Source organism: Salvia hispanica, chromosome 5 (assembly GCF_029641045.1).
Source record: "Salvia hispanica isolate PSC_SH4W2 chromosome 5, Shi_PSC_v1, whole genome shotgun sequence".
NCBI classification, from domain to species: domain Eukaryota; kingdom Viridiplantae; phylum Streptophyta; class Magnoliopsida; order Lamiales; family Lamiaceae; genus Salvia; species Salvia hispanica.
Window position 1 is genome coordinate 25,378,781 of NC_142696.1, and position 72,089 is coordinate 25,450,869.

At 37.7% G+C, this 72,089-nt stretch overlaps 4 protein-coding genes and 3 pseudogenes across 5 annotated transcripts; 3 read left to right on the forward strand and 4 right to left on the reverse strand.

The window, feature by feature from the left end:
• Nucleotides 1–529: 529 nt before the first annotated feature.
• Nucleotides 530–1,161, reverse strand: LOC148926527 (uncharacterized; annotated as a pseudogene).
• An 8,401-nt stretch (nucleotides 1,162–9,562) lies between these two features.
• On the reverse strand, nucleotides 9,563–10,194 carry LOC148926528 (uncharacterized; annotated as a pseudogene).
• Nucleotides 10,195–28,894: 18,700 nt separating this feature from the next.
• Nucleotides 28,895–31,069, reverse strand: LOC125186752 (cytochrome P450 71A6-like). Its single transcript, XM_048083199.2, has 3 exons — nucleotides 30,482–31,069; nucleotides 29,802–30,132; nucleotides 28,895–29,601 (listed from the first exon to the last, which is right to left on the reverse strand). Exons 1-3 carry the CDS (start codon nucleotides 31,045–31,047, stop codon nucleotides 28,993–28,995), a joined length of 1,506 nt encoding a protein of 501 aa, XP_047939156.1. The 5' UTR covers nucleotides 31,048–31,069; the 3' UTR covers nucleotides 28,895–28,992.
• A 3,925-nt stretch (nucleotides 31,070–34,994) lies between these two features.
• On the forward strand, nucleotides 34,995–37,265 carry LOC125198400 (cytochrome P450 71A6-like). The gene is made up of 2 exons (XM_089059003.1): nucleotides 34,995–35,915; nucleotides 36,583–37,265. Exons 1-2 carry the CDS (start codon nucleotides 35,010–35,012, stop codon nucleotides 37,177–37,179), a joined length of 1,503 nt encoding a protein of 500 aa, XP_088915129.1. The 5' UTR covers nucleotides 34,995–35,009; the 3' UTR covers nucleotides 37,180–37,265.
• On the reverse strand, nucleotides 37,139–39,844 carry LOC148926529 (cytochrome P450 71A8-like; annotated as a pseudogene). The gene is made up of 2 exons (XR_016130741.1): nucleotides 38,884–39,844; nucleotides 37,139–37,957 (listed from the first exon to the last, which is right to left on the reverse strand). The product of XR_016130741.1 is annotated as a cytochrome P450 71A8-like (transcript).
• A 10,348-nt stretch (nucleotides 39,845–50,192) lies between these two features.
• LOC125194822 ((+)-menthofuran synthase-like) lies at nucleotides 50,193–52,066 on the forward strand. Its single transcript, XM_048093040.2, has 2 exons — nucleotides 50,193–51,066; nucleotides 51,377–52,066. The coding sequence occupies exons 1-2, from the start codon at nucleotides 50,395–50,397 to the stop codon at nucleotides 51,989–51,991; spliced, it is 1,287 nt and encodes a 428-aa protein (XP_047948997.2). The 5' UTR covers nucleotides 50,193–50,394; the 3' UTR covers nucleotides 51,992–52,066.
• A 14,287-nt stretch (nucleotides 52,067–66,353) lies between these two features.
• On the forward strand, nucleotides 66,354–69,840 carry LOC148926530 (limonoid 7-O-acetyltransferse-like). Its single transcript, XM_089058661.1, has 2 exons — nucleotides 66,354–66,502; nucleotides 67,394–69,840. The coding sequence occupies exon 2, from the start codon at nucleotides 68,439–68,441 to the stop codon at nucleotides 69,744–69,746; it is 1,308 nt and encodes a 435-aa protein (XP_088914787.1). The 5' UTR covers nucleotides 66,354–66,502; nucleotides 67,394–68,438; the 3' UTR covers nucleotides 69,747–69,840.
• Nucleotides 69,841–72,089: the final 2,249 nt, after the last annotated feature.

Consider the following 72,089-nt stretch of genomic DNA (forward strand, 5'->3'; position numbering starts at 1 on the left):
GATTTATCAATACACGAATTATTTCTATGATTCTAACAATTATCACGTGGTATAGTTGAATAACAAGGTTCATGGGTCAATTGTCTTTGAGTATATGGTCAATCACAAGATATCAAATATTCGTCACGTAGACGGATTCCAAAGAGTAGTGTCAATCATGACTACAAAAATTGGTTGTATCAAGGTCAATCAAAAGTTCAATGTTTCATATCATCAAGGTAATGGCACTTATGAAATAGCGGTACAATTTTAAGTGGCAGATACTGGGCATCATAAGGTATTCAAAAATGGTGGTACTATAGGGGCATGATGATCATAGTGATAGATAATTTGTACCATGTACGAAAGGCGATCCATTGAATCAAAATAAATATCTCCCCATGGCATAAAAAAAAAACGTTGCCTCATAGAGGACTTAGTATCGAAGCAGCAGAAATAAAAGAGTAGCGAAAATTGTATGGTAGCAAAATCAACAGATCAATCCAAAAACATGGGGGAAAGCAAAACAAATATCCCACGACCATCAGTTCTAGTCGATGTCGTTCATGTTCTCCTCGGGATCATCGTCCTCATCCATCTCCAAAGCGGGTCCTTCCTCGTCCGGTTCCTCATTCTCGCCATATTCACCAACATCCGGCGGTGGCGGGGTGATCGCACGCATATCTTCCATGTTTCCATGGATAACCAAAGGGTGAGCCACATTAGCCTTAAGTCTTGGCCTATTAGGGACACGGTCCACGTGCGGCTCCTTATCGCGTCGATACCTCCATCGGCGAGCTTGGCCTGGCGGATACTTGTGCGCCGGGGGACTAAGCGGCGGTCCATCCCTAGCAAGTGCCATGGCAGGGAGTAGCACCCCAATCAACCCGATTATATCGCCTCGCGGCTTGTATTCCGGCGGACTAAACCATGTATATGGCAAGCAGCTTGGGCAGTCCATTCGCTCCAAGGACTCGGCAGAGTGTGGATCAGTCTAGAGATCCCCGCGTGATGAGTAACCCCTCCATACGCGTACGCATCCATCCACCGGTCGTAGAACTCGGTGACGTAGGTTAGGAGAAAGGACTTGCCGTCCCATTCGAACTCTTGGTAGGTTTCAACGGGGAAAACCTTATTCTTAGCATAGCGATCGCGCATCGGTGCGTAGTAATGATTAGGCATCTACAAAAGAAATCTCAGCATCAGAACAAGGATCGAAGAAATATCAATAGTGTATAGGATTTCAAACTGATGCTGAGAGTACGATGGATATATATATATATATATATATATATGTGTGTATGCGTCGAACGACGAAAGTGTGGAGATAATATCATATCAAGAAATAACGGAATCTTCTTTCCGTGACAAAAGGTGTGTATATATATATATATTCTCGCGTTTCAACGCTTCGTAATTCGTTCTCATAAATCGCTCGCCTCGTATCCGGCGTTTGGTATCTCCAAGTTCGATATTATCACAAAATTTTCATTCGCGACACGTCTTACAACTAAGTATAGTAGCGTGCTCAAGTTCATTCTTATAGATGTCGTTCATCACATATCACGCAAAATCACAATCACATAGAATTTTTTTTTTCATAGAGTTTTATTGTTCAACTCATAACAATCTCAACATATAATCACTTGCATAACAACATTTATTTCGCATAATCACATTTTGCAAGTTCACATGTAAGCATAATCATCACATTTTCTTCAAATATATATCAACAATCTCCCATTCGCTTCAACTTCCAATATTTCATATTTCAAATCAATATTCAAGAGATACTTGTTACCTCATTCATCGTGGTTGAGCGGAGACGAGTTGCGGTGTTGAGTCTTCGACGATTATCCATTAATCAATTTATACAACTTTCAAATTTTATTTCAACAAGACTCTTGGGTCCAGAGCGAAAAGAACTGAGGCTCTGATACCAACTGTAACGACCCGCCCATTTAGGGTATAATAAATGCGGCGTTCGTTAACTAGGTAGACATAAATGCAACAACAAACAAAGGCTAGGGTTCCATTTTAAAAAGGGATTTTTGACTGGAGCATTTAAAGAGCAATTAAGTAGAGATAGAATAATGCCTTAGCAAAAGAACTTTTAATAAAAGATTTATCGAAATGAAAGCTTGTAAACATTTCCCAAAAATAACTGTTTCTAACTGTTCATAATCCAAGCCATACCCACGAACGTAATAGTATTAATCCCAAACAAAAGATCATAAGTTTTCATAAAAATACAGCGGAAGCGACCAAGAAAAGAAGTGAGGCTATGTGTGAAGACACAACGACACTTTAAGTACCAACATTTCATCTTTACTATATTTCCCGCTCAACACCGCCGCCGCTCGTCACCACTCAACCTGCACATAAGGAAAACACATGCAGGGCTGAGTACGACAAATCATACTCAATGGGCTCATTGCCGAAAACAGTTTTTATCACAAATATAGTAGTTATCATGCCATTTCCAGATGTCCATCGGGGTTTTAACTTTAGAAAGACCCAAGGCATCAAAATATCTTTCTTTCTCAAATATCACGGTCGCGCAACCATTTTTCTCATAGACGTTTACCATATCCTCATTCTACATGACAAGGACTGCGGCCGCAATCCAGGTCACTAGACCGGCCAACCCGTACGCTGACTCTCGGTCTAACATTGGTGTACACTAACCCAAGTAGAGTTTGCGGCTCTACAAGGATCCGAATTCGATTATAACAATAGTGGCATAGCCACGAGGGATAGGCACGACAAAACAAATCAAGGCATGATAACACATCTTTCATTTTCATCAATATCATTTTAGGACAATGTCCTTATTTTAAAAGAAAGCCCACCTCGTAGGTTTAGCTCGATAGTATTCTTTTCTCCTTGCTTATCACGCTGAGAGCGCGAAGGATCACCTTTAAATTAGGCGCATCACAAATCAGTTTCAATCATGGATTTCAAATCATGCATGTCTCTCATATTTCCCTTTTTCCCATTGATTACTTTCAAAATCATCAATCAAAATCAAAGTATGATTAGCATATCATTTTTTTATTCAAATAACAACTCCAAAATCACCATTAAAATCGTGTCACGCATGAGTGTTCCACACACACAACACATGCACACGAACACAACCATTGTGCACGCCGATCGAGGCGTGCACACACACACACACGATCGCACATACACACACACAATTTCACACACATCCTTGTTTTCCCAAAATTCACCGATTAAAACCCCTTTCACTCGTTCTAGATGCATGTGGATTCAAGAATCACCGATTAATCGGTAGAAGAAGAGAAGATCAATAATTAAAGTACCTTTTTCACAAAAACGAACGGTAGAAACAATGAACTAGTCTTGATTCTTCGAAATCTCTTGAATTTGACTTGAATTCTTCTCAATTGATGAAGAAATCTTGAAGAAACTTGAAGAAAATATGGAGAGAGTGGGGAGAGTAAATTTTCGAAAATTTAGAGGAGTGGGGCGCCGGTATTTGTGAATTAGGGTTAGGGTTTTCTTCTCCTATTTATAGAGTTCCAAATAATAATATCCAAATAATTAAATAAATAATTATTTGGAAGATATGGTAGAGATTTGAGGAGAAGTGGCGTTGAATTAGTTGAGGAGAATGAGGATTTCGAATTTTGTAGGCTATTTTAATAGCCTATGATTAAATTTGAATATTTCACGGAGTAGAATAATATATCACGGAGCAAGAATAAAATAAAATACTCCCCAATTAAAATAGGAAAAGTGGCGTGAATTACTTCTCTCCACAAAGGATTAAATTCAAATCCTAATTTAATTAGGATATGGCAAGATATGCTAGGATATTTTAGCATATTTATATTTATTCATGGAATAGAATAAATAAGGGATCAATAAAATAATAAAAAAAAATCCCTCTCCCTTCTAGATGAGATTTTCGAAAATCTCATAATTATCAAGGTAAATATTTCGAGAATTCCATGTAGGAATTAGAGTATTTGGACTTTGGATTTAATTTGGATAATTATCCCAAACAATAATTAAATCCAAGAATAATATTATTTCTTCTCCAATAATGAAAGGGCCGAAAATTCCACATGCTTTTAAAATAATATTCCTATTATTTTTCTCACTCATCCCTTAGGAAAATAAATAATTATTCTCCCACAATTATATTTCTCCACCTCAAATATCCACATATTCAATTCAATCAATTCTCCACTTCCACATCATTTTCTCATCGTATTGACCTTTCAACGGCCACGTCATTTTTTTCCACATCTTTGACTATTCAATAGCCACGTCAACATTTCAACAAGTTGACTATTCAACTCAATAAATATCCACATATGCAATTAGGTCACATAGACACTATGTAATTAATCAATCATCAAATAATTCACATATCATAGCATTTAAGGCATTTAATGCAAAAATTTTATAACCCGAAAATTAGGGTTTGAAAAAGTGGGGCGTTACATTCCACCACCCTTAAAAGAAATTTCGTCCCGAAATTTTGGTACCTCATGGAAACAGTTCCGGGTACAGTTCCTTCATCTTGTCCTCAAGCTCCCATGTGGCTTCTTCATACTCGTGGTTCCTCCAGAGCACTTTCACGCTAGCAATGGATTTATTTCTCAAATTCTGAACCTTCCGGTCCAAGATCATTTGGGGTTTCTCTTCATAGCTTAAGTCGGAATTCAACGCGACTTCTTCGTAGTGGATCACATGCTTTGGATCAAACACATATTTTCGCAACTGCGATACATGAAAGACGTTGTGCACATTTGCAAGACTTGGCGGTAAAGCCAATCGATAGGCTACGGGTCCTATTCCTTCTAGAATCTCGTAAGGCCCGATAAAACGTGGTTTCAACTTTCCTTTAACACCAAAACGTGTTATCCCTTTCGATGGGGACACTTTAAGAAAAACTTTATCACCGATTTGGAATTGTAAGTCGGTCCGTCTGACGTCAGCGTATGACTTTTGTCTGTCCTGAGCTTCCTTTATCCTCGCACGAATTTGTCGTACGACTTCTATCATTTCCTCGACTGCATCGGGTCCTAGCACCCGTCGCTCGCCAACTTCATCCCAGTAGAGCGGCGATCTACATTTTCTTCCATATAAGGCTTCATAAGGCGCCATGTTGATTGTTGCTTGGAAGCTGTTATTGTATGCAAATTCGATTAGCGGTAGTACGGTCTCCCAACTTCCACCGCGGTCGAGTATTACGGCTCTCAACATGTCCTCGAGAGTTTGAATCGTCCTCTCGGATTGCCCGTCAGATTGCGGGTGAAAAGCCGTACTAAAATTCAATTGCGTTCCCAACTCGCGCTGTAGACTAATCCAAAATTTCGATGTGAACTTCGGGTCACGATCGGATGTAATTGTCTTTGGAATCCCGTGCAATCGCACAATCTCCTTTATGTAGATACGAGCCAACTTGCTCGATCCATGAGTTACCGGAATCGGTATGAAATGCGCACTCTTCGTGAGTCGATCTATAATCACCCAAATTGCGGTATTCCCACTTAGGGTCTTTGGCAAGGCCGTCACAAAATCCATGGCGATATGCTCCCATTTCCACTCGGGTATCTCCAGTGGTTGTAATTTTCCATGCGGTCGTTGATGTAGTGCTTTCACCTGTTGGCAGGCTAAGCAACGTTCCACAAATGCCGCGATATCTCTCTTCATGCCATTCCACCAAAAGGACTTTTTCAAGTCTTGGTACATCTTCGTACTTCCAGGGTGAGCAGTATATGGAGTTTCATGAGCTTCACTCATAATCTCGTTCTTGAGTTCCTCGTTGTTTGGCACGCACAACCTTTCTTCAAAAGTGAGGGCGTTGTCGGACTCCTTACTAAATTTTCCGGATTCGCCGGTTCTCACTTCAACTCGGATTTCCTCGAGTTCCGCATCCATTCGTTGCGCTGCAACGATTCTCGTCTTCAGATCTGGTTTAACCACCAAAGTGGGAACTCTTCCTTCCACTGTTTCAGGTGCTCTTATCACTTCTAATCGCATTTTACTAAACTCTCTTATCAAGCTCTCATCTTCCGTTAGGAAGGTAGCTATTTGCGAATGATCTCTTCGGCTCAAAGCATCTGCCACCACATTTGCTTTGCCGGGGTGGTAGTTGATACCACAATCATAATCCTTCACTAGTTCGAGCCATCTTCGTTGTCGCATATTCAAGTCTCTCTGCTCGAAGAAATACTTTAAGCTCTTGTGGTCCGTAAAGATTTCACATCTCACTCCGTAGAGATGATGTCTCCAAATCTTTAGGGCATGTACCACTGCTGCTAACTCCAAATCGTGCGTTGGGTAGTTCAACTCGTGTGGTCTTAATTGTCGTGACGCGTAGGCGATCACTTTGTTATTTTGCATCAACACGCATCCTAGTCCAACCTTCGAAGCGTCGGTGTAGACTACGTAATTCACTCCAGATTCGGGCACAGCTAACACTGGCGCGGTTGTCAATTTCTCCTTCAAGAGTTGAAAGCTTGCTTCACACTCTGGGGTCCAATTCACTTTGACTCCTTTCTTGAGTTGTTGCGTCATTGGTCTCGCTATCTTGGAGAATCCCTCAATGAATCTTCGGTAGTATCCTGCCAACCCTAGGAAACTCCAAATTTCATTTGGTGTAGAAGGCGACTTCCATCGTTGTACTGCCTCAACCTTGGCGGGGTCCACTCGGATTCCTTCTGCCGACACAATGTGTCCTAGAAAGTTCACTTCTTTAAGCCAAAATTCACATTTGCTAAATTTGGCGTATAGCTTCTCGTTTCTCAAGGTCTCTAAAGCGATCCGTAGATGCTCCTCGTGCTCCTTCTCATTCTTCGAGTAGACTAGAACGTCATCGATGAATACTAAAACGAACTTATCCAAGTACGGATGGAATATCCGATTCATCAAGTCCATGAATACTGCTGGGGCGTTCGTTAAGCCAAATGGCATCACCACGAACTCGTAGTGTCCATATCTCGTACGAAAAGCAGTCTTCGGTATATCCTCTCTTCGAACTCGTAGCTGATGATATCCGGACCTCAAGTCCATCTTTGAAAAGACTCCTGCTCCTCGAAGTTGATCAAATAAGTCATCTATCCTTGGCAACGGATACTTGTTCTTAAGAGTCAACTTGTTTAGCTCCCTATAATCGATGCACATCCTCATCGATCCGTCCTTCTTCTTCACAAAAAGTACTGGTGCGCCCCATGGCGAAACACTAGGTCTAATGAAACCTAAATCCATAAGCTCCTGGAGTTGTATCTTTAACTCCTCCAACTCTTTTGGCGCCATTCTATATGGTGCTTTGGATATGGGTGCAGTTCCCGGTTCAAGGTCAATTGTGAACTCCAATTGCCTATCTGGCGGCGGTCCAGGTAACACTTCCGGAAAAACGTCGGGAAATTCGTTCACAACAGCAACATCTTCCATCCTCTCCTCGTTCTTCTCCTCTCCATGGAGGTAGACAAGATAGGCAGTTCGCCCTTTTCTTATCATTGCAGTCGCCTGTAGCGCGGATATGATAGCGGTTCGCCGGTTCATCGCGATTCCGTGGTATATGGTGGGTTCCCTTCCCGGAGCTTGTAGAGATATCTGTCTCTCTTTACAACGAATCGTCGCAAAGTTCGTTGCCAACCAGTCCATTCCCAAGATTATATCGATATCCTCCAACTTTATGACTCGCAAGTCATGAGCAGCTATCTTAAGTTCTCCCATAGCAATTTCTACGTTTGAGCACGTTCTATATATTTCTATCATTCCTCCTACTGGTGAGGACACCATCATTCTACGTTCAGATTCGCTAGTAGGCAAGCTCAAAGTATGCACACATAGTTCAGATATAAACGAGTGCGACGCACCCGTGTCAAACAACACAACAACAGGGGTGTTGAGAATTTCGCCCATACCTGTCAAATTTCCTTTCTCACGTTCCTCTTGCTCTTTCTTCGGCTTCTTTTGCTCCAACGCGAATACTCTAGCTTGGGGAGGAAGTCTGGGGCGTTGAGGTTGTGGTTGTCGCGATGATGAATCGCGATTCCCTCCAGATTCATTTTGCGGTGCCCTAGCCGGCTGACGGGATCCCTGATCGTTCTGCCTTGAACCCGATCCTCTCCTGTTATTGGGACACTCTCTAGAGAAGTGACCGTTTCCTCCGCAAGTGTAACACTTGATCACATTCTGATATCGGCATTCTCCGAAATGGTACTTAGAGCACACATTGCATTGTGGTGCCTTAGGTCGATAATCTCCTCTCTGGCTAGACGCCTGCTGTCCTCCTCCGTGCTGGGATCGATGCTGACTCGACTGGTGTCGCTTTCCATCATGCGAACTTCGATGTTCATCCCACTTCCGTTTCTCTCTCGAGTAGTGTGGTGGGGGTAACGATGAGGTAGCGGTCTCCTTAGCTTTCTCCTTAGGCATTGCTGCCTCAATATCCAACGCGAGTGCCAGTGCTTTGGCGTAAGTGAGTCTTCCTCGACTAGCCAATGACATCTTTATCTCGGACCTTAGTCCCTCACGGAACTTGTCCGACAGCTTCTCGTCTGTGTCAACTTGTTCAGGGGCGTATCGGGTCATGCTGTTGAGCGCTCGATCATACTCAGTCACCGTCATGCGTCCTTGCGTCAGATTGTTGAACTCGGAGGCCTTCGCTTTCCGATAGCTTTTCGGCACATACTTGTTGTACAGCTCGGTCTTGAAATCGTTCCACGTCATTGCTTCCACTTGGCCTTGTGTCAAGGTCTTTACTCTTGTATCCCACCAAAAGTCGGCTGCCTCGGTTAGTTGATGAGTAACGCAACTCATCCGTTCCCTATCATTGCATCCTAAGATTGCGAAGATACGCTCTATCGCGCGGATCCAAGATTCGGCTTTTGCTGGTTCTCCAAGTCCATCAAACACTGGCGGTTTCTGTTCCAAGAACAGCTTCACTACTTCCCTATTAACCGGGGGTGGGGGAGGCGGTGGTGTCGGAATCGACTGCGTCACACTCTCCTCACTCGAAGGTGGAGGCGTTGGTTGACGGTTTCGGCGTCTTGGCGGCATTCTGATTTATCAATACACGAATTATTTCTATGATTCTAACAATTATCACGTGGTATAGTTGAATAACAAGGTTCATGGGTCAATTGTCTTTGAGTATATGGTCAATCACAAGATATCAAATATTCGTCACGTAGACGGATTCCAAAGAGTAGTGTCAATCATGACTACAAAAATTGGTTGTATCAAGGTCAATCAAAAGTTCAATGTTTCATATCATCAAGGTAATGGCACTTATGAAATAGCGGTACAATTTTAAGTGGCAGATACTGGGCATCATAAGGTATTCAAAAATGGTGGTACTATAGGGGCATGATGATCATAGTGATAGATAATTTGTACCATGTACGAAAGGCGATCCATTGAATCAAAATAAATATCTCCCCATGGCATAAAAAAAAAACGTTGCCTCATAGAGGACTTAGTATCGAAGCAGCAGAAATAAAAGAGTAGCGAAAATTGTATGGTAGCAAAATCAACAGATCAATCCAAAAACATGGGGGAAAGCAAAACAAATATCCCACGACCATCACTTCTAGTCGATGTCGTTCATGTTCTCCTCGGGATCATCGTCCTCATCCATCTCCAAAGCGGGTCCTTCCTCGTCCGGTTCCTCATTCTCGCCATATTCACCAACATCCGGCGGTGGCGGGGTGATCGCACGCATATCTTCCACGTTTCCATGGATAACCAAAGGGTGAGCCACATTAGCCTTAAGTCTTGGCCTATTAGGGACACGGTCCACGTGCGGCTCCTTATCGCGTCGATACCTCCATCGGCGAGCTTGGCCTGGCGGATACTTGTGCGCCGGGGGACTAAGCGGCGGTCCATCCCTAGCAAGTGCCATGGCAGGGAGTAGCACCCCAATCAACCCGATTATATCGCCTCGCGGCTTGTATTCCGGCGGACTAAACCATGTATATGGCAAGCAGCTTGGGCAGTCCATTCGCTCCAAGGACTCGGTAGAGTGTGGATCAGTCTAGAGATCCCCGCGTGATGAGTAACCCCTCCATACGCGTACGCATCCATCCACCGGTCGTAGAACTCGGTGACGTAGGTTAGGAGAAAGGACTTGCCGTCCCATTCGAACTCTTGGTAGGTTTCAACGGGGAAAACCTTATTCTTAGCATAGCGATCGCGCATCGGTGCGTAGTAATGATTAGGCATCTACAAAAGAAATCTCAGCATCAGAACAAGGATCGAAGAAATATCAATAGTGTATAGGATTTCAAACTGATGCTGAGAGTACGATGGATATATATATATATATATATATATATGTGTGTATGCGTCGAACGACGAAAGTGTGGAGATAATATCATATCAAGAAATAACGGAATCTTCTTTCCGTGACAAAAGGTGTGTATATATATATATATTCTCGCGTTTCAACGCTTCGTAATTCGTTCTCATAAATCGCTCGCCTCGTATCCGGCGTTTGGTATCTCCAAGTTCGATATTATCACAAAATTTTCATTCGCGACACGTCTTACAACTAAGTATAGTAGCGTGCTCAAGTTCATTCTTATAGATGTCGTTCATCACATATCACGCAAAATCACAATCACATAGAATTTTTTTTTTCATAGAGTTTTATTGTTCAACTCATAACAATCTCAACATATAATCACTTGCATAACAACATTTATTTCGCATAATCACATTTTGCAAGTTCACATGTAAGCATAATCATCACATTTTCTTCAAATATATATCAACAATCTCCCATTCGCTTCAACTTCCAATATTTCATATTTCAAATCAATATTCAAGAGATACTTGTTACCTCATTCATCGTGGTTGAGCGGAGACGAGTTGCGGTGTTGAGTCTTCGACGATTATCCATTAATCAATTTATACAACTTTCAAATTTTATTTCAACAAGACTCTTGGGTCCAGAGCGAAAAGAACTGAGGCTCTGATACCAACTGTAACGACCCGCCCATTTAGGGTATAATAAATGCGGCGTTCGTTAACTAGGTAGACATAAATGCAACAACAAACAAAGGCTAGGGTTCCATTTTAAAAAGGGATTTTTGACTGGAGCATTTAAAGAGCAATTAAGTAGAGATAGAATAATGCCTTAGCAAAAGAACTTTTAATAAAAGATTTATCGAAATGAAAGCTTGTAAACATTTCCCAAAAATAACTGTTTCTAACTGTTCATAATCCAAGCCATACCCACGAACGTAATAGTATTAATCCCAAACAAAAGATCATAAGTTTTCATAAAAATACAGCGGAAGCGACCAAGAAAAGAAGTGAGGCTATGTGTGAAGACACAACGACACTTTAAGTACCAACATTTCATCTTTACTATATTTCCCGCTCAACACCGCCGCCGCTCGTCACCACTCAACCTGCACATAAGGAAAACACATGCAGGGCTGAGTACGACAAATCATACTCAATGGGCTCATTGCCGAAAACAGTTTTTATCACAAATATAGTAGTTATCATGCCATTTCCAGATGTCCATCGGGGTTTTAACTTTAGAAAGACCCAAGGCATCAAAATATCTTTCTTTCTCAAATATCACGGTCGCGCAACCATTTTTCTCATAGACGTTTACCATATCCTCATTCTACATGACAAGGACTGCGGCCGCAATCCAGGTCACTAGACCGGCCAACCCGTACGCTGACTCTCGGTCTAACATTGGTGTACACTAACCCAAGTAGAGTTTGCGGCTCTACAAGGATCCGAATTCGATTATAACAATAGTGGCATAGCCACGAGGGATAGGCACGACAAAACAAATCAAGGCATGATAACACATCTTTCATTTTCATCAATATCATTTTAGGACAATGTCCTTATTTTAAAAGAAAGCCCACCTCGTAGGTTTAGCTCGATAGTATTCTTTTCTCCTTGCTTATCACGCTGAGAGCGCGAAGGATCACCTTTAAATTAGGCGCATCACAAATCAGTTTCAATCATGGATTTCAAATCATGCATGTCTCTCATATTTCCCTTTTTCCCATTGATTACTTTCAAAATCATCAATCAAAATCAAAGTATGATTAGCATATCATTTTTTTATTCAAATAACAACTCCAAAATCACCATTAAAATCGTGTCACGCATGAGTGTTCCACACACACAACACATGCACACGAACACAACCATTGTGCACGCCGATCGAGGCGTGCACACACACACACACGATCGCACATACACACACACAATTTCACACACATCCTTGTTTTCCCAAAATTCACCGATTAAAACCCCTTTCACTCGTTCTAGATGCATGTGGATTCAAGAATCACCGATTAATCGGTAGAAGAAGAGAAGATCAATAATTAAAGTACCTTTTTCACAAAAACGAACGGTAGAAACAATGAACTAGTCTTGATTCTTCGAAATCTCTTGAATTTGACTTGAATTCTTCTCAATTGATGAAGAAATCTTGAAGAAACTTGAAGAAAATATGGAGAGAGTGGGGAGAGTAAATTTTCGAAAATTTAGAGGAGTGGGGCGCCGGTATTTGTGAATTAGGGTTAGGGTTTTCTTCTCCTATTTATAGAGTTCCAAATAATAATATCCAAATAATTAAATAAATAATTATTTGGAAGATATGGTAGAGATTTGAGGAGAAGTGGCGTTGAATTAGTTGAGGAGAATGAGGATTTCGAATTTTGTAGGCTATTTTAATAGCCTATGATTAAATTTGAATATTTCACGGAGTAGAATAATATATCACGGAGCAAGAATAAAATAAAATACTCCCCAATTAAAATAGGAAAAGTGGCGTGAATTACTTCTCTCCACAAAGGATTAAATTCAAATCCTAATTTAATTAGGATATGGCAAGATATGCTAGGATATTTTAGCATATTTATATTTATTCATGGAATAGAATAAATAAGGGATCAATAAAATAATAAAAAAAAATCCCTCTCCCTTCTAGATGAGATTTTCGAAAATCTCATAATTATCAAGGTAAATATTTCGAGAATTCCATGTAGGAATTAGAGTATTTGGACTTTGGATTTAATTTGGATAATTATCCCAAACAATAATTAAATCCAAGAATAATATTATTTCTTCTCCAATAATGAAAGGGCCGAAAATTCCACATGCTTTTAAAATAATATTCCTATTATTTTTCTCACTCATCCCTTAGGAAAATAAATAATTATTCTCCCACAATTATATTTCTCCACCTCAAATATCCACATATTCAATTCAATCAATTCTCCACTTCCACATCATTTTCTCATCGTATTGACCTTTCAACGGCCACGTCATTTTTTTCCACATCTTTGACTATTCAATAGCCACGTCAACATTTCAACAAGTTGACTATTCAACTCAATAAATATCCACATATGCAATTGATGGAGCTGGCAGCGGAAGCGGGTGCATAAAACAAATCACATAATTATCAGATCTATTTAGCAGATTATTTAGACAAAAGCTATTCGCGCAAATTTCACATGTATCATGCTCATAACTTGAATCAATCATGTTTTAGAATATAAAAACCTAAAACATGCTTTTCTACGGAGCAGGAAAAATACCTTGTTTAATTCTCCAAAGAATTGAAGATGGCTAGCGACTTCTCCACGTGATGCTTTGAGTACTAGACCACAAATCTTCTCTCTGGTTCCCGAACTGTACTCTAATATCAGTGTGGGCTGATCTTACTAGAATACTAGGACTTAAATAAAGAAGACAGAAGAAATCCTTTTTGAAACAGGAGAGGAATTCGAAAATTCCTACAGCTTGTGAGAGCTGAAATTTTCGAAAATTTTAGCAAATAAAATTGTGTTATTTCTGTCTCCTTTATTCTCCTATTTATATTAAGTTCCTTTTGGGCCCAGACAGGGATCTATGGAAGGCTTTGGATATGGGCTCATCCAATTTACTTTTACTAATTAAATTGAACCCACAATTTAATATAAGTTATAATTGGAATATTACGAGCAGCCACTACAGAAGTAATATTGAACTCTCCCCATCCAAATCCGAAATTACAAGTAATCCGGGTTTCCGTTTATCTTTCATTTCCCGCGCTTAAGATTAAAATGTCCATTAATTAATTAATGTCTGCTATTGACTTAATTAATTAACTTCTTATTAATTCCAAGAGTGGACTTAGCATGAAACACTCATTTATTATTCATAGAGTAATCAAACTCCAACTAGCTAGGTTCCGAATAATAAAACCTTGTTTCGCGCTCCTCTTGAGGACATTATCAAACGAGACTCAGCTCGTGCACGATTCAATATAACAGCAATCCTAGCATCGCTAGGTATCGATCACCACTACCCAATATATCAGGATAATTGGGTTACGAAAAACCCGCACCATTTGATAAGTCAAAGTAATGCATAATCAATACCGTATGCTCAATGCTAACCTACATTGATTAAGAAATAAATATTTATCAAGACCTCGCCTTTCAGTAGATAGCCCAAGGCAAGTCTTGCTGTTAGATCCGTTCAGTGCTATACCACACCAATGTCATCTTATTTCAGTAAGGCTTAGAAATATACGGACTGACATTGCAACCTTTCTCGATGGGTAGTCTAATTCCATCTAGGTTGTGAAATTCATATTTTTCTTTGTTTAGAACTGACCGTATTACCTTAAAGTGGACGACGCCCACAACCGGTCTACTAAAACAAAGACTTAGACTTTGTTAAGTTAACTTATACATTTAAACATGCATTAACATCCATTAAATGTAAAACATAACAACATTATGACAAAAATAATCTGTTTTATTCATTGGAAAATAAAATAAGAGTTTTACAGTATTCAATCACTCGAAACGTGATTTCTAGTATACAAACTCTAACAATCTCCCACTTATACTCAAAACACTTTCGAGTATACAAAATGTGCTAACGTCTAAATCTCCCACTTATACTGAAAGCGGATTGAGGTCTTGAATTAGTCGAACTCCCATTCCTTCAACATGGCTTTCATACGGCTTTACCGCTAACGCCTTCGTGAAAGGATCTGCCAGGTTGTTTTCTGACTCAATCTTGACCACTTGTATGTCTCCTCTCTGCACTATATCTCGAATGATATGATACTTCCTCTCTATGTGCTTGCTCGCCTTATGAGCCCGTGGTTCTCTCGAATTTGCCACAGCACCGGAATTGTCACAATAAACGGTGATGCTCTTGGGCATATTCGAAACCACACCTAAGTCCAGAAGGAAATTCTTAAGCCAAACAGCCTCTTTTGCAGCCTCCGAAGCGGCCACATATTCGGCTTCCATGGTAGAGTCTGCAATGCATTTCTGCTTTACACTCTTCCAAATTACGGCTCCACCTCCTAAGGTAAACACATATCCGGAAGTTGATTTTCTCGAATCTAGATCAGCCTGAAAGTCTGAATCTGTATATCCTAAAGGACAGAGCTCGGCTGCATTGTAAACTAGAACATAGTCCTTAGTCCGATTAAGGTACTTGAGTATGTTCTTTACGGCAGTCCAATGTCCTTGGCCGGGATTTGATTGATATCTTGCTACCATGCCAACAGCAAAGCAGATATCGGGTCTAGTACAAAGCATAGCATACATGAGACTACCAACTGCCGAGGCATATGGTATTCTTCTCATCTCTGCTATCTCAGATGCTGTCTTAGGACACATCTCTTGAGACAACTGGATGCCATGTCTAAAAGGTAGGAAACCTTTCTTGGCATCTTGCATGCTAAAGCGTCTAAGTACCGTTTCGATGTAAGATTCTTGGGATAAGCACAACATTTTCTTACCTCGGTTCCTAAGAACCTTGATACCGAGAATGTGTCCCGCATCACCCATATCTTTCATCTCGAACTGGCTGGACAACCAAGTTCGCACTGATGACAACATCTTTTTATTGTTTCCAATTAGAAGAATGTCATCTACATACAAAACTAAGAACACAACATTTCCTTTTTCAACCTTCTTATACACGCAGCTTTCATTAGGGCATTTTTCGAATCCAAACTTTTGAACAGTTTGATCGAAACACTGGTTCCATGATCTAGATGCTTGCTTGAGACCATAAATGGCCTTCTTAAGCTTCCAAACCATGTGTTCCTTGCCCTTCACTACATAGCCTTCGGGTTGTTCCATGTAGATGGTCTCCTCAAGACTCCCGTTTAGAAACGCAGTCTTAACGTCCATCTGCCATACTTCCCAATCCATGTAAGCTGCTATAGACAAAAGTATACGGATCGATTTGAGCATGGCCACTGGGGAGAAGGTCTCATCGTAATCGATACCTTCCTTTTGGGTATACCCCTTAGCCACTAGTCTTGCCTTGAAGACTTTAACTCGTCCATCGGGTCCACGTTTACGTTTGTATATCCACTTGCTCCCAATGGCAGTACAGCCTTCGGGTAGGACAGACAAATCGTAGACGTCTTTGTCTAACATAGATTGTAGTTCCGAATCCATTGCTTTCACCCATTCGCAATGATCGACATCAGCCTGCGCCTCTGCAAAATTCCAGGGATCCAGTACATTGCTGTCCGAGGAGTGATCCATACACTCACCCAAACCAATGTATCTATCGGGCTCATGAGAGACCCTCCCACTGCGGCGCGGCACTACAATATCTGGAGTATTAGTTGAAGTTTCTGGAATTGTTGTTACACTTGGTAATTGTTCTTGGTTAATGGAAGTTGAAACTTGAGTTAGCTCTTCTAGAGCAATCTCACTGCTGGACTTATGATTCATTACATAGTCTTCCTCTAAGAATGTGGTATGAGTGCTCACAATCACTTTCTGATCTCTGAGACTATAGAATTCATAAGCTTTCGTTCCTCTAGGGTATCCTATAAACACGCAAACCTCAGTCCTTGATTCCAGCTTAGTTGGATCCTTTTCCAATACATGAGCCGGACATCCCCATACTCTGAGATGTTCTAGATTGGGCTTACGCCCATTCCACAACTCATATGGGGTAGTAGGAACAGATTTAGAAGGTAAGACGTCTAAGAGATAGTTTGCAGAAAGCAAAGCATGACCCCAAAACGAAACAGGTAACCGTGCATAACTCATCATCGATCTGACCATATTTAATAAGGTCCTATTCCTTCTTTCAGCCACGCCATTCTGCTGGGGTGTGCCCGGCGCAGTCGTTTGGGATTCAATCCCAGCTACCGATAAATAGTCCAAAAACTCGGCACTTAGGTATTCGCCTCCGCGATCAGATCGCAGGCATTTGATACTCTTACCATGTTGCGTCTCTACTTTAGCCTTAAACTCCTTGAACTTGTCAAAAGTTTCAGACTTGTAGCGCATCAAATAGATGTATCCGATTTTCGAGTAGTCATCTGTAAAGGTGACGAAATATCGAAAACCGCCCTTTGCCTCGGTTGACATTGGTCCACACACATCAGTATGAATGAGCTCAAGTACTTCTTTGGCCCTATTCCCCTTTGATCTAAAAGATCTCTTAGTCATCTTGCCTTCGAGACAGGACTCACACTTCGAAAACGGTTCCTTCTCAAGACCTTTAATAAGATCTTGATCAACCATCGCATGAATCCTTCTTTCGTTGGCATGACCAAGTCTAAGGTGCCATAAGTACGTTTCATTCATTGAAGTTGAAGGTTCTTTTCTTTTCTTAGAAATTTTCGATGTAGCATTGAGTTCTGATTTACGTTGATTAAATTGTGTAGAAGTGATCGTGTACAGATTGTTTTCCATGATACCGCGACAGATATAAGAACCGTCTTTCTTAATAACGCAATTGTCATTAAAAGAAATCGAATATCCATCATAAGACAATTTAGAAACTGAAATTAAATTTCTTCTAAAAGAGGGTATCAACAAAACATTCTTCAAAATCAAAAATCTATCACTAGAAAAACGTAAATAAACGTCTCCCACTGCAACGGCCGCCACTTTCGTAGCGTCGCCCAGCTGGACCTCAATCTCACGATCATGTAGCCGTCTTGTCACCTGCATTAAGTCAGGATCAAAACATATATGATCAGTTGCTCCAGTATCAATAACCCAAGTATGAGTAGATGTCAAAGCCAAACATGACTCGACTACTAGAGCATGGTGCATACCTGTAGCCTTGCCCTTTTTAGGACAATCTGGCTTCCAATGACCTTTCTCTCCACACTTGAAGCATTTTCCAGTTTGCTTCTTGTCACCCCGCTGTTTCTTCTTTCCCTTAGCATTCTTAACTGCCACTTGGTTCGGTGCCTTTTTCTTTCCTCTTCTAGCCTTAGAGCCAGAGGAATTAGGCGCCAAACTCAACATAGCTACTTTGGCTTGAACCATAAGGTCCTCCGCCGACTGAAGTTCAGTCAGCAACTCTGCCAAAGTATAATTCCGCTTGTTCATCTCAAAGTTGAGCTTGAATTGCTGGAAGCTAGGGGGAAGACTCTGAAGGATTATAGTAACCTGGGACTCGGGATCGATCGTCCCTCCCAATACCTCAATCTGGTTGAGGTGACTCATCATCTCGAGGACGTGTTGCCTCACAGACGAGCCTTCCTTCATAGACTTCGTCATGATACTCCGAAAGGCTTGAGACTTAGCCGTTCGATTCTGAGTACCAAAAAGATTTGCGAGATTTGTCATGATCTCGGCGGCAGTTTCCATGGCTGAATGCTGATGCTTGAGTACTGATGACATAGAAGCCAACATATAGCACTTAGCCATCTCATTCGCCTTATGCCACCGTCTATGCGCATCTCGCAATGCTTGCGCGGCATTAGCAGCCGGCACAGCTGGGCGTGGAGTAGTGAGTACGAACTTGTACTCTTCTGCTGTGAGAACGATATCCAAGTTTTGTTTCCATTCGATGTAATTTTGGCCTTCGAGTTTGTTTTCTTTGAGAATGGCAGAAAGAGGATTAAAAGACATCTTGACGAATTTTATTGCACTGCAAACAGAAGATTTTACTATTTGTCATAAACTTATGTAAGGAAATTGAGTAGATTAACCATAAAACTTTTCAAAATCTTACAACAGCCAAATTAATAAATTGTACCCTCCTCAGGAGGTAAATACGCATTAAAATTTTGACAATTTTACTGGTCACAGCACCGACGCATCAATATCTTCCTCCTCTGGAGGTCAACACGCCTAATGTTGCCTAAGCATGACCATCAGATTTAGCATTACAGAATTTTATTTCTACAACACACTCCCATAACAATGTTTATGTGCTGATAATAAAACCAAGCTATCTCATAAATTCTGATTGAACCCTGAAACTTGTAATTCCTTAGGATTATTGTCCCTACTCTGTAGGTGGCGATAATATTAGGAATCACTTTCTAGTTCATTCTATTTATTATTTGAGAAGTCCGCCCTTATGAACTTACTGTTTTCGTAGGATTATTGTCCCTACTCTGTAGGTGGCGATAATATTAGAAAATCAGCTTCACAAAATTTGGCAGTCCAACCGATGGAGACCATATATAAACATTTAGTTCATAATTATCGCTTAGATATTTTAGTTATGGTTTTTCATTAATTATCCTTTAGCCTTAAGGCAGATTAAGACTAATTAAATTCTGTTGGCATTTAATTGACTGGATAATTAAATCTTTCATTATCTTTAGTATCTTAGTTTAGGAATTATTATTCTAGAATTTAATTCTTATTCATGTCATACTATAAGATATATCTAAAATAAAGTACATTATTTATAATCTTAATTAGACATGAAAAATTAAATTCATATAATTTCCAAGTTCAAGATTAGGAAGATGATTAATTATATTATTTAATGTAATCTTACATATATCTTATCTTATTATAGATTCAAGATATATTATATATTTAGGAAACTATTAAATTATTCTTATCTATATCATCTAGGATATAAAATATTCATAGATATAGAAAATAATCCAAATATTCCTAAAATCTAGGGAAATCTTCCCAAAATATTTTATTTCATTAAATAATATTATTTTTAATGATATCTATTAATTAATAAATTAAATAATCATTAAAATAATCTTTCGTCGATATCTAGTGATTCGAGGTTCGCACGAATCAACACGACGAAGATTTGAAGACTCCCACCGGAGACGCTCGCCGGAGCGGCAAGTTCGCCGCCCGACCGCCGCCGGCAGGCCGCGCCCGAAGGCGCGCGCTTCCTCCTTCCCTCGCGGCGAGCGTATGCCGCGACTCCCTCCGTCTTGCCGAGCATCCCGCGGCCACTGACCGCCATGCTCCGGCGAGCTCCCACTCAACCGACGGCCTCGCGCAAACCAGCAGCTGCGGCGCTAGGCGCAGCTGCTCTCGGTCGTGCATCGCCGGTGACGGGCGACTAGGGTTAGGGATTCTAGGGTTAGGGTTTATCCGGTAGAGCTTCGGCACCTCGGTGGTTCTCGGACGAGCCACCGTGCCTCATCTCCTCTCCAGCGACGAAGTCGATTCCGGCCTGGGCATGCGGTCGAGACCGGCGGCGCGCACGAGCCCTTGCTCGTCAGCGCGTCGCCGCTTGATCGTATCCCTTCGGCTCCTTTTTCTGTCGCGTCGAGTTCAATCGGGGCCGGCTAGGGTTTGCACGGGTTTCGCCGGCGGCGCGCGCGAGCCCTTGCTCGCCGGCGCGTCGCCCGATGCCCGACTCCCTCGGCTCCCACTCAATTCGACAACCCTACTTCGATTGCACGTAGTGCGATTCGTCCCGGCGCAAGCGCCGACGAATCGCACATCTCGTACGTTCGAATAATTCAAGTTCTATGATTCGAATGTTCTTGAGTTCAACATGCATAAACATAAATAATAAAACAAGAACACGCTTCGTAATCAAATAAGACATGCATACATGAATTTCGCGAAATTTAAATCCAAATAATCAGAGCCAAAGACTGGCTCTGATACCAATTGATGGAGCTGGCAGCGGAAGCGGGTGCATAAAACAAATCACATAATTATCAGATCTATTTAGCAGATTATTTAGACAAAAGCTATTCGCGCAAATTTCACATGTATCATGCTCATAACTTGAATCAATCATGTTTTAGAATATAAAAACCTAAAACATGCTTTTCTACGGAGCAGGAAAAATACCTTGTTTAATTCTCCAAAGAATTGAAGATGGCTAGCGACTTCTCCACGTGATGCTTTGAGTACTAGACCACAAATCTTCTCTCTGGTTCCCGAACTGTACTCTAATATCAGTGTGGGCTGATCTTACTAGAATACTAGGACTTAAATAAAGAAGACAGAAGAAATCCTTTTTGAAACAGGAGAGGAATTCGAAAATTCCTACAGCTTGTGAGAGCTGAAATTTTCGAAAATTTTAGCAAATAAAATTGTGTTATTTCTGTCTCCTTTATTCTCCTATTTATATTAAGTTCCTTTTGGGCCCAGACAGGGATCTATGGAAGGCTTTGGATATGGGCTCATCCAATTTACTTTTACTAATTAAATTGAACCCACAATTTAATATAAGTTATAATTGGAATATTACGAGCAGCCACTACAGAAGTAATATTGAACTCTCCCCATCCAAATCCGAAATTACAAGTAATCCGGGTTTCCGTTTATCTTTCATTTCCCGCGCTTAAGATTAAAATGTCCATTAATTAATTAATGTCTGCTATTGACTTAATTAATTAACTTCTTATTAATTCCAAGAGTGGACTTAGCATGAAACACTCATTTATTATTCATAGAGTAATCAAACTCCAACTAGCTAGGTTCCGAATAATAAAACCTTGTTTCGCGCTCCTCTTGAGGACATTATCAAACGAGACTCAGCTCGTGCACGATTCAATATAACAGCAATCCTAGCATCGCTAGGTATCGATCACCACTACCCAATATATCAGGATAATTGGGTTACGAAAAACCCGCACCATTTGATAAGTCAAAGTAATGCATAATCAATACCGTATGCTCAATGCTAACCTACATTGATTAAGAAATAAATATTTATCAAGACCTCGCCTTTCAGTAGATAGCCCAAGGCAAGTCTTGCTGTTAGATCCGTTCAGTGCTATACCACACCAATGTCATCTTATTTCAGTAAGGCTTAGAAATATACGGACTGACATTGCAACCTTTCTCGATGGGTAGTCTAATTCCATCTAGGTTGTGAAATTCATATTTTTCTTTGTTTAGAACTGACCGTATTACCTTAAAGTGGACGACGCCCACAACCGGTCTACTAAAACAAAGACTTAGACTTTGTTAAGTTAACTTATACATTTAAACATGCATTAACATCCATTAAATGTAAAACATAACAACATTATGACAAAAATAATCTGTTTTATTCATTGGAAAATAAAATAAGAGTTTTACAGTATTCAATCACTCGAAACGTGATTTCTAGTATACAAACTCTAACAGCAATTAGGTCACATAGACACTATGTAATTAATCAATCATCAAATAATTCACATATCATAGCATTTAAGGCATTTAATGCAAAAATTTTATAACCCGAAAATTAGGGTTTGAAAAAGTGGGGCGTTACAGGCACAGTTCTATGTCTTTTGATTCCAAAGCTATCACATAAATCATCCATCTAATTATTACCAAACTTCAGGCCATTATCAGTTCTAATAGCCTTAATCTTCTTACCAGTTTGAGTCTCAATCAAGGTTTTCCAAGTTTTAAGTTTTTCAAAAACATCAGACTTTTATCTCATCAAAAAACACTAAACTTTTCATGAGAAATCATCAATCACAGACAAGAAGTAAACACATCCAGAGTGAGAAGACACAGAAGCTGGACCCCAGGCATCCATATGCAAATATTCCAAGATACATTTACTCACATTAGCAGGAGCAGGGGTACTAGGAAAAGAAACTCTATGTTGTTTACCCAGCACACAAGAATCACAGAAGGGCAACTCACTTTGAACATCATTATCAGAAAGAATGGCATGCTTTTTCAGGATACTCAAGCCTTTTGCACTCATATGACCTAGCCTATTATGCCACAACATGGTTCTGTCAGTTTTAACTACATTGGCATAAGGTTTTTCACATGCAAGAGGCACAGCATTACACACATACAAGCCACATTTTTTCTGAGCTTTGAAAAGACACATAGAACCTCTGCAAATTTTCATACAGCCTTCCCCCCACTTTCCCCCATACCCTCATTTTCAAGAGCAGTACAAGACATCAAATTATAGCATAGATCAGGAACATATCTGACATCCTTTAGGCTGAGCACATAACCATTTTCAAACTTCATACACACAATGCCAATGCCAAGAATTTCACACTTCTTGTCATCAGCCATTGACACAAAAGACTTAGTTACAGGTTTCAGCTCAGAAAACACTTCTTTAAAAGGACTCACATGATAAGTACATCAAGAATCACACAGCCAATCATTTGAAGTAAAGGGACTTGCAGGAGAAGCATTCACAAATTGCAGGTCATGCACCATGAACACAGAATCATTGACATTGTCATAAGTAGCAACATTAACAAGGGTTTCAACCTGGGGATTGTTATTAAGAAACTTATTCTTCTTAGGTTTAGTGCACTCTCTCTTATAGTGCCCAACATCACCACAGTTGAAACACTTCCTATAGGTTTTAGGATCCTTGCTTCTAGACCTAGACCTAAACTTTTTCCTAGAGTTTGAGGAATTACCAGAACCACTACTGGGCTCATTGCCCCCTCTAGATTTAGATCTTCCTCTAACATTCAACACCTTATTGTAAGCATTCTTATCAGCAGCCCTTTCCCTAAGCTCAAGTTCTTTAGATTTCAGGGAGCTAATAATCAGGTCTAGAGGAGCAGAGTCTCTACCATACTTAATGGCAGCCTTAACATCACTATAGGAGTCAGGTATGGCATTCATCAGGGCTATGCTAGTGTATTCATCTATGGTTTTATCACCTGACCTCTTAATGTCCTGAACTAACTTCTGAAACCTATCCACATTGTCATCAATATCTTTAGCAAGATCAAGCTTAAACTTGAACAATTTTTCAAGCAAATACATTTTGGAAGACATAGAGGTTTCAGTATACAGAGTATCAAGTAATTTCCACATTTCAGCAGCAGATTCCTCATGATCAACTTTCCTAATCACAGAATCAGATAGATTTAACCCAATGGTAGCCCTAGCCAGATCATTCATCTCATCAATTCTATCCTGAGCAGTATCCTCAGGCAGAGTACCATCAACAACTTTGAACACCTTTTGTTGAATCAAAACACATTTCATTTTCTGTTTCCAAATAGCAAAATCATTTTTACCATTATAAGGAACCAAACCAACAGGTTGAGCCATTTTAGCAAGAAATTTTGCAAGAACACAGGAAGCAAGACAGAAACACACAGCCTTACACACCTGAAAGCACAAAGACATACACCAACAACACAAGAACAGACCAAGAGCTTTCACACAACAGAAAGGAACTCAAATCCTTAACTGTCACGAGCAAGACTGGCCAAGGCTATCCCAGCTCGCAATCACTCACTACTAGAGGGCGCAGGGGGTCACTTGGGCAGTACAAGATGCTTGGTGGTCAAGTAACTTGAGATCACAAGATCACAGTGTTGGGACTACCGCAGCAAAAGACACGGAAACCAAACAGGTCCTAGAAAGGATCTATTTAGGTGATTATCCATTCGACTCCAATTTCATGCAATATTCATAGATCTATAGATATAACATCAAATAAACACATAATCATGCAATTTGATGTAGATTCGATTGTTACCTCATTTTGATCCATCATAGGATCGAAGTTGCTAGCTGCACCACCCGGAGATCCTTGGTTTATCGACCGTGAATCTTCCAACCTATTCCCTAGTCCTTGATTCTCCATCCGTGTGGGCGGATCTTAGATAATCAATAATAGTCTTGAAGAGATCTAGGGAAACCCAATCACAAACTCAATATTGTCTTGATCTAATCCTATGAATTAGGATAGAACAAGAACAAAACAAAACCCTAATTCTCCCACGTGCCAAGGCATGAAAACCGAGGCAAGGAGAGAGAGAGAGAGCCGGCGACGGCTTCTAGGGTTTAGGGGAGGAGTGTTGTGAATAATGGTGTGCTAGGGTTTCCACATCTCATCACTATTTATAATGGACTTGTTGGGCTAGGTTGGGGATCCATGGAATGACTTAAGTGTTGGGCTCACCCATTAAATAAATTACTAATTAAATCAAATGACTCATGATTTAATATATTATCAATGCAATATTATTTTGTTCCACTAAAGAATAATATTGCACTCCCACTTAAATCACCAAATTACAAATAACTTGGGTCCATTTTATTTTATAATATTTCCCGCGTTTAAGATTGTCTTGATCCGTCAATTTAATTCTTTTGTCTGCTATGTGACTAGAATTAAATTAATTCTCCAAAGAGTTTTTCTAGTTTGAAACTTTATTTATTATTCGTGGAATAAATTCCAACTGCGCAGATTTCTGAATAATAAATTCTTCTTTCAAACACCTCTTGGGGATCACCCCTTAGGGATTTAATCATACCACACTGGGCACGCGAATTCTATGAAATAATATTCCAATACCTTCATGTTATTCAATTACTACCACCCAAGATATCATGAACTTGAGTTACGTACAAACTCTCACATATTGATAAGTCAAAGTGGCGTTTGATTGAATAAACAATATTGATATTAATATCATAGACTGGAAAATACTAAACTTTCTGAAATATATTCTTTCAGTAGATAGCAATAAAGAATACATTTCGGATTAGATCCTTTCAGTGCTTTACCACACCGGTGTTACTAATCTCTTCTTAGGTAAGAGAGAATTATCACAAACACCGCAACCGTACCAATAGGTAGCCAAAGCCTATCTAGGTTGTGAATACGTTTTTCTTCTTACTAGATCTGGCCAAGTCCCCTACCGGAAAACTCATGAGGAGATTCATCGAATTTTCCTACTTGACCTTCTTAGTAAAAAGTCTTAGACTTGTTTATTATATTTCAATAATAAACCATTATATTATATTATTTATTCTCATAAATAGGTAAACAAGTGGATGTGGCGTTTCTCGTATACATGCACAAGCTGACTGTACAAAGGCATGTACGCTCGAAGCATCTTTTAGTATACAAACCCCAACACACAGAGCACAAGAACCAGCGGAAGCTACACAAAGAAAAGAAAGCACAGAAGTCCTAAGTCCTTGCCAGAGACTGTCTACCAGAAACAAAAGCCCAAGCCTATATTTGGCACTAAACAGAAAACTCAAAACAAGAAGGATAAAGCCAATTTACTAGAGTGAATCCCCTCTCGAAGGAGGATTCCACTTGCCCACCTCCTTAAGCGACTCGGCGTGCTAGACTAATCCCCCCGTGGCTCTGATACCACTGTAGGGATCAGATTAGTCTAGATTCACTAATTACCGAGACCTCTTTGTTCTTGTACAAGAGAGCTCAGCCAAACTTTCACCCACGCGGCTTATATTACACAAGTAATACAAACTAAGATTACAAAGAATCTAGTTCTAACTATTACAAGGTCTTGACGCTATCAACTTAGCCTCGCTAGTAATCGCTTCAACCTGCACACTTAATACACAAGTTAGTAACACTAGGAAGGATCCTCTCGGATCTAAACACAAGAAACCAACCGATAACAGAGAACAAGAACAAAAGATCAAAGTATCTTGGCTTAGAACCCGCCACAACAACACAGATCTATTCTTCCAAAACAAAACCCAAGGGAGCACCAATGGACTGGATAGAGTCAACCCTCAGACCACCAATACCTCCACCAGAGAAACCCCTCGCACCAGATCAAGTTCCACCGAACAAATCTCCACACACGGCCTTCGAGTTCTCACAAACCCTAGTTCGACTCCAGTAACAAGCAATCGAAGAGATTGCCTCACACCAGCACTCACAACAGATCTACCACTCAACAAACCATGGAAGATCACCAAGAGATGGCCGGAAGTTCATCGGAGAAGAAGAAGAGAGAAGAGAGAGATGCTCTGAGTCACAAAGTAGAGAGAGAGAGATGAGAGAACAGTGAATGAAACGGCGCAAGGCCATCTCTCACTTAACACTAACAACCCTGCATCCAACGGCTGTCAAGCAAGATCCAAGAGGGAGGACACGTGGCAGCATCTGGTGAGAGAGGGTAAGTTATTGGGCTCAGCCCAAATTAAAACATCCGAGCTTAATAAATAATACAGCCCAAATAAGAGTCCACCCTAAATATCCAACATATATAATAATCTAATTCATATACAATGACTAAGCACATAAATCTATTTTAGTAAATGCACATAAATTAATAGTTCTAGTCAATATTAAAATACTATTTAATCATTCTATTGTAGTTATTTTTTTATTATTTACGATAGTATAAAATTTTATTGTACAAAATTTAAAATATAAAAAAATAATCGATAAAACTAATTTTCCTCAGTGTTAATAGGCTGTTTAGCCACCCAAAACTGTATCGGCCGGGGTCAAAAGCGTGTGCTAATTGCCAAAAATAAAACAAGTAGGAGTAATTAATTATTGGCTCTTAGAATAGATTTAGCTATTGTGGGGCAGCTATGTAAACTCATATTATGATAGAATAAGATGAAAGTGAGAAATTGAGAAACAAGAAATAAGATGGAAGAGTTCAGCAACAAACATTATATATTTAATTTTCTTTCCACTTAATTTAATCAATACTGCATCATTTTACTTACTCATCCCTTCGTCTATAAAATATTGTCAAGTTTTAACTCGGCACAGGTTTTAAGAAATGTGAAGAAAGTGAGTTGAAAAAATTAGTGGAATGAGAGACTCATATTTATATATTAGTTTTATAATAAAATGTGACTGTAAAGAGTTAGTGGAAATTGGGGTCTATTTACCAAAAATAGAAGAAAAAAAGAAGGCAAAGTGGACAACTTTTTACGGATGGACTAAAATAACAAAATTGGATAATATTTCACGAATGGAGAGAGTATTAATTTGGGTGCTCAAATGAAATCCATCAAGATGGAGCAATTATTATATGTCTAACGAACTGCCTCTATATAAATCCGATCTGATTTCTACTTCTTCAATTCCTCCACAAATGGCGCCGTAGCCATGCTCCCAAATCCCTGAAAAGGCCACCGCCGTCTCCTCCAAAGCTCCCGGGGCACGGGAACCTCCACCAGCTGGGCTCTCCTCACCACAGATCCATCCAGTCACTCTCCCACCGCCACAAAAAATAAAGTTTCCTTCACTTGTAATAGCTACTCCACATGCTTGCTAGGTTCTTCTATATTGAGTCGATTGCAATAATATTGTCAAAATATTATGACTTGATTGTTACAATAATATTGTCGAAAAAAATAAATAAACACTTTTTTTAATACTTTCGGTCTTTCCTCTTGAATTTAATTTATTAGGTATATATTTTTTCGATGAAATAAAATACTAGTTGTCAAGTAAGTACTATTTTCGATTCACCGTTCTTAGTAAATTGAAAGTTTGGGTAAATTATACGATTGAGCCTGTTTAGCTAACTTTTACAAATGTTACTTGGGTGAATGAAATTGATGATTTGAGTAAATAGTTAAATCTACATTAATTCGCTACAATTGGCGACACAATAAATCCAAAAACGAAATAAATACAATTACTTAAAAATACCCGAATTCGAGCAGTTGCTGGTACGAAAAAAGTAGGAAATACAGTCTAAAATATAGATTTAATTACTTAAAAATACTCGAATTCGAGCAGTTGCTGGCTCTTATGGTTTAATTCGAGCAGTTGCTGGTGGGTCAAAGACTTTTGGTTTTGTTATCTTCTGTATGTTATGTTCTCTCAATTAAGAGCTCTCTCTAGTAGTATTTTTTTCTTGTTTAATATGGATAATTAGTTATTGGACTTAGCTTGGAATATCAAAACTCCCAATACCAAAATAAATATTTTTACAAATTGAGTTCTTTTTTATTTGTAAGTACATAATTAGATATACATTAAATACACAATAGTTTTATAATGCTAAATAAAAATTATGATACATTAAATGTACAACACCTTGTTGTCGGCTCAATTTGTTGATGATATTAACTAGCACACTGGAGTGGCGATTACAAGCAAAGGATTTTTTTTGCGGATTGTTAACCCACTAGTTTCATTCATATCCATCCCATTTTCATTCAATCCATCGGGCAATCTAAGGTCGAACTTGTGCACCAACTTGGCAATAGCAAGCTCAGCAATGGCCACTGCGAATGTAATCCCGGGGCAGCCCCTCCGGCCAGATCCAAACGGGATCAACTCGAAATGCAGACCTTTGTAGTCTATGCTCGTATCAAGGAACCTCTCCGGATAAAATTCTTCAGGTTTTTCCCAAAGGCACGGATCCCTAGCAATTGCCCAAGCATTGATCAGTACACGCGTGCCAGATGCAACGTCGTAACCTAGTACTTTTGTGTCGTGAGTTGATTCTCGAGGGATTAGTAATGGGACGGGCAAATGCAGCCTTAGACTCTCCTTGATCACTGCTTTTAGATAAGGCATTTTTTCTATGTCGTCCTCTTCTATTATCCCCTTGCTTTCGACAACCTTTCTTACTTCGTTTTGCAGAGTTTTCATGGTTCTTGGATTCCGTATCAGCTCCACCATTGTCCACTCTATAGTTGTTGCTGATGTATCGGTTCCAGCAACAAACATGTTCTGTAATAATTAAGAATAAAAAGCAATTAATGTTGTAGAAAATAGGCCAATAAGCGAACCAACAAGACTATTGGTTAGTCGAACCTGTCTGGCCATTAGTTGAGACAGAATGTTGTGTAGCAAAGATATATAAAGTAAATAAATTATATAAATTCTACTTTATGATGTAACACACAAAAAGAAAGGTGGAAAATTTATACCAAGATAAGAGCTTTGATAGAATCATCTTCAAAGGGGGAACTACTTTGACTGTCTCTTTGAAACTGAAGCAATATATCCACAAAATCAAACCCTCCATCATCGATGTCCTCTCTCTCCTCTCTATCTCTGTGTTCTTGAATCACAATCTCCAAAAACTCATCAAACGCTTTAGTAACTCGATCGATTCTTCGATCCAAACCATCAAACCGTCTAGTCCAATTCAACCATGGTATGCACTCCCACAGAGGAGACACGCCTATCAACTCCTCAAACTCCGCTAAAAGTTCACTGAAATTTCTTCCTCCGCCGTGCTTTTTCCCCAACGCTACCCTTTATGCAAACAGTGTCGAACGAAGAAAAAAATATTACCAGCAACTCAACTATTTATTCAAGTTTTAAAATAGAAAAGCCACAAATAAATATAAACTATTTCTATAGAATGAACAAAAAAAAAAATTTATTTCTATGGGACGAAGGGAGTATTGATTATTAGAGCTTAAGCCCTTAGAAGGCCCGTTACCAGAGGCTTAAGTTCTATCAAATTTTAAAACTATAAATTATTTTATAAAGGACACTAAATAAGTGCTACTATAAAATTATGTTATTTTGGAAAAAACTTTTAGAAGACATAGCCCCTACTAAACTATATTTAAATATTTTTACCTGCCTCCGCCCCTACCTGCAAATTATATCATTCGTCAATGACATCAAAGCGTCGCTCAAGTTCACAACCGCCGTTGAAGATCCGAGCTGCGTGATCTTCTCGACCATGAGCGATGTCTCCTCCTCTCTGAGGCGGCGGTAGGACTGAACCCTTTTGGCGCTGAGCAGCTGAAGCACGCAGATGCTGCGGGTCCGGCGCCAGTACTCGCCGTAGGGAGCAAACGCCACGTCTTTATAGTTGTAGAGGAGCCTTCCCGGGATGTTTAATCTGGGCCGGTTCGAGAAGGTCAGGTCCTGTGTTTTCATGATCTCACGCGCTGCCTCGGCCGAGGAGGCTACGAGGACGGGCACACGGCCGAAGTGGAGGAGCATGAGCGGGCCGTAGCGGTGGGAGAATGAGTGGAGAGCTTTGTGGGGGAATGAGCCCATCTGGTGGAGGTTTCCGAGCACTGGAAGCTTTGGCGGTGACGGAGGCGGATTTCTCGGGGATGATGGGGCGTGACGGCGGCGCCATGTGCGGAGGAAGAAGAGGAAGAGAGGTGTGGTGAGAAGCGCAATGGATAAGAGTGAGAGAGACACCATTATCTTGTTAGCTAGCGAGAAAAAAACAATGGTGAATGTGTGGTGATATAAGTGCATATAAGTCCAACTTTCATTTAATAAGTTAAATTTTAGATTTAAATGTGAAATTTTAACTATTGAAAGTATATCAGCATTACATTTTTAATGATATAGAGTATGATACATCATATAAAGTCAAATTCTAACTAAAAAATGGAGTTGCACAACAACATTTTTTAACTATTTTTAACTATATTCACCAACCTAACATTATGGATGATATTATAAAATTTTACTCCATCTGTTTCAGAAAAATAACACATATTAAAATGATACAAACTATACATAATTGATAAATTAGAAGAAAAAAATGATTAGATTATTGTTAGTAGATAATGAGGACCACCTCAATAAGACAAAAAAATTACTCTCTACTAAAAATAGAAGAGTAGTATCCCCTCCGTTTCACAGTAATAGAGACATTTCATTTTTTGCCCTCATTTTGAAAAAATTATATTATATAGTTATAGTGAAGAAAGAGTAAAGTAAGAGAGAGGATAATGTAGAGAATAGTCTTATCTACAATATTCTCTATCTTACTTTACCTTTTCTCCACTTTAACTATTTATAATTATTTTTTCAAAATGAGTGCACAAAATGAAATGTCTCTGTTACTATGGAACGCATGGAGTATATTTTTATGGGATGGACCAAAAATCTTGAGACGGGACTACTCCATTCGTCCCATTTCATGTAAGACATTTCTTTTTGGGCACATGTTTTTGGAAGTGAAAAAAAGTAGAGAAAAATATAAAAGAGATGGCAAAGTAAGAGATATATAGTATTCTTTTTAACATGCATCACTTGTAATGGGACGAAGAAAATATTACACTCCATCCGTCTCATTAAATATGCAACATTTGAGAATCGGCACGAGATTTTATGTAATCTTGTTTTGTGAGTTAATAAAGCGAGAGTAAAGTAAGAGAGATGAAAAAGTAGAGATAGAGATGTTTCCATTTTAGGAAACGTTTCATTTTTAATAAGATAAATTAAAAGAAAAACGTCTCATTTTCTAATGGGACAGAGATAGTATTACTCATAATTTACACTGAAGAGGGGCAATGCACAGGCCCCTACATGTATAGAAACTAGGGTGGCCACTATCCCCAAGATAAGACAATAGCCCAGGCCCTAACGGAGGTAGCTGAGCTATCTAGATCAAATTAAACTTAAATTAGTTGTAGCTTCTAATTAAATTTAACAAACGATTTTGGATAAATTTTCATGCTATAAGGAAATGATTCCTAATTAGTTAATTTACACTTAATTCATATGGTCCAATCAATTAAATTAGAGATGTTATTGAAATTTGAATTTTTGATATTATAATTATGAATTCGTCATTCCATATACGGTACCGATATACAGAGTACCCCGATTTGGGCCTTCTCTCAGCTCTATATTTATTTACTAGCTCTTTAAGAGCATTTATAATCCTTGACTCAAAGTTCTAGATAATATACATACAAAATTATTAAAATAATGAATATTAATCTTTTAGATTTGTCTGAATCGAAGGGGAACGTAGAGCAATAACTTGTATCCTTTTCGTCCACGAAATGTTGTTCACATTTGATTTTACGCGTATTTTTAAGAAATGTGAATAAAGTGAATAGAATATAGATCACATATTTATATATTAATTAATAATAGAATGTGAGTGTTATGAGCCGATGGAAAATAAGGTCTATTTATTAAAAATGTAAAAAATCAAAATGGACAATACTTAATTAATATGCTATCTATGTACTCTGGAGAAAATAGATATTCAAATTAAAACTATAAAAAATTGGCTAATGACATTTTTAAATGCAATGAAAGACGGTAATTACCATGCTTTAAATCTTCTTCGGTGCAGGTGTTCTCACTAAAATTAAGGAATGTCAATGGAAGCGTCTTTCGGTTCTAAGTTATTGATATTATTACCAATTGAAACTACATATACAAATATAACTATCTCATATCGGTGTTCATAAAGAACAAAAATCACTATATAAGTCTTATGGACCTTTCTTCCTATCACCTATTGATTTTAGGATGCATTCCATGAATTTCTATCATGGTATCAGAACAGGTGACCAACAATAAACCAAATTTAACTGACCTAACAGTATATCTGATTAAAATTTGGACCAGTGGTCAAATCGATCGGAAAAATTGGGCCAATAAATATTCATTTTCACTTTTAACATATTTGATAAGTGGACCATACATTCCACTAACTCATTCCACTCACATTTTATTATAAAACCAATATATAAAAATAGTCTTCACATTCCACCAACTTTTCTATCCACTTTAATTCATAAAAGACAAACAATTTCTTAAAACTCGTACCATTCAAATACGGGATATTTAATGATAGACGAAGAGAGTAGAGTAGAGTTCTTTGATAAGAGTTCGTCATCCGTCAGAGTTGATCCATTTAAACGTGTGTGTACTAATACAATCACCATCCACTTCTTGAGAATAATCAATAAATAAGATTAGTTACGATTAAACCAAACTTACATCAATGAGTTTTCAGAAACACAAAAATAAAATATATTGATGAAGTAATAAAGTAAAACACAGTAACAGGAATAATTGGCACAATATAACATACATAGTGACGTGATTGAAAAAAAAAGTTAACGTGGTTGTATAGCATTGATGGAGCTGAGTAAGTAATTTTCAAGATAGTGACTAGAGCATTTACGTATTACTGCGTCCGTCCACTAAAATTTGTCTTATTTTTCTATTTCCATCTGTCCCCAAAAATTTATCTCATTTTCACTTTTACTATTTTTTTTGTAGTGGATCTCATATTTCACTAACTCATTCATACTCACATTTTATTATAAAACTAATACTCCATCCGTCCTCCATTAAGAGTCACACTTTTCCATTTCGGTCCGTCCCCAATTAAGAGTCACACTTCATTTTTACCATAAATAGTAAGTAGGTCTCACATTCCACTAACTCAATTCACTCACATTTTATTATAAAACCAATATAAAAAAATGGGTCTCACATTCCACTAACTTTTTCAACCAACTTTTCTTTACATTTCTTAAAATCCGTGCCCGGTCAAAGAATGACTCCTAATAGGGGACGGAGGGAGTATATAATAGTAAGACCCACAAATTACTAACTTTTTCAACTCACTTTCCATTACATTTTTTAAAACCCGTGTCAGGTCAAAGTGAGACAAATTTTGGTGGACAGAGGTAGTATATATATAATTTTCAACTAAATCTTATGGATGTTGGGCACGCCCATCGATCTAATTAATTACTTAATTGATCAAACATAGTAATGTTTAAATCGATATAATGCTTTTGTCTCAATATATACCGCCTTTATGTCGATACATATAATGTTCTTGTTTCAACACCAACTGTCCAACTCTAGCTTGAATTATCCGTCTATCACCTATTTGTCCATTTAAAACATTTGTCATGTTCATTCATTTATAGTAATATCCACCTTACATTTTTCTTTATCACATTATTTACGAAGAATGTGTAAATTTTTGAAATAAATTTTAATTAATAAAAATACAAAAACAATATGTAAATAAAAGTTTAGATCTTATAAAAAAGTATGTACCTATATTATATGTTCATTAGGGTAAGCATGGAATAAAATGTGATATGGATCAACAAATATAAGTACTTTATGATAAATAAAATATACTATAAAAGAGAAAAAAAAATATTTTAATTAATTAAGACATATAAAAATTTCATAGTTTTTCTATCCTCATTTTACCTACAATTAAGACACATAAAAATTATTTGTTGTAGGTGATCCCTTCCAAGTTCCAATTAATAACACGATAAAAAAAGTGGGAAATAAGTGATTACTACTTCCAATTACTCTTCTTCTCACATTTCAGTATAAATATACAACAACAGTTTATACATCAATTGATAAAAATGATGGCTTTCCACGAACTAACAGTTCTTCTCTTTTCCTTCATTCTCCTCGTCCTCTTCCTCAAGAGGCGGCGCACCACCGCCGGAAAAACCCTTCCGCCGTCCCCAAGAAAGCTTCCGATAATCGGAAACCTCCACCAGCTCGGAAAATCCCCGCACCGCTCCCTCCTCTCCCTCTCGAAGCGCCACGGCGAGCTGATGCTGCTCCACCTCGGGAGCAAGCCGGTCCTGGTGGCCTCCTCCGCGGCCGCGGCCCGCGAGATAATGAAAAACCAAGACCTCATCTTCTCGAACCGGCCTAAGCTAAGCGCCCCGGACCGCCTCACCTACGGCTCCCGGGACGTGGCCTTCTCCCCCTACGGCGAGTACTGGCGCCAGGTGCGGAGCATCTGCGTCCTGCAGATGCTCAGCAACAGGCGGGTCCAGTCCTTTCGCCGCGTCAGGGAGGAGGAGACGTCCCTCATGATCGAGCGGATCGCAAGGTCGGAAGGGGAGGCGGTGAACCTAAGTGAGGAGCTGGTGGCGACGACGAACGACGTGATATGCAGGGTAGCGCTGGGGAGGAAGTACGGCGGCGGAGGGGGCGGCGGGGGGGAGGAGAGGAGGTTTAAGAGGTTTTTGAGTGAGTTTGTGGAGCTGCTGGGAGCTTCGCCGGTGGGGGATTTTGTGACGTGGCTGGCGTGGGTGGATCGGGTTGGCGGGTTGGATGCGAAAGTGGAGAGGGTTGCGAGGCTGTTTGATGAATTCTTGGAGCATGTGGTGAGAGAGCATAGGGAGGTGGAGAAATCAGGGAGAGTTGATGATGATGATGAAGAAGTGGATTTTGTGGACATATTGCTACAGTTTCAGAGGGAGAATGAGAAAACATCACCTGTTGAAGATGAAACAATCAAAGCTCTCATCCTGGTAACCATATTCACCAATACATTGTATCATAGAGAGTTTTCCAATACTACAATCGAATTTCACATTCAATTAAATCTAAAAAAACGAAGTTATTGGCCAATGAAAATCGGACTAATGCATGTCAAAGAAAAACATACTCCCTCGTCCCTTATGATTTGCCGTCATTTGACCTGGTACTGATTTTAAGAAATGTGATAAAAAGTGGGTTGAAAAAGTTAGTGGCATGTGAGTCATACTTTATTAGTTTTATAATAAAATGTGAGTGAGAATGAGTTAGTGGAGTATAGTAAAAGTGAAAGATGACAAATTTTAGGGATAAAAAAAGAAGGAAATAGTGACTCGGGGACGGAGGGAGTATTAAAATTTCGTAAATATTTTTATTAAAAAAAAGTTGCTTGAAAACCAAAATTTAGGTTATACTTTGTATATTTATAGGTAATTAATTCATAAGAATATGAGTTTTGGTATTTGAAAAATAAATTTGAGTTGGTGAATTTAGTTTATGTCTTTGATTTCATGAAAAACATTACCAACTATTAATGTCTTCTTGGACCAGCATTAAATGTCTAGCTTCGCCACGGAAACTAAATGATAGACATTTGATATGTTTCAATTATGGTGTGATATTTTTTTGGTCCAAAATCTGACTAACTAATCACGGTACTAGGACATGTTTGCTGGAGGAACTGATACGACGGTTTCTTCTATGGAGTGGACGATGGCCGAGCTTATAAGAAATCCAAGAACCATGAAAACATTGCAAAATGAAGTGAGAGAAGTAGTGAAAAACAAGGTAGAAGTGGATGAGGATGACTTAGAGAAAATGCCATATTTTAAAGCCGTGATGAAAGAGAGTCTTAGGCTTCATTCGCCGGTCCCATTATTAGTCCCTCGAGAATCAACAGAGGACACTAAGGTGCTAGGCTACGATGTCGCATCGGGCACCCGTGTCATGGTCAATGCTTGGGCGATTAGTAGGGACCCGTTGTTGTGGGAGAATCCCGAAGAATTTTGTCCAGAAAGGTTCCTTGACTCAAGCATAGATTATAAAGGGCTTCATTTTGAGCTCATACCATTCGGAGCTGGTCGGAGGGGCTGCCCGGCTGTGGCGTTTGCGATGTCCGTTAATGAACTAGCAATAGCCAAACTGGTGCACAAGTTCAACTTTGGATTGGCTAATGGAGGGAGAGGAGAGGATTTGGATATGAGTGAAACCGTTGGAATTGCAGTCCATAAAAAGCTTCCTCTACTTGTTGTAGTGTAAAATTCTTGTTCAACTATATATTTATAGAACTAATACTTAAAACAATATTGATATACTACAACTCAATACATATCAATTTATTTAAATCTTGATATTTTCTTTCTTGACTTGATATCGTCTTATTCTTTCCTCCATTCTTGCCTCGATCTCCTCTTGATTGCTCGATTCTTAAACAACTTAACATTGAACGGCTATAGCGACAAGAGGAACGCGTCTCCGAATCGCAACCCCCGGCCGTTCCGACATGTCCAATTCTCCATAATTGTTAGGCAATTTCCAGTCGAATCTATGCACAAGATTCGCCAACACGAACTCGTTCGTAGCCATGGCGAACGCCGTCCCAGGGCATCCTCTCCTTCCAGCTCCGAACGGGATCAACTCGAAATCCACACCCTTGTAATCCACAGAAGAATTCAAGAATCTATCAGGATTGAAACTCTCCGGATCATCCCAAGAGGATGGATCTCTTCCGATGGCCCAAGCATTCGTCATCACCATTGTTCCTTTCGCAACATCGTAGCCCATGATCTTCACGTCCTCTCTTGCGACCCGAGGAACAAGCAGTGGAATCGGAGTGTGGAGACGCAGAGTTTCCTTCATCACAGCTTTCATAAAATGCATTCTCTCTATGTCGTTTTCTGTTATGTTTTCGCTGTCTTTCGCCACTTCTCTCACTTCAGTTTGAAGCCTTTTGAGGATGACTGGAAGTCGCAAGAGTTCCTGACATCGCCCATTCGAGCACGGTCGCGGTTGTGTCTGTTCCAGCAGCAAATACATCCTGCAAAAGTAACAAAGGTAGTGTTCATTCGCTTTTGAAACAAATTCTAATAAATTGTTTGAATGAGTTGTGAACGGAAATAAATTGTTATAGTGTGTTGATTAATTTGACTAAATGAGTTGTGAGTGGAATAGTTATCCTAATTTTTTTTATAGTGATAATAATTATACTTGGTCAAAGGTTGAATACAAGAATATATGACGTTATATTACTCTCTCCATTTTTTAAAAATATGGACATTTGAAACGACGAGTTTTAATGCACAATTTGGTAAAATAAGAGAAAGAGAGAGAAAAATTAGTAAAGTAAGAGAGAGAAGATAAAAAAGTATGAAATTAATGTTATTGGATTATGGGACCCGCTTTATTAGGGATGTGTAAATGGCATAAGTGATAAATAAATTGATGTATAATGACGTGAAGATTTTCAAAAACAAAAAGTTTAAAAGTTGTTATGTTTAAAGAATGGACTAAAATAAAAAGAGTTGCTATTTTTAAAAAACGGAGGCATCATGATTATAATTGAGTTAGTGTATAGTAATTTAGTTATTGATTACTGAATAAGATAATGAGGATATAGATGAATCAAAATGACAAAATAAGAGTACTATTTTGTGATCGAATGGAAAAAAGTTATGCTAAAATTATTAGTCATAAATGAGAGAGTTATTTTGATCTAAATCAGACTTTTACCCAAAGATGAGATAGATAACCTATGCACACAAGTCAAATGTAGCATTGAATCTAAAATGCGACGTCTGAAAATATGATCAATTCATTTTGTTTTGTCTATGTTGATTAAAAATTTGACCGAGAAAATTTAGCTTGTGTTAAAAAATCAATCCACGTAATTAGAAAATTGGACGTTCAAAAAATTAAATTAGTATCGCTATCGAAAATCAAAATCGTGACAACTTAAAAACTTACCAATATAATTGCTTTAATACTGTCCCTGTCAATGGACACACCACAGGAATTATTCCGGTAAATATCGAGCAAAATATCAAGAAAATTATCTCCGGCCGCCGCCTTCTCCGCCGGATTATCAAGCCGCTCACGAATCACACTCTCGAGAAATTCGTCAATCTCCTTCGCAACTCGGTCTACTCGTTTATCGAGACCGTTGAATCTCCCGATCCACGACAGCCACGGCACGAAATCTCCGATGCTAATCGTCGACAAAACCTCCAAAAATTCTCTCAAAATCGAGAGAAATCTCTCTCCGTCTCCACCGTCACCGTATTTCCTTCCGATTGCGGATCTGCAGACCACATCATTCGTCAATTGAGTGAATATTCGGCTCAAATCGACGCACTCCGATTTCCCCCCAATTTTACCGATCAGAATCGCCGTCTCCTCCGCCCTAACGGAATGGAATGATTGGACTCTTTTGTTGCTCAGCAGCTGCACCACGCAGATGCTCTTCAGCTGCCGCCAGTACTCGCCGTACGGCGACACCGACACGTCCTTATTGTCGTAGAGGAGCCGGCGGAAGAGGCTCGAATCCGGCCGATCGGCGAAGGCGAGGTCGTGCGTCTTCATGATCTCCGCGGCGGCGGCCGCCGACGAGGCGATCAGCGTCGGCACGCTGCCGAAGTGGATGAGCATGACCGGGCCGTGCTTCGTGGCCATGGAGTGGAGATCGTGGTGAGGCAGTAGGCTGAGGCGGTGTAGGTGGCCGAGTATCGGTAGCCGCCGCGGAGATGGTGGCGAATTTTTGAATTTTGTGGATTTTGAGAGCCATTTTGTGATGGTGAGGAGAAGGATTATGGAAATGAGAGCTTGGAATGCAAAGGGATTTAGAAGAGTTTCATCCATTTGTTTCTGTTATGTGAGAGAAATGTAGATAAGGTGTTCTACATGAACAAAAATGTTGTTGTTTCTCTCTTTAAAGGCAAAATATCCCATTTTTTTGTAATTTTATATTACTCAAAAGATCTTATGAACTTGTCAAACTCAAAATATTGTTTCAAATAAAATTAAACTAGAAATTGTGTTCCAACACATATTTTTTAATCTAATTTGAAGTCATCATCATATCTTTGAAGGATTTTTGTCTTTAAATTTTTAGTTATTTTTTCTACCGTTCAGAAATTAATAATGAGGTGAGCTCTTCTAAAACAAATAAATGCTTAACTTAAATGGTTGATGTAGTGAACCATACAGTTGGATGGTTACGCCTGATCACGTAGCCATAGGGAATATGAATGTGGTGTCACGCAGGGCAGCCAAACCTCCTCCTCGTCGTCGGCATCATCCGGTCGGATTCCAGTAACCAAATTTCGTTTATTTGATCTGTTATTTGCCAGTCTTGAGATCGTCAATTATTTTTTTTCTCTAACTAGCCTTGAAGGGTGATTAATTTGCCAAAAATCAACAATCTTGCAAATAGTCAAAATAATTGACATTTTGTACAAGTCATGTACAAAACCAGTATTTTGATGAAATTTGGTATTCGGGTCTTACATTTTAATTATAAAAAAGGGAAGGAGTACTATTTTAATCATACTAACACTGTCTACAAAAATTAGTCATCTTTTGTAATAATTTTTTCTAGCTAATGATGTGGTTTCATTTTTCACTAATAATAGTATAATAATTTTTTTACTTTATCTTTCAATTTAAGTATTTTATTAATTCTGCATTCAAACTCATATTTTCAAAAAATTGACTGAGCTTGATTTGAAAATGATACATCGACATGAAAGTAAAACTAACTGGACTTTTGAAAGCTAAAAGACGATATAGATATCTAACGAAAGCAAGTGCAAAATTTTAAAACACGTCTGCTGCCAATTAATTGCATTATTATATGTGTTAACAAATGAATAAATACAAACACATATAGACAAACACGTCCGCACCAATTTACAATATGTAGAGTCCAAACTTGATCGTGCGCCATCGTCGTTTTGTCAAAATAATGTGCTGATGAAATAAATCACGAAAACAAAATATTAAGTATATACTTAAAATCGAAATTAGGAAATTTCAAATAATAATATAAATAGGTGGGGAAAAGTGAACACTAGTGATGAAATTGAAATGGACACGTGAGTGAGACCACAATTATATCTCCAAAAGTTAAAAGAAAACTTTAGTATTTTTTTTAATTTTATAGTATACATAGTATTAGTATGAGAAGTGATCAATGTTTAACTAATTTTAAGTCCATAACTATAGAATAAATTCCAGCCACACATTTTAATACTTCAAATTAATCATATGGCTTAAGTTATCCTATTGCTTAAATATAGCCCAAGGGCATTTTTGTAATTCAATATTACTAAATCAAACTTATGATTTCTTCACCATCACCATATTTTCATGATTTTCTTAGCTCTTCGCAATTCACGATTTCTTCCAAAATTCACGATTCCTGATCGTTAATCATCTGGATTTGTTCATCATGATTCGATTCCAGATTTCAGATTCATCACGATTCCAGATTTGTTCATCTCGTTCGTGATTTCCATATTTCTAATCGTTCGTCAAGCATGATTTCCATATTCGATTCCTGATCGATCGTCCTTCGTCAATTCACATGATTCGATTCCATATTTCAGATTCATCACGATTCCATATTTGTTCATCTCGTTCGTGATTTCCAGATTTCTAATCGTTCGTCAATCATGATTTCCAGATTCGATTCCTGATCGATCGTCCTTCGTCGTGAATTCACATGATTCAATTCCAGATTTCAGATTCATCACAATTCCAGATTTGTTCATCCTATTCGTGATTTTCCGATTTCTAATCGATCGTCAAGCATGATTTCCAGATTCGGTTCCTGATTGATCGTCCTTCATCGTGAATCCTTCGAGGTACTGCAAAAAGATGAAAGACAAAACAAAATAGAGGCAGTGAGAATCTGGCAGAAATAGTTCACTTTGTAGAATGTTTAGTTCACTTTTGAATGATTTTTAATATCTGAGTGAAGAATATTGGTTATAGTGTACTGCTTTTTCATAGAGTGAAGTATATTGCCCATAAAGTGAAGTATATTGAGCATATAGTGAACTATTAAATGCTTATAGTGAAGTATTGAGCATACCTTACGGTGTACTGTCTTTTCATTCCGATAAAATAAATATGATTTTTAATATTTCATAAAGTGAAGTATATTGAGCATAAAGTGAAGTATATTATGCATAAAGTGTAATGTTCTAATGATGTACTGTTTTTTTCATATAGTGAAGTATATTGGGCATAAAGTGAAGTATATTGTGCATGTCTTATAGTCTACTATTTTTTTCATTTTCAGGAATATATTGTGCTTATAGTGATGTAAATTGAACATGCCTTATAGTTTACTATTTTTTCACTACAATGAAGTATATTGTGCATATAGTGAACTATTATATGTTTATAGTGAAGTATAATAACTTTACAGTGAATTATAGTGAAGCAAATATGCTCTATAGTGAAACAAATATGCTCTACAGTGAAGTAAATAGTCAACATAATATTTAATTTAATTAAAACGGATGAGCTTTATATAGAATATAATGACAAATATTATGAACTATATCATTTTCATACAAATGGGCATGAACGCTTGAAGTTTACAATAATTTTTCCACATCTATCTCCAAGTTGTTACTTCACTCTAAGCATAATCTGTTCACTCTAAACATAATATTGAATTTAAATGAACTGAATACAGTTTACAATGAACTAAATGAAACATGTTATGAATATATCAAATTGGTACATCTTCGCCTTCATAGACCAAGCTTCCAATCATCATCTTGGCCTCTACTTTCGTTGCTCTAGATCTTTCTCTTCGTCTTTCTTTAAGTATATCAACAACTTTCAAAAGATTAATAGTTGTCCTGCCATTTATAGAAACTATAAGCATGGATCACAAACACTTCACTTTAACCATGAAATACTTCACTCTAAGCACATTTCACTTCACTAAAATGAAAGGTTAATTAAGTGTCACTCTAAATCAATAACAACACTTGTGCCAATATAAAAACTCCTGGAATACTTCACTCTGACCATGTTTTACTTTTGGAAAAACAAAGCACTACAAGCATAGATGACAAACACTTCACTCTAACACTGGAATACTTCACTCTGACCATGTTTTACTTCACTGAAATGGAAAAACAAAGCACTACAAGCATAGATGACAGACACTTCACTCTAACACTGGAATACTTCACTCTAACCATGTTTTACTTCACTGAATTGGAAAAACAAAGCACTACAAGCATAGATCACAGACACTTCACTCTAACACTGGAATACTTCACTCTAACACTGGAATACTTCACTCTAACACTGTTTTACTTCACTGAAATGGAAAAACAAAGCACTACAAGCATAGATGACAGACACTTCACTCTAACACTGGAATACTTCACTCTAACCATGTTTTACTTCACTGAATTGGAAAAACAAAGCACTACAAGCATAGATCACAGACACTTCACTCTAACACTGGAATACTTCACTCTAACACTGGAATACTTCACTCTAACACTGTTTTACTTCACTGAAATGGAAAAACAAAGCACTACAAGCATAGATGACAGACACTTCACTCTAACACTGGAATACTTCACTCTAACCATGTTTTACTTCACTGAATTGGAAAAACAAAGCACTACAAGCATAGATCACAGACACTTCACTCTAACACTAGAATACTTCACTCTAACACTGTATTTACTTCACTGAAATGGAAAAGCAAAGCACTACATGTATAGATGACAGACACTTCACTCTAACACTGGAATACTTCACTCTAACCATGTTTTACTTCACTGAAATGGAAAAACAAAGCACTACAAGCATAGTTCACAGACACTTCACTCTAACACTGGAATACTTCACTCTAACCATGTTTTACTTCACTGAAATGGGAAAACAAAGCACTACAAGCATAGATCACAGACACTTCACTCTAACACTGGAATACTTCACTCTAACCATGTTTTACTTCACTGAATTGGAAAAACAAAGCACTACAAGCATAGATCACAGACACTTCACTCTAATACTGGAATACTTCACTCTGACCATGTTTTACTTCACTGAAATGGAAAAACAAAGCACTACAAGCATAGATCACAGACACTTCACTCTAACACTGGAATACTTCACTCTAACACTGTTTTACTTCACTGAAATGGAAAAACAAAGCACTACAAGCATAGATCACAGACATTTCACTCTAACACTGAAATACTTCACTCTAACCATGTTTTACTTCACTGAAATGGAAAAACAAAGCACTACAAGCATAGATGATAGACACTTTACTCTAACACTGGAATACTTCACTGTAAGCATGTTTTAGTTCACTGAAATGGAAAAAACAGAGCACAATAAGCATAGATCACAAACACTTCACTCTAATAATGTAATACTTCACTAAATGAAAAACAGAGCAGGTAGTTGTTACTCACGATCGGAGTCTACGGTTGTTGTTTTTCTTTTTTTTCTGTCGATCAAAACCTACACAAAACATAGAAGTAGTTAAATGTAAGCTAACATTTGTTTTGTTCAATTTGGATTCCATTATAAACTACTACATATCTCACTTATTAAAAATTCTCGGCGTTTGGATTTGCAGAATTCTCAAAACTATATCTAGATAAGAATGAGAAATCTAAATCAGAAACTAGTAGAACAACTTACATTTTGAAAAATCTTTCTATTTGGATTCATTGTTTGACTATGGATGGAGGCGACGGCGATTGCAGCGATGATAGATGGAAGCGATGGCGACGATGGATGGAAGCGACGACGACTATGGATGGAGGCGACGGGAAGAGCAGTGATGGCGGGAGATGAATTCTGCAAATGAGAAATTAATTCAATTGTTAACCCTAATTTTATTAGTGAAATGTCCATTATACCCCCGCCTTGTATAGTGAAGTAAATTTGTGATAGAGTGAACTGATTTCTCCTTCAAATTCGAAAATCTCATGTGTTAAAACTAGCCCTTGATTTTCTTGATCCTGTGGCTGTGATTTTGTTCTCTAGTTATATACTTAAGGGGCACTTTTCCCATATCACTACTCTACATAGTATAGTACTATATACTACAAATATTTTTATAAAAATATTACGATGCATAAAAATTAACGATATACTATTATGTATCTCATTGATGGTGACACTGACATGTAAATTAATGCAGATAAATAAATCAAATCAGATTCATATGTAATACACCCGTCAGTGTACATTAATGCAGATAAATAAATCAAATCAGACTCATATGTAATACACACCGGTCTCTAAAAATTTGTCATATATTTTTATTTTCGTAGTATACTCTACATTTTACTAACTAATTTTCACTCACATTTTATTATACAAATTAATATCTCAACCCTTATTTTTTATTATATTTCCTAAAATTTGTGCCCACCCTCATTTTTTATTATATTTTCTAAAATTTGTGCCCAACAAATGACAAAATTTAAGTGACACGAGGGAGTAATGAAATGCTTGGACTTTGTCAATCATCCATCCTGACGATTTATTCATAATTTGGTATCGCTTCAAGTCGAAATCATCTATATACGTTAAATAAATAGGATAATTTGACTGTTGTAAATTTTAAAATTTCATTATAAATTTTGCATACAAACCTCTAAATTACAGAATTATTAAGTTGTTCTAATTCTGCAACCAATTAAATATTATGATACTGACATGATTTAATGACTTATTTATACTCTCTCTGTTCCATAAAGATAGGGATTTGGGGACGTGAGTTTTAATTTGAACTTGATAAAATAAAAGTGATGTAGAAAGAAAAAGTGATTGAATTATTGTTAGTGAAGAATTGTCCATCTTGTAAAAGAGAAAAGACTTACTAAAAATAAAAAGCGATAAATTTTTTGAGACAAGGGAGCATAATATTATCAAATGTTTTGTCACATTAATTGACAAGGTTTCAAAGGTTAGCAAGCAAGGGAATCACGTTCATTAAAGTTGGAAGATTTTGATTTCTTTGCTCATTGATAAGGCTAATTTCATGCATTGGTTATGAGATAAATTCTGTGATTTCCTGGGTCTAACAAGTTTTATAAATCAGGTGTGTAGAGAAATCGCCAGCCCCAGGAAGAAAGAAGGGATTACATGAAGGAGGAAGCTGGCGGGAAAAAGTGAGCAGAAAAAGGGAAGAGTTTTACTAGACTAAGGAGCATCCATGAGGAGGGCAAAATGGTAAACACCAGGAAGAGTCTAGAAGCTCCGCCCCTTATAAATAAGAGTACGCGTTCAACATGAAGAGAGTCCTCCTTTCGCATCATCAGCTTTTAGCTTAGCTTTTCCATTTTCTCTATACACACACTTTTAGGAGAATCATCGTAGGGGTTCACGTTCCAGTTCAGTTGTGGTGTAACACCGTCTCCAAGGGAGGCGAAGATACAATCCTTTATTTGCTTTTGTTTGTTTTTCGGATTCCCTGAGTCTTCGTTGTTCAAAGCTCGGTCTTGTTTTGCTACTTTCTCGTTGGATATTGCGTATTTTGCTATGGAATTTGCTACTTTGGTTTCGGTTATGTTATTGTTGCATTATCTGTTTGATTTTGGTGGATATTGTTGATTGATCTGAGGTGGAGTTTGAATTGTATGGAGATATGTAGTTGATCGGTTGAATCGGTTGAATCTGCGAAGATCGGAGATGGAAATTGTGTTGGATTGTTGTGGATGGCTTGGATCCGGACTGGATGAAACATCTAGCGTGTGGATCTGTTCATGTTTGCATGGTTGTGACATTTAAATTTGGTTTACTTGTTTACCTTGTCTAGTAACCATATATCTGCTTTAGTTTTAGTAGTTCCTTGTGTTAATCGGTTTAATTTCGTTTGCCCTGTTTCGATCCTTGCTTTGCTCTGTTTTTCATTTGTTATTTCGTGATAAAAGTTAGATAAGATGATGTCGTTGTTAGTTAGTCATGTAGTTGGTTAATCTGCAGCTTTTTCCGTCGTACTATGCCGTTTAGGGAAATGGTCCCCACGTGCTGTTCTTTCCTGTGTCTAGGTTAGTTTAGGAAGCCATTTACCTCGTCTAGTAGTAATTTCAAGATCATTTGGTCACCATTATGCATGTTCTTTATCTCTGCCTAGATGTAGCTGTTAGATAGGATATTTCATTTACAGAGTCTAGGAATTAAATCTCAACCTCGAGAAAATTGCGTGGCAGCAGCCAAAAATAGTTTCCAGATCTTTTAGCATGTTTACTTACGCATCTGTCTCTGTGGATTCGATCCCTGCTTCCCTGTACTAATCTTTTTAGCATAGCGGGTTGAGGGTTTTGAAGGGAGAAGGAAGTGATTGTGTGCCCAACGACAGATAACCCGAGAATTCTCTGAGTTCCTAGACCCAGTGTCTAGTGGATTCTCTGGATCGGAGAAATTCCATTTTATAAAACAACACACTCACCACACTTTTCGACTCTTCACTCATACGCATCCAAACATTAAAACAGTTTAAAGTTGGTATTGAGTTTTATAGTATTATTGCTTTTTTGTTAGTAAACGTCTAGCTGAATTTTTGTGGTTGGACCGTTGGACTATGGATATTCAAAGCGGCAAGTGGATTAGAATCGACAAGGAAATGATGCTACTTAAGTTCAGGTAGCATTTGGGCTTTTGTTTTGGGCCTTATATACGGGGCCTAAAGCAATACAGTTTATCTATCTCACTAGTTGCAATTATAGATGAAGTGTCTTCATATTGCCAACCCTATAGCCGCAATTGTATATGAGAGTTTTAAAGTTGGCGGCTTACAATAAATTGGCTGCAAATCTACAATACCATCGTCCCTTCTATTAGTCTGTAGAGCTTAATTGTCCTTTTTCTCATCATGCTCAAAGATATTTTGTCAATCTTCCTATTAGTACATATATTGTTGTTTAATATACTCTCGGTCCTATAACAAATGACATACTTGGGTAAAGGTATACTCCCTCCATTTCATAGTAATAGAAGTAAAACTTTTCAGCACGGAGATTAAGAAAAAATTGTGTTAGGTGAGTTAAGTAAAGAGAGAAAAAAGTGGAAAATGAAAAAGGTAGAGAGATGAAGAGAGAAAAAAGTAAGAGAGAGTAAAGTATGTGTGAAAAAATGTGTTGACTTTTACAAAAAGGGAAATGATTCTATTACTATGGAACGGACGAAAATGGAAAAACGCCCATGTTACTATGGAATGGAGGGAGTAATATTTTAGGAGATATTGTTTGTGAGTTGAGTATAGAGAGAAAATAAGTATATTATATTAATGTAAAGGAGAACTTTTTCTAAAAAATGAAATGTTATACTCCCTCCGTCCACAAAAATATGACACATTTACCATTTTTGACCGTCCACAACAAATAGAGCACATTCATTTATGCAAAGTTTTTAACAAATAATAACTCTATGAAAGCGCAGGTTTTCTCTCGGTCAACGTATGTAACTGCAAGAGTGTATTCAACTGATCAGGATGAGATTCTCGACCTAGCTTAGTCGTTGGCACGATAACCGGAACCTGTTATCAAACAAATATTCCTCAACCCACTTCTACTGATTAGTATAATGGAGGTAAGGGTCGAATCCCACAAGAATGGACACGTTCAAATACTGCGGTGACATTCCTAGGTGTTTTTGGTTAACTACCACGCTTGGGTTGAGATTTTACCTAGGCAAGAAATAAAAGTGGTACTCCATTGACTAGTAGGCGTAAAAAAAAACAGGCATGTGGTTGTGTTCGTGAAATTAGGGGACAAGGTGTCTCAGAGGTATATGAAAAGTAGACAGTTACTAAAAGAAGAAATTTAGACAACAAGGTATATCTGGTGGCTGACCGGCTCTCTGACAGGTCTGGAAGGAACAACTGAAAAGTAGGGGACAAAAGTAAAAGTAACTCAAAAGTAAAGTGGTCCAAACTAAAGTTGATTTTGACGTTTTCTTCTTCACCAAGCATTAACAGAAATCATATGAACACAAACACCATGACTAAACTCAGATTCATGACTTCGAACTCAAGATCCATTGATTAAAATGCTTAACTCAAGATGAACAGCTGAAACTATAGACTACCTCTACTGACTAACATGCAAGTGGTGATCACAGTGCAGAACAGAAAACTCATGCACGAAAACTCAAACTGAAACGTAACTACAATTTTCGATCAACAACTACAGATCTAGCCTACTCGAAGGAAAATACATGCACGCACTTAAAAGTTAAAGGCGATAACTAAATCTAACTTTCCTAGGCAGAACGAAGCAAACCCAAACCAAAGAGACATTCGGAATAGAAATTTCATAACTTAAACGTTTGGATCTTCACCAAGTACTTCAAAAGGCAACAAAGATAAATGTTTGCAACAGATCCAACAAAGTAAACAGGTAAAATTAAACTACAAAGCAAATAACGATTGTTTTGCCACTCCGGGCGGTGATACTGCTATACTACTACGGCAACTGGCTGGAACGGTAGATCGATGACTTCTCCGGCAGACTCTTGGACGTCAAGTGACCATAGTTGTGGTGAGGAACGAGAGATTGGACAATGCTGAAGAATTGATCTTCTAGAGAGAATTCTACTAAGTGTGTATGAGAACCGAACTTGCGAACTCCAAAGAACGAACTCCCTTTCTCTCTCCAAGTGGCTACTTTTATAGGGAGGCTTGCCCTTGCTTTTAGGGTAGACTTCCTTCACGATTTGACTTTTCTGCCCTTGTTAATGATTATCCCAGCTATCCTTCTTCTCCATCTCGAGCCTTTTTTCTGGCATGCATCCTTGTCAGTATTGCACCCTTCTAGCGCTCTTTTCACTTGCGTCACCTGAATCGTCTCCTACTGACTTGGATCCCTTAATCCTGCACACTTGAGCAACTGTTTTGCGTTTTGCAGATAATACATGCATTTCACGACATACTGACCAGTAACCAAGGCTTAGAATACGACTTATCACTCTACATATCATTCCACTAACACTACTTCTCACTTACTTTTTCTCCTTCTCTCTTACTTTTTTTCCTTCTCTCTTACTTTATCAATTCTACATTAAAACCCGTGTCATACACCAATTGCCCATTTTTTTTGTGAACGGAAGGAATATCTATTATGGAATAAACTATAAAAGAAAATGTGACATCTATTTCGATCCAGGAGGAGTACGACATTAAGGGGGTGTTTGGTAACAATATTACAATAAGTTACAAACTCTTTTTTGGCTTTAAACCATAGTAAGTAAGTTCTGAAAAATAAGTCCATCATCAAACTGAAAAAGAGAGAAAATGGCGCTCTACTACTTCTTTTCTGTTTCATCTTCCTAGTCCTTTTCTTCTTCAAGAAAAGCCCCTCAACAAAGAGGCTACCGCCGTCTCCATTAAAGCTTCCGATAATCGGAAACGTCTACCTAGCCGGAAACCTACCCCACCGCTCCTTCCACTCTCTATCTAAGCGCTACGGCGAGGTGATGCTACTCCAATTCGGCAGCAAGCCTGTCGTCGTCGCCTCCTCGGCCAACGCAGCCCGAGAGATAATGAAAAACCAAGACCTAATCTTCGCAAGCAGGCCGAGGCTGAGCATCCCCCACAGGCTACTGTACGGATGCAGAGACGTCGGTTTCGCTGCCTACGGCGATCACTGGCGTCAGAGGCGGAGCATGTGCGTGCTCCGTCTCTTCAGCAACAAGAGGGTCCAATCCTTTCGTCCCATTCGAGAAGAAGAGACGTCGCTGATGATAGAGAAGATCAAGCGATCTTCGCCGGGGGTTGTGAACTTGAGCAAGGTCTTCGTGGAGCTGTCGAATGATGTAGTCAGCAGGGCGGTGTTAGGGAGGAGCTACGGCGGGGAGAGTGATTTTAATCGGATTTTGGTGAAGTTTATTGAGATGATGGGGAGATTTGATGTGGGAGATTTCGTGCCATGGTTGGGTTGGATTAACCGTGTGAATGGTGTTGAAGCACAAGTTGAAAAGATTTTTAAAACGATGGATGAATTTATGGAGGGTGTGCTTCGAGAATATAGAATGAAGAAATTGAGTGATGATGCAGTTGTGAATTTTGCAGATGCATTGCTTGAGTTGCAGAGAGAGAGTAAGGATAGTGATCCGGTTGAGGATGATGTGATTAAAGCTCTAATCTTAGTAAGTACCTCATCACTATTACTACTACATGTGTTTCATTTTATTATAGTAGTACTATCATAAAATGTTTTAGAAACCAGACTTGTAACTGGAATATAGAAGCTATTGGTTCATGGTTCAGTTGATCATCCTAGTTTGATCAATGTTTTCAACCAGCCAAAATTTGTTTCTAAAAATTCTTATAAAAAAATTCTCTGAACCATAGATATTGTGCTACAATAGCAATGTTAAAGGACCAATTGCCGAATCAAGAAAAACTATTATAGCAAAATCTTAAACTCCAAATTTAGAGTGGACGATATTATTGCAGGACATGTTTGTGGCAGGAACGGATACAACATCCACATCGTTAGAGTGGACGATGACAGAGCTTATAAGAAATCCAAGAACTATGAAGCTTCTTCAAAAGGAAGTGAGAGAAGTAGCTAGAAACAAGAACGGGAAAGATATCACCGAGGATGACTTGGACAAAATGCCCTATTTGAAAGCAGTATCCAAAGAGAGTCTAAGGCTGCATCCACCTTTACCACTAGCCCTCCCTCGTGAATTATCTCGAGACACAAATTTAATGGGCTACAACATCCCAAGTGGTGCACTTGTGTTGGTTAATAGTTGGACCATTTCAAGGGACCCTTTGTTATGGGAGAATCCTGATGAATTTCGTCCTGAAAGGTTCTTTGATATAGATATAGACTATAAAGGTTTGCATTTTGAGATGATTCCCTTTGGAGCTGGCCGAAGAGGTTGCCCCGGTATAACGTTTGCGATGTCTTTGTACGAGCTTGCTATATCAAGATTGGTAAACGATTTCAACTTTGGATTGCTTGATGGAGATAGATTGGAGGATTTGGACATAACTGAAGCGTTTGGAATTATTGTCCATAAGAAATGTCCTCTACTTGTGGTTCCTACTCCATGTGCTTGATGTGTAATTTGGGTAGGATTTTATTTCAATGTATATGTATCAATCAAGATTAATAAATAATCTTTAGTATTGCAATTTTTCTGCAAGCATCCATCTGTAATTATAATAAATAGATTGTCGACCCACGTGAAGAAAAAGTTAATTTAATCGCTAAACAAGGATTTTTAAAAGAGAATTGATCTTATGGGAACTAAATCAAAGTTAATTTAATCGCTAAACAAAGATTTTTAAAGAGAATTTATCTTACAGGAACTAAATCACAACACTCAAAGAATGGGGAATTTATCAGAAGGCTTTAGACAACTTAAGTCATTCTAGTGCAATCATTCACAAAAATAACGAAATATTTAAAATTATGATCACCAACCACAGAGACAGGACCCTCAACATCAACATCAATATGGAAAAGGGAAACAATAGATCTCAAAGTATTGTTCGGTTTAAAAGATTGTTTGTAGCTCGTTGCCAAAGCAATTCTCATAGTAAAAATCTCTACAATGGTAATGTTTAGGAAACATGAGTTAAAGGTAACCTAAGGAAGGAATAGGAGTGGATCGGTATGGTATACCGTACAAAGAGTGTCACACCGCATACCGTACCGAAAGTAGCGGTATGACAAAATTCTATTGATACCTTACCGTATTTTCGGTATACCGAAAATTCGGTATGATAATTTTCAATACCATTATCATACCATTAATGCGGTATACCGTACCGTATTACGGTATATACCATACTTTTACGGTATACTGTAATACCGTTATACATGCTATAAAAAAATATATTATAATTTTATATCCAAAATATTTAAAATAACATTTCCAAGTGTTCAACTATTTAAAAAAAATCCAAAACAATAAAACTTCAACAATTCAAATCCACAAACAAAACAACCAAACCTATTGTTAGGTTTGGTATACTGAAAAGCATGTTTCGAGCAAGTTTCGCTCGAATAGAATCTTGCTTGTATACGTAAAACTCTACAATTCACTTTTAACCCGATTCAGTATTATTCGAGCAGTTTCGCACGAATAGAATCAGTATATTATTACATTGTGTTTGCTTGTGCATTTATAAGATGTTTTATAAACATTTAAATGTATAAGAAGCAAACAAAGTCTAAGTCTTTTGCTTAGTAGACTGGTTGTGGGCGTCGTCCACTTTAAGGTAACACAGTCGGTTCTATGCAATGCTTTGCAAAAGAAAAAGAAGAATTTCACAACCCAGATAGGCTCAGACTACCTATCGTGAAAGGTTGCAATATCAGTCCGATTATTTCTAAGCCTTTCTGAAATAAGATGACGTTGGTGTAGTATAACACTGAATGAATCTAACAGCAAGACGTGTCTTTATGCTATCTACTGAAAGACTAGGTCTTGATAAAATACTATTTCTTAATCTACATACGTTAGCATTGAGCATACAGTATTGATTATGCACTACTTTGACTTATCAAATGGTGCGGGTTTTTCGCAACCCAATAATCCTGATATATTGGGTAGTGGTGATTAATATCTAGCGGTGCTAGGATTGCTATTATGTTGAATCATGCGCGAGGTGAGTCTCGTTTGATAATGTCCTCAAGAGGAGCTCGAACAAGGTTTTATTATTCGGAAAACTGGCCAGTTGGAGTTTTATTACTCTATGAATAATAAATAAGTGTTTCTTGCTAAGTCCACTCTTGGAATTAATAAGATGTTAATTAATTAAGTCCACAGCAGACATTAATTAATTAATGGACATTTATATCTTAAGCGCGGGAAATAAATAATATAAATAATGGAAACCCGGATTACTTATAATTTCGGATTTGGATGAGTGCAATATTACTTCTGTAGTGGTTGCTCGTAACATTCCAATATAAGCTTGTATTAAATTGTGGGTTCAATTTAATTAGTAAAAAGCTAATTGGGCAAGCCCATATCCAAAACCTTCCATAGATCCCTGTCTGGGCCCATAAGGAACTTAATATAAATAGGAGAATAAAGGAGACAGAAGAATCACAATTTTCATATTTTGTATTTTTCGAAAATTTCAGCTTCCCCAGCTGTAGGAATTTTCGAATTCCACTCCTTTTCCCAAAAGGATTTCTTCTGTCTTCTTTATTTAAGTTCTAGTATTCTAGTAAGATCAGCCCACCCTGATATTGGAATACAGTTCGGGAACCAGAGAGAAGATCCGTGGTCTAGTATTGAAGATCATCACGTGGAGAAGGCGCGAGCAATCGACGATTCTTTGGAGAATCAAATCGGTAACTCTAAACCGTAGAATTCATGTTTTAGGATTTACTTTCTTTGAGCATGAATTATTTGCGTTCTAGCATGCAATTATCAATTTAACATGTGAATTGATTAATCGCATAATCGGTCAAATAGATCCGTGTCTGATTCATTTATTTGTACAAGTCTTCCGCTGTGCAAGGGGATCCAAACCCCATCAATTGGTATCAGAGCCAATTTTTGGCTCTGATTATGTGGATTAATCTCGTGTTATGTGAATTGCTTGAATGCATGTTTTTTCTTCGCTACGTGTCGTGTTTGTTTGTTTTATCTGTTCGAACACAAAGACGGAAGATACGCGGAGGAATAGATTTCTTTAATTGCGGCGTAAATCCATTGCGAGAATTTCTTTTTACGTGGACATGTCATGTGAGAATCAATTCTCTATGTTATGTAATCATTACCTAAATTATTTGACATATTTTAATAATTGTTTTGTGATTACCATATAATGCACGTAAATTGAAATTGCATTCCGATTTGCGGGTAAAACCGCATGAGTTCAATCGGCCAGCAGCCTTGGCGTGATCTTTGAAGCCTGGAGGGTTGCCGGGGACATTGAACAGTAGTAGCCCAGCTCACTGGGCAGCGTGGCAGGCTGGGCAGTCTGCACGAAGCACGGAATGCAGCACCGGCGGAGTTACGGCGACGCAGCAGCGGTGTCTCCGTGCAGCAGCAGCGTTGAGTGGCAGCAGCGGCGGCGGGCTGGCCAAGCTGTGTCGGCAGCCCAAGCTCTCGAGCTGGGCAGTTTGCGCGACGCAGAACAGCAGCGGTTGTTGTGCGAGTGGGAGCCCTTCGTGGGCAGTTCCTGGACTCGTGTTCCATCGCCTCGCATAGCTCAACATGTAACCTCTTTCCAAATTTTGATTAGGATTTCCAAATCCTTGATTCAATTTTGGAAATAATTCAAGATTAATTTGGAAATAAGATTTGAATATATTTTTTGTGGATTTTATATATTATATAAGATTTGATTATGAATTAAATCATGGATTAACTAGATTATTTCCTTATATTATGGATTTGTATGGATTTTATTCCTAGTTCAATCCTAGTTATATTTGGAAAATAATAATCTAATTTTTTATCTATATCCTATGAATTTGTATGAATTTATTCCTAGGCGAATCCTAGTTGGATTTAGATGATAATAATATTATTTTAATCTTATCCTATGAGTTTATATGAATTTATTCATAGATAAATTCTAGATGGATTTGGATAGTGATAACATAATATTTTATTCTTATCTTATAGATTTGTATGGATTTGTTCCTAGATAAATCTTGGATAGATTTGAACAATTATAATATAATATTATCGTATTCTATGGATTTATATGGATTTAATCCAAGATGAATCTTAGATGAAATAGGATAAACATTTATATTAATTATTTTATCCTATGGATTTGAATAGATTTAATTCTATTAAGACAGATCTTAGATGGATCAAAATAAGTATATATCCAAGTTATCCTTATCTTTTGGATTTATATCCTAGATAGATTAGGATAAAGATGATATATAAGAAAATCCTTATTTAATTGGATTTAGATGAATTTATTTATCTAAGAAATCCTAAATAATATTTGATATATTCTGGATGTCTATTCTAAATAGAATTAAGATTTGTATAAATCTTTATTGATAGGATTTTATTTTTATCTTATGGATTATGATAAGTTTGTTTCTATCTAGTAATATCCTAGTGCGAATTAAATAATGATAATCCTAGATCAACGTTATCTTGAATTGAAGGATTTGGTTTTATCGAAATAAAATCTAGAATAATCCTAAATGGATTTAGATAGTTAACACTATCTTGATAAATCCTAAATGAATATGGATAATTATTATCCAAGATAAAACTTAATTATTTAATTGATTCTCCCTTGACTAGATTAAATAATTTTCGATAATTATCATGTGTGATTAAATGCTATGCATTAAATGGATTTATCTGTTTATTTGGTGTTTATCTAATTCAAGTGGATTATCTGCTTTATCTGCTTATGTGATAATTATGCAAAAACCATATAAAAATATCTAAGTGATGATTACAACAAGTGCGTTGTATACGGTCTCCATCGGTTGGTTTGCAAATTTATAAAGCTAGTTTCTAATATTATCGTCACCCATGCTGTAGGGACAATAATCCTAAGAAATAGCAAGTTCATAAGGGCAGACATCTCAAACATAAATAGTATGAACTAGAAAGTAGTTTCTAATATTATCGACACCCATGCTGTGGGGACAATAATCCTAAGAAATTACAAGTTTCAGAAGTTCAAACAGAATTTATGAGATAGTTTGGTTTTGTTATCAGCACATGAGCATTGTTATGGGAGTGTGTTGTAGAAACAAGATTCTGTAATGCTAAATCTGATGGTCGAGCTTAGGCAACATTTGGCGGCCATGCCGTGCTGCGGTCTCTGGACTATTCGTCGGTGTTGTGACCAGTAAAATTGCTAAAATTTTAATGCGTATTGACCTCTGCTTGAGGGTACAAAATTTTAATTTTACAGTTGCAAGATGCATAATTGTTTTGTGGTTATTTGCGATCATGTATTGAGCATGAGTATGTGATAATAAGTTTATTTGCCAAATCTTCATTATGTCATTTAATATTTGTCTGCGATCCTTAAAGTAAACTCGAATGCCTAAATTATGTAGACCGGAAACAAAAATGGATAAGATTCTCATCGTTGAAAGCTTGGAGTTTATACTCAATGATTCATGTCCTCCATTTCCTCGACATAATTCCACGAAGAATGTTCGAGAATGCATTATGCATGTACTTGACAAGCTCTTTGAGGAATAAGGTCAAGCTATTTTCCTTTTAAGTAGCTCGACAAGTCTTGGTTAATGACGATGAAAGATGGATATAAATAGAATCCGTCAAGATGATTCGATTGGAATATCCTAGAGTGACAGAATGTTTTGAGGATCTTTTGATCACTCAAATAGTTTCTGACACACAAGTCATCGCCTAAAGTAATAAGAAATGACTACAAGAAGGTTTAACTGAAATGTAGAAAATCTTCAGAATAATAGTCGTTATATTACTGTTAGAGGAAAGTAACATGATAGATGACGAATTCATAAAGGCTACATTTTCTTAAGTCCTAGTTCATTTGAACAAAAGACTAGATATGAAAATGGGAGAGCCTGAATTGTCATCAAAGTTTGTTTAAAGCGAGAAAAGATGCTTTGTGAGTTTGATTGACCTACTTTAAAGAAGGACAATGACTTACATGACAATGCAACTTCTAAGTGAGAGATCTTGATCCAGTTAGGTTTTTGTTGCAGTGGGAGCTATTAATGCTCAACTATTGTTTTATGGTTGATGCTTAAGGCATCATAGTATTAAAATAATATAAGTGCGACAAGATTGAGTATTCAACAACACATCAACTTCTTAATCACTGAATGATAAAGTATTTATGGCTCTTAGTCTTAAGGCCAAGAAAATACTTAGCAATTGTTCGAACTGATCTAGACTATCAAGATTTTAACATTTCGTTGAATAGCTTGAGAGTTGAGAAAGTCTGTTTGATGCACTATGAGTTAGAATCATTTGATTTTTCAAGAGATTCAGAATACTTATAGAAGTGCAACATAGAAAGACTAGCAAGTCTCAATGGTTTACACCATAAGGAGACGAGTAAAGGGTTATGATCATTAGTGGGAGTCTAATCTCCATTAACGAATCCAAGCATTCATCTAATGAATGGGATAGTTATGTAAGAAGGAATCGAAGTCTTTCTAAGACAAGTTTGATTAAGTGATGAGTTGTGCTCATTAAGATCTTATCATTGATGGGATAAACATTAAAGAAACTACCAACATCAGTACCTTCTACAAAACACGAGTTGTGGACTAGAGCGTCTCTAGTCTAGCACATCTCAAGGTGTAATGTTGTTCCAACACGTGTTGGAAAAGTGTCCAAGAAATTGGAGTTGTATACTGAGGCATGTTTTAAGGTTTGTCCCAAATGATGTAAGATTATAAGTTCTGTAATCTTCAAAGATATAATTCTTGTATGAAGATCATGAGATGAACTACAAGCCTAACAGCGTGATGACTCTCAAAATAAAGAGAGAGATATCAGATTTTCCACATTACCAAGAAGTCATACCATTAGAAACTTTTGCACTAATAAAATCAACTTCAGTACCTAAGATTGTAAGAACCATGTCGTAGTGGGAGCGTTCCACTAGAACACAACAAGTTCATGGGTCTAAGAGTGTCGTAAGACTCAGTCTTAGATTAACTTGAACATAATCCCTTTAACTACAATGTAGTATTGGTTAATTTGGATAACCATCTTTGAAAAGGTGATAGATTCCATATTACAATCTAAGATAGACAACATATTTTACAAGACTTGCAATACTACCTACAGGCTGTGTTAGCCAGTGGGAGCAAGTATCTTTGCAAGTGTAAATGTGGATCTCAAATGGCAAGACAATGACAATGAGTTATGCCCAAGGAAAATTATCTTCTCGCTATCGTTGTGCCAGGATTTAATCGATCATATTGTCTATTAGAACTTACATAAATTAGAATGTATGTATTATGATTGTCAAGACAGCCGTCTATAAATAGAAGTCTTGAGGAAATCATCTACTAGAACATTCTAATGGATATGTAATTAAGGGCAAGAAACGCATGATTGGAAGCTAATATAGACCTTCGTGGTCTTAGGCAAGCATCTAAATCAGAGTATATGTGTTTTATCAACATTGTCAAATATTTGGAATTTGACTTGTGTCCTTATCAGTGCTATAAGCACAAGGAAGTTGAAAGTGCATTACATATGATATTATTGGTACTCTACGATGATGAAATCTACAAAAGTTGCAAACAACTAAGATTGGTATCTGGCGTAGGAAATTGGTTGTTTGCCCAGTTTAAGATAAAGGATTTAAGAGAAACTAATTATATTCTTAGCATCTAAGTCCTTTTAAGATTGCTAGAAAGAATGTTGAGATTCTCTTAGGAATCCTATATCTACACATTGCTTGGAACATTTTAGCATTAGATATTTCATGAAAAGGTTTATAACTTTCAAGATGGGATTGTCTTGTTTCTAGTCAAGTGTCGTTTGACGCTTAGTGAGATCAAGAATTATGAGACTAGTTTCGGAGATAGTTGTCTCATGTATGCTACAATGTGTACTAAGTTTGATATTAGTTGTGCTTATGCGTGACAAACATATATCATATTAACCATGACAAAGGACTTTGATTGAGGTAAAGAATATACCATAGTGCTTGAAAAAGACTAATTGTTATATTCTAGTTTACCAGTCATTCATGTAATGTCCTTGGGGTTACACTGACTTAGTTTTATGACTAATCAGTGATCGAGTAAGTCATCCTCTGAATATGTGTTTACCTTAGGAGTATCTTCCTAATAGCTTTAATCGTAAGTTTGAGTATGCCTATGAGTATTACATTTGGAGTATGACTCTAGTGAAGGCTAACTCAAGGGACACACGAGCTAATAAAGTTAAGCAATCACATAGAGAGATGAAATTAATTAAAGATCAAATACGCAACAAAGACATTATGGTGGAAAAGATATGATCAGAGAACAACCAAGCAGATTTTTCACATAAAATGCCTTTGTGGCAGCATGTTCAAACATAATGTGAAATGAATGGTGGTTCGATATATCTAGTACCAATACCTGCTTTGTGTATAAGTGGGAGAGTTTTTGGCAGTGGGTATACTCGAAAGCATGTTTTGAGTATAAGTGGGAGATTGTTAGGTTTGGTATACTGAAAAGCATGTTTCGAGCAAGTTTCGCTCGAATAGAATCTTGCTTGTATACGTAAAACTCTACAATTCACTTTTAACCCGATTCAGTATTATTCGAGCAGTTTCGCACGAATAGAATCAGTATATTATTACATTGTGTTTGCTTGTGCATTTATAAGATGTTTTATAAACATTTAAATGTATAAGAAGCAAACAAAGTCTAAGTCTTTTGCTTAGTAGACTGGTTGTGGGCGTCGTCCACTTTAAGGTAACACAGTCGGTTCTATGCAATGCTTTGCAAAAGAAAAAGAAGAATTTCACAACCCAGATAGGCTTAGACTACCTATCGTGAAAGGTTGCAATGTCAGTCCGATTATTTCTAAGCCTTTCTGAAATAAGATGACGTTGGTGTAGTATAACACTGAATGAATCTAACAGCAAGACGTGTCTTTATGCTATCTACTGAAAGACTAGGTCTTGATAAAATACTATTTCTTAATCTACATACGTTAGCATTGAGCATACAGTATTGATTATGCACTACTTTGACTTATCAAATGGTGCGGGTTTTTCGCAACCCAATAATCCTGATATATTGGGTAGTGGTGATTAATATCTAGCGGTGCTAGGATTGCTATTATGTTGAATCATGCGCGAGGTGAGTCTCGTTTGATAATGTCCTCAAGAGGAGCTCGAACAAGGTTTTATTATTCGGAAAACTGGCCAGTTGGAGTTTTATTACTCTATGAATAATAAATAAGTGTTTCTTGCTAAGTCCACTCTTGGAATTAATAAGATGTTAATTAATTAAGTCCACAGCAGACATTAATTAATTAATGGACATTTATATCTTAAGCGCGGGAAATAAATAATATAAATAATGGAAACCCGGATTACTTATAATTTCGGATTTGGATGGGGAGTGCAATATTACTTCTGTAGTGGTTGCTCGTAATATTCCAATATAAGCTTGTATTAAATTGTGGGTTCAATTTAATTAGTAAAAAGCTAATTGGGCAAGCCCATATCCAAAACCTTCCATAGATCCCTGTCTGGGCCCATAAGGAACTTAATATAAATAGGAGAATAAAGGAGACAGAAGAATCACAATTTTCATATTTTGTATTTTTCGAAAATTTCAGCTTCCCCAGCTGTAGGAATTTTCGAATTCCACTCCTTTTCCCAAAAGGATTTCTTCTGTCTTCTTTATTTAAGTCCTAGTATTCTAGTAAGATCAGCCCACCCTAATATTGGAATACAGTTCGGGAACCAGAGAGAAGATCCGTGGTCTAGTATTGAAGATCATCAAGTGGAGAAGGCGCGAGCAATCGACGATTCTTTGGAGAATCAAATCGGTAACTCTAAACCGTAGAATTCATGTTTTAGGATTTACTTTCTTTGAGCATGAATTATTTGCGTTCTAGCATGCAATTATCTGTTTAACATGTGAATTGATTAATCGCATAATCGGTCAAATAGATCCGTGTCTGATTCATTTATTTGTACAAGTCTTCCGCTGTGCAAGGGGATCCAAACCCCATCACCTATACCCAAAATATTTAAATTAACAATTAAACTTAAACTTGATGAAACCACCATAACCTAACTAATGATATTAATATTAAATATAAAATGAGACACGGTTTAGGTTACTGTTCAAATATGTGCCAAATAAAACTAAAGTAAAATAATGGCAATATGTACTAAATGAATCTGCGTGAGATGTGGGGGCGGATGGATTACCCCTAAAAGTAATGTTTGAGGTTTTTTTATATAGTATTTAATTAAATTATATATATTAAATATTTTAAGTTTATACATATAACGTATATACCAAAGATTCGGTATACCACGGTATGGGACATTTGATACCGTTATCGTACCGAAAACTTTCGGTACATTTGAAAACTATGGTATACTGAAAAATCGATATTTTCGGTATTTTTTCGTTATGGTAAGTCTGGTATTTAGGTATGTCGGTATATTTTCCCACCCCTAGGAAGAATGTACTAATTGACGGTACCAAAGCCAAGTTTCTTGATTTGTGGTTCTGTGAGCCAACGTCACGTTGCCTCTATATAGTAGAGACTTTGACGTGCAATGTCACACCTCATAATTACCCATCCTGATGCAGTTTCAACGAAGAAATTGGGCAAAAACTAGCAGTGTCAGATTGATTTGAAATTCGCACAGTACATGCTAAACGTAATTTTGGCCATCTGACATCGTTTAGGGGGCGAAAACTGCAATTTACTGTTTTTTGGGATTATTTTTAATTTTTAATTTTCTGTTTTATTTCCTTATGAACTTCTAGGGTTTTCTAGACGCTTATAAATAGCGTTGCTTTTGTTTTGGGCCGCAGTTGAATTTTGATAATAATATTTCGTTTTTCATTGAAACTAGGATTTCTCTGAATTTCTTCTCCATTCAGTCAATTTCTCTACACGTTTTGCATCAATTGGTATCACGATCCAGGTTGTTATCAATGGCTGAACGTAGACGTGGCGGTGGACGTGGCGGTGCTCGTGGTGGCGGTCGTGGTGGAGGACGTGGGGAGATTCCTCAACACGAAGGGGCTGCACGGGAACACGATCTGCGTGACGTTGAGAACGACGAACTGAGACAACAGGTGCGAGATCTCCAGCGACGTCTGGCGCAACTGGAGACCACCACCACCGAGACAAACTCGGATTCGGACCTTTCCCATCCTGACGATGATGACGGCGAGAACCCTTTTGGCTGTGCAAGGGAGCGTGGCGGGAACGGGTACTATGGGGTTGACCCATAGCGTGATATCGGCATGAGGATTGAGATTCCAGAGTTTGAGGGTAAGGCTCTTCCCGATGAGTTCATTGATTGGTTAAATACTGTAGAGCGTGTTTTCAATATCAAGAACATCAGTGATAGCAATAAGGTGAAATTGGTTGCCATTAAATTGAAGAAAAATGCTTCGATCTGGTGGGAACATGTTAAGAAACAACGAGCACGGGAAAGGAAGTCCAAAATTCAGTCTTGGGAAAAGATGAAGAAGTTAATTAGGGGGAAATTTCTTAGCATTTATTGAATACCATGTCTGTAAGCAGTGTTTTAAGTGTCAGGGTTTTGGGCATATGCAAGCTGATTGCCCCAATAGGCAGATGGTCACATTCGCTGGGGAAGATGATGCGCCTGTTTTTGATGAATCTACTAACTAGGGTTTTGATGAATTTCTTCTCCGTTCAGTCAATTTCTCTATACGTTTTGCATCATATCCTAATATGTTTGGTAACATGAGTGATTGAGTTTAATTTGTGAGACAAAGTAGAAACATATAGACAACTAAAGATTCGTAATGAGGGGGGAATCTCTATAGTCCCTCCCCTATAGTCATCAATTCGCCATATTCAGATTAGACATATAATTATCTTGTGTCATTGTATTAATACACAACAGTCAGTGATCCATTCATTAACCTTTAAAAATATACACAGTACATTAATAGCCCAACGATTAATTATATTTCTAAAAATTATGAATTTATATTTTAACTATAAACCCTAATTAGGTCAGACAATGCAGTTGTTGTGTATCGAACACTGTGTTTTCGAGCATGGCAAGTAATCAATGGAATAACCAACAGAAGCCATTTTATTTATTTTTCTGATAACTGAGTCGATTCGAATCTGATAGCATTCACTAACCAGAAGTACCATTGACTTACACTTCATCGAACAGTTTCGTATAATAAAACGTATATTTTTAATTAATCATGTCGTCTACAAGGACAATTTTTTGACCAAATAAATATACTGAAATGAAATTATATCTATGTAAATAAAACTATTGAAATAATATCCCTTTCTTACTACTCCCTCTGTTCCATAGTAATAGAGGCGAAACTTTTCTGCACGAATATTAAGAAAACTGTGTTGGGTGAGTTAAGTAAAAAGAGAATAAAGTGAAAAATGAAAAAGGTAGAGAGATGGAGAGAGAAAAAAATAAGAGAGAGTAAAGTAAGTATGGAAAAATGTGTTAACTTTTACTAAAAAGGGAAATGACTCTATTACTATGGAACGTACCAAAATGACAAAATGACTCTATTACTATGGAACGGAGGGAGTACTATTTTGCTTTTACACGCTTGCACGATTTATATGAATTTGTAAATTTGTGTAATATATAGTTGCACATAGTAGTAAATTTTTATATACATTACAATAGAGTAAAAAAGTACTACTCCCTCCATCCCACAAAAGATGTCACACTTGTGGAACGGCACGAGATTTTAGGAGGTTTTATTTTGTGTGAATGCAGAGAGAAAATATTATTTTTATATTCACGTGAGAGAAAACTTTTTCCAGAAATGGAAATGTGACATCTTTTGTGGGACAAACTAAAAGAGAAAGTATAACATCTTTTGTGGGACGGAGGGAGTAATATATTCTCCTCCATTATCAAATGTCTCATATTTTCATTTTGTGATTTCCTCCTGATTTCACTTTTCTTAATTTTGATAATGATCTTAATTCTTAATCTTTTGTTTTGACTGGACACTTCCATTTTCATTAATTGCATTAAAGGGCTCATATTAAGAAGTAGGTATTGCAGTTAATATATATTGGTGCTTACACATTTTCTAATTTTATGACGTGGGATGGTTTGAAGTTTGAACCCAACAGTCATGTTCATTGTACTCCCTTCGTCCCACAAAATATGTCACACTTTCCCTTTTAATTTATCCCATAAAATATGTCACATTTCTCTTTTTGGAAAAAATTATCTCTCACATAAATATAAAAATTATATTTTCTCTCTCCATTTAACACACAAAATAAAACCTCTTAAAATCACGTGTCGTCCACAAGTGTGATATCTTTTATGGGATGGAGGGAGTACTAAGCAAGCATGTGCATGCTATAAGAACGGAGCTTTCGATGCTATGTATCATATATTTATTTTTTAATAATTTAATATGAAAATAGTGATTGTGATCTAGAATAAATAGATATTTAATTATTTTATGATAGATTAAAGAACTTGTAATATTAGATATCGTTTAAATAAATAAGCTGTTAAATTTGGATCATGCGTGAGAGTTTAACTTAAAAGATTATTACTAACTCCGTGTTCCAAATTTTGACACAGATTACCATTTCAATCCGTCCCTGAAAGTTTAACACACTTCACTTTTTACTATTTTTGGTAGTGGACATCATATTCCACTAACTCATTCCTACTCACATTTTATCATAAACTATACTTTAAAAGTAGGACCCACATCCCACCAATTTTTTCAACACACTTTCCATTACATTTCTTAAAACCCGTGTCAGGTCAAACCGTGTCAAAATTTGGGGGTGGAGGTAGTAGTATTTATTAATTAGTGCGCAATCGGCAGCTATATATGAAATAAGGGTAGTGATAAAATGCAAACTTATATATTGTAACATCCCGGATTTTAGAACCCTAATTTTAGAGCCCTAGAATTAATTGTGATGACGTGGAATCGAGAATGCATTTATTTCATGAGTTGATATGGTCGAATTAAGTTTAGGGTTTGTGTGAAAGTTTGAAAAGTCAAACTATTTGATTTAATGATGTGGCATGTGATTTATTTGGTGAGATTATGTGGCAATTATTTGTTTAAGGGTGAGTGAGAATATTAGAGAAAATTTCCATAAATACTTGTCACCCTAATTCTTGTAATTTTCGAACCCTAGACCCCTTGGAGAAAGAATTTCTATTTTTCCGGAATTTATTTAATCCTTGGGATATGTATCCAAATTAAATTCCAAGAGCCAATTATTTCCTTATTTTGAAGATGGAAAAATCGAGCCCCTTGTCTAGTAGTGATTTTCGAAAATCACTATGTGGAAAGGAAATATTATTTTGCTTATTTAATTGATTCCTTACTTGATTTCCTTCCATACCTAAAATTCAAATATTCTACCAAATCTTTCCATACTTCAAGAGATCTTGCCTTACTTTATTTTAGTCAATATTCAAAAAACCCATGTCTTATTTAAAAGGCATAGAAATCGCCCCTTACCTTGCTTCATGGAGGATTTTCCTTATTTTATTTTGCTCTATGATATTTTATTCTATATGGAAAAATACCAAAACAAAATCTTGGCTTTTTGGAAGGCCATATGTTTGAAAATCTCATGCCTAGTACCCTAATCTATTTTTGTTAATTCTTCTTCCCTACTTCACTATATTTTTTTATCTATTTAATTGTGGAGAATGAGATCTTACCAAATATTCTATTGTAATTACCTAAAGATCTTGTTGAACTCTATAAATAAGAACCAAAACCCCTAACCCTAGCCCCATATTTTCGGCCCCCCCATCCCATACACTCTCTAAATTTTCCTCTTCTACTCTCTAATATTTTGCTATCTTTTGGAGAAGAATTGGAGTTTAATCCAAGAACTTTGAAGAATCAAGGCTAATATTTGTTTTCTACCGATCGTTTTTCTCAAAAAGGTATTTTTGTTTAAGAGTTATGCTTGATCTTCTTCTACTTCTTCTAACCGATTAATTGGTCTTTTTGAACCCTCATGCATCTTGGTTGAGCGAAAGAGGGATAAAAAGGGATGTGAGAACGTGTATGTGTGTGTGCGCCGTGTGTGTGTGTGTGTGTGGCGTGTGTATGTGTGTGCCGTGTGTGTGTGTTGTTGGGTTGTGTAGTGTATGTTTGATGGCTAAATAATCTTGTGTGATAAACATGATCTTGGCTAATTAGTAATGATAAGATGAATTGTTGGGAAGAGGGAAAAGTAATGAGACATGCATGAGTAAGAGTAGTATTGAACCTAATTTGCGATATGTGCCTATGTGATTAAAAGGTGAAACTTTGGTTGCAAAGCCGGATAACGGAAAAGCGAAACTACTTGAAAACTAAGCAATCGAGGCGGGCTTTACTCTAAAAACTCTCTCTTTTATTTTATCTAAATGTTGTTGGGCGATATAAGGGTGGTTTAACTGTTATGCCATACCTATGTTTGTTTTTAATGTGATATCTGATCTGCTTATACGAATTCGGGTCTGAGTATGGGCCGCAAGCCCTACCAGGCTGTGTACACGATGGGATCGAGAGCCGTCCTTGCTAGTCGGCCGGTCTCGTGGGCGAAAAGTGTGGCCACACTTTCGTCGCACCATGGAATGTTTGTGATTGTTAATTTGATGAGAAAATGGGAGGTTATTTTGACTGGCCAGTCTATGAAAATATATTTTGTGATACTCGTGATATTCTTTTTAACTGCTTAAAACTCGAGTTCACTTGGTAAGGGTGGCATAACTTATAAAATGTTTTGGCAATGAGCTCACTGAGTATTTCAAAATACTCAGCCCTGCATGTGTTTTCCTTATGTGCAGATTGAATGATGACGAGCGGTGGCGGGTGTTGAGCAGCTTAATTAATTAATATGGATATGTTGAACTTCAAGTGTAGTTGTGTCTCCATACATAGCTATGCTTTTCTCTTGGTCGTTTTCCGCTGAATTATTGATACGCTTTGTGATTTGTTTTTGAAACCTTTGCATCTTGCCTTCGGTTTGAGGCCTTAGTCTTTTCTTGTGACCTTGTCTTGGATATTGTGTCGTACTCTTCAGATACTCTTTGATCGTCATTTATGATACCTATCTTCCTTTAAACTTCTAGGTTAAGTTGTTGCATTAAATACTCTGATATTCCTTTCAATTCTTTTGGTTAGTACTCTTTAAATGAAACCCTAGCCTATGTTTACTTCTTTTGAGTCGGTTTCGGGTAGCAGCCGCCGCATTTATTGTACCCTAGGAGGGCGGGCTGTTACATATATTGTATAAACTCAAAACTCCTCAACACAGCGTCAACACAGTTTCAATTCAATATCAACACAGTATAAAATTTCAAGATTTTAATGTCAACACAGTATCAACACAAAATCAACACATCATCAATCATTGACTACTGTTGAAATTCTGTTGACATTTTCCCGTTGATGCTTTTTTGTGATCTGTTGATATTTTTCAATGATCCATATCATAGTTTTGAGTTTGTACAATATTTAGAGTTTTCATTTGATCACGTCCCTATGAAATAAAATATACAAATGTAATTAGTTAGTATATGTAGCTCGGTTGAAGTTGGCACCATTTACTAAGTAGTGTTTTAGGTTTTTATTAGCCCAAATATATAGCTAATATTGTTGAAATTCATTGATTAGTATTGAATTTAAAAAGCACATAGCCGTAACTTATCTTCAATAGCGCTTGAAAATATGAATAATTAACTAATTGCCCCATACTTACACACGTACTCTAAATATGAATAATTAATCAATTGCCCTAGTATACAGTCATTACATACTCTATAAAAGGGGATCTAAAAATTAAGATGATGAGTGACAAAAAAAAAGTAGTAGAAAAAACCAAAAAACACAATGGAAGTAATTAGCATTGAGAAAATAAAGCCATCTTCCCCAACCCCCAATCACCTTCGAATTTATAACCTTTCCCTATTAGATCAGATGATTCCTAGTGTCTACGTCCCCTTAGTTTTATACTTTTGCAGCGACGACGACAACAACAACAATGATGACAAAATACAACATCTAAAGGAGTCACTCTCTCAAACTCTGGTAACCTTCTATCCCTTTGCCGGAGTCATCAGAGATGCCCTCTCCGTCGATTGCAGCGATCAAGGCCTTCCATTCTACGTCACCAAGGTGAAATCCCAAATGAAAGATTTTCTTCAAAACCCTAATTTTGAATTCATCAACAAGTTCTTCCCTCGTGAGTGCGAGATGCAGAAACTGTCAGTCCCCGGTGAAAACGTAATGCTGATTCAGGTGAACTGTTTCGACTGCGGAGGCATTGCCATGTCTATTACCTTTTCTCATTATATTGCAGATATGGCTTCGGTCTCCACATTTCTCCGATGCTGGGCTGCCAATGCAAGGGGATTAGGGTTTTCTCAACCTTCACCCTTACTTTGCACCGCACAATCTTCCTTCCCACATAATCCCTCGCTCCCAAACAAGCTGGTACCTATGTTAAATTATCTTAAATACTCGAGTCGTGGGAAGTTTGTGACGAGAAGATACGTATTCGATGCCTCTGCTCTGTCCTTTCTCAAGGCTCAACTGAGTAGCACGCGCGTGAACGTGGTGACGGCCTTGGTGTGGAAATGCTTCATGGTGGCTGTGGCGGAAGAGGAATCCGGGATGGACGAGAAACCCTTCATGCTGACTCCAGCGGTCAACCTCCGGAAACGGGCTCTGCCCCCGTTTCCGGAGGATAGTTTTGGTAATATGGTGTGGGTACCAAAGATTGTTTGCAACAGCCCTCAAGAAAAGGGGTTGGCAGATTTGGTGTGGGAGGTGAAAAGAGGGATAGCAAATATCGATGGTGAGTTTGTGAGACGTTTGGGGAATGATGGTTTGAATGAATATTTGGAGGAGTTGAGGAATGAGATGCCTCAACAAGCTAATTGGCTTTGTTTTAGTAGTTGGGTTAATATGGGTCTTTATGAGGTTGATTTTGGGTGGGGGAAACCTGTGTGGCTGTCAGGCTTCTTTATGCAACACTCGGAATCAGAGACTATGGTTCTCTGTAATGGCGTGACGTTGACGGATAGTAGAGACGGAGAAATTGAAGCGTTTGCTCTTTTTGATCAAAAATATGTTGCAGGATTTGAGAAAAATGACCTGATTCGTAATTATGCTCGTGTTAACCCTAATGTGATATGAATCATCTTTACTAGTAGAATATGTTTTCAATTTGATGTTACTTGTTGTGAGATTGTAGTTCCAATAGGGGAAAGAAATTATGCAGTTGATGTTTTTGTTTGATCCAAGTTTTATCTTCTTTGTTTGACGTGACAAAATGAATTCTAAAATAGGAAGTTGGGTCATGTATAGCCCAAAACATGGGAAAAAACTTCGTGATGAGCCATATATAACAGATCAAATCATTATAGTCCGATAGGTTTTTAATATTTTATTAACAAAATGTTATTATCTCGAAAGCACAAACCAAATTTTTAAGTTATACTACATGGTTTATTAAAATGAACGTTTTTCTTCAATAAATAACAACTTCCTAACTATTTATAATCATGATTTGGTGATCAAAACGAGAACAAGTACTAACAATTTATCTGAACACCTTTTAGTCTTTCTTCAAATTAACAGACAAATTTAGTTTGAGCATTCTATATACATAAAAGCGATATAAAATTTATTCGTCATTTCATCGAATACTGGAGTTTTTGTACACGGAACTTCATCAAAGAAATAACAATCAACATGAGGTGCCATTTTATTTATACCCCTGACTGAATCACTTCGCAACATAAATTAGATATGCAATTCTTGTATTTTCTATATAACAAACAAAATTATATTCATGTACAAAATATGAAAATAATTGCCACTTCTTACTATTTTTCCTTTTTTTATGAATTTGTTATTTTGTCTTACCTTGTTGCTCCCTCCACCCCATTCAACTTGTTTATCTTTTCTTTTCAATTTGTCCATGTCGATCCTAAGATATTGTTATCTTGAATAGGATGAAGTATTTTGTCAATAACACTATTACATAAAATTGTAAATATGTAATTTTGTTACACATTTACGCATAGATAAAATATTTACCCAAATCATTCAATTTTTCGTTTTAGAATATTAAAGTAAAACATTACTTCAATTTCATTATATATTCCTGATTACCGTTTGCTTTTACTATAATCCATAGGCTACTATATACTCCCTCTGTCCCAGCTAATGTGACACGTTTCTTAGTCGGCACGAGATTTTAGGAGCTATTGTTTAATGTGATTAATTTGAGTTAAAAAAGAGTAGGTGTAAGTATTAGAATTAAAAGAGAAAGAAAGTTGAATATTGATACAGACCTAGACCAGCCCGCGCCGGAAACCCAGTTAGCCGAGGAGGCATCGCCGGAAGTAGGACAGACCCACCGCGAGCAGCATCAACAGCAGCCTTCCATTGCGACGACCAAGCCCAAGAGGAACGTGCGCCCGCCCGAGAAGTTGGGCGACTTCGTTCCCAAGTAGTCTGTCGGAAGTTATCTATTTTTATTTTATTTATTTTTGGTTATCAGGTTATTTTTTGGATATTTGTTTTTGTCCTTTTAATTATTTTTGCAGTAAGAGTCGAGCATATCTATAAGATCCGTCTTGGGTTTTCTTTGTTGATTATTTCCCAGAATGAATAGGATTAGGTCGAATCAACCCTAGGGTTCACAATTATGAATGAAATATTATTTTTCCCTCAAAATCGTGAATTATTCTCTCTACCTTAGTTTGACCACTGCCCGACGGAGGAGTTCCGCGCACAGAAGAAACTAGAACCACCGACAATCCTAGACCAGGACGCCGGAAAATCGTTGATCACCGAGCAAGCCGCCACCGATCATCGTTAGGGAATTGTGTCCCTAACAACTGGTGCTTTCATCCGTGAACTCATGAAGCGTTACAACACCGACAAAGGAAAATCGACGGGGGGGGAGGGCACGACATGACACCTACCCCACGAACAGGTTTGGCGGTCGCGTGCCAACCGGAGGCCGCTACGATAGCGGAGGGTTCCCATGCGCGACATTGGACGACGGCGAATTCGAGAATCGTTTGACGGACGACCCGCTCCACGATGACCCCATTCAATCCAAACTCGATCGGATAATGGAGAAAATCGACAAGATCGATTTATGGAAGGATGAGACCGATTGGAGACTAGAATTTCGTGAACCGCGACCCGCGCACGAGAATGAGCCACCATGGGGTCTCGACGAAGCTGATGATTTGGAGTATGACGATTATCTTTGTCGAAAATTGGCGGAGAAAGGATATCGTGACAGAAACCCTAATTATGGGCAACGCAACGACCCGTCGGAGGAGAGGGGCCGCCGCGACCTGAGAGGACCAAGTTGGGATTCACCGGGGGTCCGACAGCTGGGGTTCTACATGCTGGGGTTTGGTGCCTCTTGCACAGCGGAAGACTTGTACATAACAAATAAATCAGACGCGGATCTATTTGACCGATTATGCGATTAATCAATTCACATGTTAAATA

What these genes read in the sequence shown, in the direction of transcription:
- LOC125186752 (XM_048083199.2), bottom strand. Translation starts at nt 31,047, where the DNA reads ATGGTGTCTCTCTCACTCTTATCCATTGCGCTTCTCACCACACCTCTC. An exon ending in ACGAATGATATAATTTGCAG is followed by an intron (nt 30,133 to 30,481) that starts GTAGGGGCGGAG and finishes GTTTGCATAAAG; the next exon opens with GGTAGCGTTGGGGAAAAAGC. An exon ending in CTATCAAAGCTCTTATCTTG is followed by an intron (nt 29,602 to 29,801) that starts GTATAAATTTTC and finishes TAATTATTACAG; the next exon opens with AACATGTTTGTTGCTGGAAC.
- LOC125198400 (XM_089059003.1), top strand. Translation starts at nt 35,010, where the DNA reads ATGATGGCTTTCCACGAACTAACAGTTCTTCTCTTTTCCTTCATTCTC. An exon ending in CAATCAAAGCTCTCATCCTG is followed by an intron (nt 35,916 to 36,582) that starts GTAACCATATTC and finishes TCACGGTACTAG; the next exon opens with GACATGTTTGCTGGAGGAAC.
- LOC125194822 (XM_048093040.2), top strand. Translation starts at nt 50,395, where the DNA reads ATGCTACTCCAATTCGGCAGCAAGCCTGTCGTCGTCGCCTCCTCGGCC. An exon ending in TGATTAAAGCTCTAATCTTA is followed by an intron (nt 51,067 to 51,376) that starts GTAAGTACCTCA and finishes ATATTATTGCAG; the next exon opens with GACATGTTTGTGGCAGGAAC.
- LOC148926530 (XM_089058661.1), top strand. Translation starts at nt 68,439, where the DNA reads ATGGAAGTAATTAGCATTGAGAAAATAAAGCCATCTTCCCCAACCCCC.